The sequence below is a fragment of the Eschrichtius robustus genome, chromosome 13 (genome assembly GCF_028021215.1).
Source record: "Eschrichtius robustus isolate mEscRob2 chromosome 13, mEscRob2.pri, whole genome shotgun sequence".
Lineage (NCBI taxonomy): Eukaryota > Metazoa > Chordata > Mammalia > Artiodactyla > Eschrichtiidae > Eschrichtius > Eschrichtius robustus.
Genome location: NC_090836.1, coordinates 8,944,023 through 9,016,111, shown reverse-complemented (window position 1 = coordinate 9,016,111; position 72,089 = coordinate 8,944,023). Strand labels below are relative to the sequence as shown.

The window sequence follows — 72,089 nt, the reverse complement described above, 5'->3', positions numbered from 1 at the left end:
GCAGCCTGATTTTATAATAAAAATCAGCATGAGGTAGCTTCCTAAATGCTAATTTAAACTTATTTGTAAGTAATGAAAGAATTTTTTAAAAAATCGAACAAACACTGCAAAAAAGATGTACCATGCTAATTAAAGACATTCCTTCTTAATAAATTACTTTACAGGGTCTAACCGATACGAATTAGAAATAGTAACATAGAAATTGTGACTAAAATAATAAAACTGATACTTATTGAGAACTTATGAGTGTCAGGTTGAGTGCTCAGTGTTACATGCATTGTATATTACATATTCTTATTTCCATTTTAGATTGGTAAAATAGGTAACTAGATACTAAATAATTTTTTAAAGGTCACACTCTTGTAAGTTTCAAAGCCGTAATTAATTTCCAGGTCTTTCTGACTACTGCGTCCATTGACTGAATTATTAAGTTATGTTATCTGGATATTTTTATAAGTAATTTTTATAAGTAATTACCGTCACTTATACAACTAAAATGACCTTTACTAACTTTGACACCTATAGGATCTTTCTGGAAGTTTGAACTAACAGTGTTCTTCCATAAATTACTTATATTTGTTTATTATTTTGTGGATTCACATCTTAGCCATTAAGTCACTTATCAATTACTTTTGCAAAATAAATATTTTTTAGTCTTTTTCTGTTGTTTTATTTTTAATATTGTCTAGGTTATGTATAAGTTTAGTGTATCATGTAACATTTTCCAATACATGAAGTATTTCCTCAATTTTTAATGTTTTCTCAGAACTCCTCAACCATTCAAAATAACGACCATTTGGTAACACTTTTAATAAATAAATGTAAGTCACCAAATAATGTAATTTAGTGTAGGAAATTGTTGTACATGCCAACATTACTCTTTCCCCATCTTTAAAATACTCTATCTTTAACCATTACTGGATTTCAAAATTATCATAAATATAGATGAATCTCTCTTTTCTAATAAAACATTTTAATTTTAATACAAGCATTATAATGGCGTTAAAATATTTCTGTGGAATCTGACTAGGATATTATTAGTCATGAACTTCTTTATTCCTCCCTAATTTATTGCTTTTCATTGTTTCAACCAAAAATATGTTGTCAAATGTAGAATACCTTAAAAAAAAAAAAGTATTCTACCATGAGACACTTGTTTAAAGCTCTAAGGAATTTCGAACCAGGCCTTAAGATTGTTCTACTGCGAAGTGAGCACTAAACTCTACCCCGCCCATTTTACTGTACTAGGGATCTCATCTTACATATACCATTCATTCCTAAGTACACTTAGAGCACTGTTTGACATAATTCAGCTGCAGAGATGAATAACCAAGGAGTAACCTATGCAGAACTGAAGGTAGCGAAGAACTCAAAGAGGCAGCAAATAAAACCTAAGGGCACTAAAAGTTCCATTTCAATAACTGAGCAGGAAATAACCTATGCAGAATTAAATCTTCAAAATGCTTCTCAGAATCTTCGAGGGAATGACAAGAACTACCACTGCAAAGGTAAAACATTTAATAGTCACATGATGGAACTGTTCTAGGATATGCAGTTGGGGTACAGAGGTTGGAGAAAGAGTAGTAGATAAGCTCACATATTTTTCATTTTGAGGAACAGAACTTAAAGTTGGATATGGTATTCTACTGTGAAATTGGAGGACTACTTTTATTCTGGCATTGCTGTAATTTGTAGTCTTTGATCAACAACTCATGAAGCGTTATATATGCTGAAAATGCAATGGTATATTCTGAAAGAAAGATTGTAGTGGTAGAAATGGGCTTGGGGTCCAAGTTTATATATATAACTCCCTGTTTATGTGGGTTCCTTTGTTTGTAAACTTTCTAAACAACTGTCACCATCACTCTTTTCTCAGTGTTTCCTTTTCTTTCCCTGCAGATATACCATCACCTCCAGAGAAGCTCATTGCTGGGGTTCTGGGAATCATCTGCCTTGTTTTGATGTCCAGTGTGGTAACAATGATAGTTTTTACTCCCTGTAAGTAAATTTTTGAAAAATTGTAAGGGAACTTTACACTTTAATGATGGTCAGTGCCTCTAAACACTTCATAATATTATGGAATGGGCCTCTCATTAAAATGTATGCATTTAGACTAAATATGGAATGGTTATTCTGAATTTGTCAAAAGTATACAACACAATAGTTACAGAGAGTATGTATATGTATATTCTGATTTCATAACTCAAAAGCATGCTTTAGGAGATTGAAAGATCTTATTGAGAAATACAAATTAATTCTTGAGATTGGTTAAAACAAATACTATAACAGGTGGTGATCTGTTCCTTTAGGCTTTTGAAATATTTTTTCAACCAAATCTTCATTACTTAATTTTTCTTGGTAAAATCAATTTTATTCCATTATTCTAATCCTAAGCAATAAACCAAATTTCAACTCAGAAACTACAATCATTATGATTTATTTAGATCAATATTAACTTTTATAATGATTAATTTTGTAGCTACTGTAATACGGGAGCAGAATAACTCCTCTCCGATAAAAAGGCTCCAGAAAGGTACATAATGATTTTCAAAGTTCTGATATAAATACAGTTTGTATTTTGTCTCTATCTTAGGCTAGTGAAAATAAGAATAGATTTTGGGGTAGAACATAAATTACAAAATCGGGCAACAAATATTCATAAATAATGATTATAGGAGAGGGTTTCTCCCTATGCAACAATACGATCACCATACCCACTGTTGACACTTGGCTCAAATTTCCTCCCTCTGTAATAAGATAAGAGACAAATAATTTTGCTATTCTAAAGCAGAGGTTTAATTTCTTGATTTTCAGGCCATGTAAAGAGTGGCTATTTCTGTGTGTTTGCTTTATATGGAGACATAAACTGGGGGGTGAGAGATTGACTCTGCTCTGTGAATGTATGAGTGTGGTTTGTTTTATATGCACCAGCCTTGAGGGTGCATAGATGTGTTTTATATATATATACACACATATATATTTATACCCATGCATATATGGAACTTAATTTTCATTTTTTTCAATTCAAATTGTTTTTGGATAATAATTCACAATCTTTCTTCAGAATGTCATTCTGGTCAATGTCCAAAAGAGTGGTTTACATATTCCAACAATTGCTATTATATTCATTTTGGAAAAAAAACATGGAATGAGAGTGTGATGGCCTGTGCTACTGAGAACTCTACTCTGCTTTATATAGATAATGAAGAAGAAATGGTAAGATATTAAATGTTGCAAACACTTTGTTAAAGGCTTGATTCAGTCAATATTATATTTGTTAGGATTCACTTGTGTTTTTGTACATATTTGTAGTTTGTTTAAGGCCTGTTAATGTCCCATTAAAAAACAGAATACAACTTTATGATATTCTATTTATATTTTTATACCATTAATACACGTTTGATAATTTCCAGTTCTTGCTTTTCATAAAAAAAATGTTTCTGCAAATGCTATTATTTTCTAAAATAAACTGTGCTATTGAATTTTACAATATATAAAGGAAAATAAACACACCATGATTTTGCATATTGATCACAAAATGTATAGAACCATGTCATTGCATATCAGATCATGGAACAGAAGTTTCCACTTCACAGCAGCCCCATTCCTCTGTATTCTCTCATCACTTCTCCACCCTCCTTGTATACCCACTGTCCTGACTTTTGATATTATAGAATCTCTTTGCTTGTTTTTGAACTTCATATACATGGAATCATAGAGTACGCATTTTTCTTCCTGTCTCCTCTCACCCCCATATGCTATTTTTGCAGTTCATTCATATTATTGCATTTATGTGTAGTTTGTAAATTTCCACCGCTCATTATGTAAATATAACATTTAAAATCCAATCTATCCAATGTCTCTGGGTAGAGATGGAGTCTTATGCCCTCAGGGATAAAGAGGCTTCCTGGGTTCAGTACTTTTAGTCATGGGATCCCCTTTGTTAGTCCCACCTCCACCGCTACTCCCCAACTCTGGTATCTCTCGGTGGGGGGGAGGAGAAGCACTTCCTCTGGCTGCTTCTTGTTAGCAGGTGTCCTGCTGGATCACCTTGTAAGGCTCACCTGGTGTTGCCCACAGGATTCCCCTCAACACCGAGGAGGAATGGCTAGGCTGGGTGTTGGGAAGCAGCAGGCCTAGGTCACTTTCTTCGGTTGGGTGGCAGATATAAGATGCCCCTAATAGTTGTTCCTTAACCCCAGGGTCGCAAACCATTTCACCTTTCTCTTTTCACCTTTCAGAGTTCTCCTTGACTTGTGTCTTTCATTAGTTCCCGTGTTTACAGTTGTACTTAGCAGGGCGCAGCTGAGAGAAATGAGTCTCTGACTCCTTGTCTGGTCCATTTGATTCCAGCAACACAGAAACAGAGTGATTGGGGGTTGATCTAGTCAAAGAATGGTGTGAGGCCCAGGAAACCAAATCTTTGGCTTTCATGTCACTTATTTTCTCAATTTCATTCCCTTAATTTCCTTCTAAAACCGAAACTCTGAGAAACATAGTAGAGAAATCCATTGATATAGTCACAGTATCCTGAGAAATGGATGTCACAGAATCTAAAAACTCATTTAAAGCCTTGCTATATTAGTTTTGACAACATGGGTAACAATTGATTTACATGAATCAGAATTTTCCTTATTAACCTAAGAAAAACAGTGAAACTGCTAAGCATAACTGTTTGAGTTAATTTTACATCAAAAGTACAGACCTTGGTTAATGTTTTTGGCAATATTAAAACTTTCAACTTTAGTATATTTTTAGTGTTAGATGAGACTCTAACACTCTCATTTCGTTCAGAAAACTAAGGATCCTATGAAAGAACACACTACTTGCCTTTGAAAAATTAATAAAAAGCTTTCATAATGACTATTTAAGTGAAAATTCTTTATTTTTGGCTAGAAATTCCTGAGGTCCCTATCAATTATATCATGGATTTCAGTCTTTCGTAAAGGCCGTGGTCATGAATGGATGTGGCTAAATGGTTCAACTTCCAAACTACGGTAAGTTTTTAAAAGTAATACTGTATAGAGGAGGAAAAGATTAAAAATAAAAATTTTAAGAATAATATTAAAACATTTGTTTTAGTTGAATTATAGAAAGATGAAGGAAGATGTTGAAAGTTAATAAAATGTTGATATAATTATTAAAGAATGGGCTACTCAGTAGCCCATTTCCCTAATAACAAGCTCTTACTAAAATTATAAGGGGATTCCCTGGTGGCGCAGTGGTTGAGAGTCTGCCTGCCAATGCAGGCGATATGGGTTTGAACCCTGGTCCGGGAAGATCCCACATGCCGTGGAGCAACTAGGCCCGTGAGCCACAACTACTGACCCTGTGCGTCTGGAGCCTGTGCTCCGCAACAAGAGAGGCCGCGATAGTGAGAGGCCTGCGCACCGCGATGAAGAGTGGCCCCCACTTGCCACAACTAGAGAAAGCCCTCGCACAGAAACGAAGACCCAACACAGCCAAAAATAAAATAAATAAATAAATTTTAAAAACACACACACAAAAAAAACTCAGGGCGCTTTGTCGGTCGTTCACAGACCTGTGCAGAGTGGTGAAAAATTTGAAAAAAGAAAAATTATATTAAAAAATCATTACCCATTTTCAAAATATCTTTTATGACAGTGACATGGAAAATGCTATTGTTTCATGAGTTGTCCTCATATAACAGGCCTGTGCCTTGTTTTCCATTACAGTATAACAGACTCATCACCTGATAAACGTAACTGTGCTCTGCTGTATTCACATGGCATTAAATCCGACAGTTGTGAGCTCCCACATACATATAATTGCAAGCATCAGCGTGAGAAAACGTGAGTTTGGATGCTGCTGAGTAACTTTACCTTTTATGAAATGGAAATAATATTATGATTGTATAAATTTTAAAATGAATTATATTGAAATATAATATGCACACCAAAAAGTATAGATATCATTACTTTTGTGTCTGGCTTTTTTTACTCTACGTTATTTTTATGGCCTTCAACCTTTGTAAAAGATCGCATGTTGTATGAGTCCATTTATATGAAATATCCAGAAGAGGGAAACCTATTCTAGAGGCAGAGGGTGGATTGATGGTTACCAAGGGCTGAGCAGAGGTAGGATTGGAAAATGACTGCTAATGGTTACTATGTTTCTTCTGGGGGTGATGAAAGCGTTTGTCTAGAGTTTGTTAGTGTTGATGGTTGTAAACTCTGTGAATATACTAAAGAAAAAAAATCACTGATTTATACACTTTAAGTGGATAAATTTTATGCCATGTAAATTACACCTCAATAAAGCTGTTTTTAAAAAAAATCCTGGAATTATGTTTGGGATTGCATTTAATCTTCAAAGTAATTTGTAAAGATAGTCATCTTTACAATATTGGCTCTTCCGGTCAATATCATGCTTTATCTCTCTATGAATTAGGTTTTCTTTAAATTCTCCCTATTATATTTTGTATTTTTCTATATTGAGTTCTTAAAGATACATGGGTATTTCACTCTCATGCTTTAGTAAATGACATCCTTATTCGAAAATTTTTAGTAAGTTTTGCTGCTGTAAACAGTAATACAATGAGGTTTACATGTTGGTCTTACAGCCAATGATTTCTCTGACTTTATGTATTAATTCTGTCATTTCAAATATATAGTCTTCTGGATTTTTATATAACAGCTATTGCATTTGTAAATAATCACACTTTATTTCTTCTTTCCAGATGCAATTTTTTTCTTGACTTATTTTTATAGGCTAGGATTTTATTTTCAATGTTGAATAGAAGGTACAGTAAAGGTTCTATATGTATCCTTTTCTATTTTTGAGGAAAAGGTTTCAATATTTCATCAATATGAGGTTTGTCTTAAGGTTTCTTTCATCATAAGTTTCTCATATGAAAACAATTCCATAATATTCTCATTTTTCAAACAAATTTTATAATCAATTGATGTTACATTTGTATTATTTTTCCATCAGTTGGAATGATAAATGTTTTCTCTGTATAATGATTATGAAGTAAATTACCTTTATTTCTTTCATATGTTAAACAAATCTTGCATTTTGAAGTAAAATCACAATGATCATGTGTTGTTCTTTTTAAAAAAATCAATGCATATATTATATCTAGGTCAAGCTAGATAAAGTTTTTCTTTATCTGTGTTCCCAAAGAGATTTGACTAAGTTTTCATTTACGTTATGTACTTGACAAGTTGTTACCAAGGCTATTATTAGGAAGTATTTCCTTTTCTTTTACGTGGACCTTTGTGAAAGAGTACTGCTACGTTTTCAAGTGTTATTATTCACTACCAATGCCATCTGAGCTTCTAGAACTTTTTTGTGGGATGGTTTATATAACTAACTCAATTTCTTTACAATATGTGTTAGGTTTACTATTTGTCAGGTTTCTGTTTGCTGTGCTGCATTTTGATAATTTGCATTTTAGGATTTTTCTATTTTATATAGATACTAAAATGTTTTCATAATATTGCTTTTTTATCTGTTTGATATCTGTAAAAACCACATGGTATCCCCATATTTATTATAGGCATAAAAGACATGTTTCTTCTCAAATTTTTTTTTTTTTTTGGCCACACCGCATGGCTTGTGGGATCTTAGTTCCCTGACCAGGGAATGAACCCGGGGCCTCGGCAGTGAGAGTGCGGTGTCCTAACCACTGAACTGTCAGGGATTCCCTCTCCTCACCTTTTTTTCAGCAGTCTTTTATCAATTTTATTAAATGTTTTCAATGAGAATACATTTGGCCTTGTTGTTCCTCTCTATTGTAATTCTGTTCTTTGTCTTGATTTTGTACTATTTATTGTTTTCTTCCTTCTACTTCATTTGGTTTTAATTTCACCTAAATTTAGCTTTTCCATTTTTAGTTTCTTGTGATGCATGCTTGGATTTCTGCTTTGTTTGTTTTATTTAGTTTGTAAGGTAAGCATTTAAGGCAATCAGTACTTCACAAGACAGACATTTGGTTTTATATTTTCCTTGTAATTCTTATAAAAATTTTGAATGTTCATTGTGGTCATTTCTATGGTCCATCTGTTACTTAGACATTTATTACTGAATTTAACACCGTATAAGGATTTTCAAATTTTTGGTAATTCTGCATATAGTAAAGAGCATTCTATTTGGTTAGAGAATAGAGAATTTTCTGTGAAGCTAGAAATATTCTACATCTTTGTTAAAAGTGGCTGGTGTGAATGAGAAAACAATATTAAAATATTATTTTTTTAGCTAATTAAAATTAAATTTGAATACCCACATTTCAAGTGCCCACTTGCCAAACTTGGCTAGCAGCTACTGCAGTGACACCACTTATATATTTTTATATGAATATGCTTGGAAATATGATTTATAGTGTATTTTTTGAAAATTTCTATGTAAAAAAAATATGAATAGTCCATACTAGTATATAGTATGTGTTCTACATATATGTATTGATTAGTTGTCTAGTTTAAATCTTTCTTTAGCCTTACTGATATCTGCTTGTTTGTAAGCAGTGAGAGAGAATTGTTTAAATCTCTATTTGTAATAGTTCACTTTTTTCAAACTTATGTTGAACTTGTATTATTAAGTACATAAAGATTTTTTTAAAAACATTGCTAATAGTTTAGATACTCTATCTATCATTATGAAACATTCTTCATCATTTCCAACACAGTTCTTGCCTTCTATTATAACAGTATACTAACTATAGCAATTTGCTACTGGCTTATGTTGCATGGTATATTTTTCATCTTTTTACTTTCCTCTTTCTTTAGGCTTTTGTTAAAGGAGTTTCTCATTAAGATGGTGAACAGTTATTTTAAATATAAATATTCTTAGAATTTAATTTGGAAGTTACTCTATTTATATTTAACATAATTTTTAAATTATTATAAGATATATTTACATACATTATTTATATGTAAGTATGTATAGTATGTATATATAATTAATTAAGTATAATATAGTTATCCTTAATCAGAGATGAATGCTACCATTTCTTTGAACTCCACTTTTTTTGTTTTATTCTTTTTATCTTTCACAATAACTATTTTAACTGTCCTCTGTAAGAGGTTGTCAGTTTAATATGTTTTAAATATTATGTTATTAGTGCCCCACATTTTACAGCATAAATTCTTAACTCATTAAAGTGTAACAAATTAGTACCTTTACCCTCTCTCGAAAAGTGAAAAGACATAACTACCTTCTACCTTTATTTACTGCTTATGCCGTATTTGCTCCCTTGAATTCAAATACAAATATATATTTTAAAATTTGAAACTTTATTGTTAACACTTTGTCGACTCAATATCCATTTAAATATATCCACATAATTTTTTCAACTCTTCTTTCCCTTCTGCATATCCAGGTTTTCACCTAGAATAAGGGTTTCATTTTTTTTTATACATTTTTATTGGAGTATAATTGCTTCACAATGCTGTGTTAGTTTTGTTGTACAACAAAGCAAATCAGCCATATGCATACATATATCCCCATATCCCCGCCCTTTAGAGCCTCCCTCCCACACTCCCTATCCCACCCCTCTAGGTCGTCGCAAAACACGGAGCTGATCTTCCTGTGTTACACAGCTATTTCCCACTAGCTATTTTACATTTGGTAGTGTATATATGTCAATATTTCTCTCACTTCGCCCCAGCTTCCCCTCCCAGCCCTGTGTCCTCAAGTCCATTCTCTATGTCTGTGTCTTTATTCCTGGCCCACCACTAGGTTCATCATTACCATTTTTTAAAAAATTCCATATATATGTGTTAGCATACAGTATTTGTTTTTCTCTTTCTGACTTAGTTCATTCTGTATGAAAGACTCTAGGTCCATCCACCTCCTACAAATAACTCAATTTCGTTTCTTTTTATGGCTGAGTAATATTCCATTGTATATGTATGCAACATATTCTTTATTCATTCATCTGTCAATGGACACATAGGTTGCTTCCATGCCCTGGCTATTGTAAATAGTGCTTCAATGAACATTGTGGTACATGTGTCTTTTTTTTTTTTTTTTTTTTTTTAAGAATTTCACTTTTATTTATTTATTTATGGCTGTGTTGGGTCTTTGTTTCTGTGCGAGGGCTTTCTCTAGTTGCAGCAAGCGGGGGCCACTCTTCATTGTGGTGCGTGGGCCTCTCACTATCGCGGCCTCTCTTGTGGTGGAGCACAGGCTCCAGACGCGCAGGCTCAGCAGTTGTGGCACACAGGCTTAGTTGCTCTGCGACATGTGAGATCTTCCCAGACCAGGGCTCGAACCCATGTCCCCTGCATTGGCAGGCAGATTCTCAACCACTGTGCCACCAGGGAAGCCCCCATGTGTCTTTCTGAATTATGGTTTTCTCAGGGTATATGCCCAGTATTGGGATTGCTGGGTCATATGGTAGTTCTATTTTTAGTATTTTTTAAAAATAAATTTATTTATTTATTTATTTTTGGCTGCTTTGGGCCTTTGTTGCTGCACGCGGGCTTTCTCTAGTTGCAGCGAGTGGGGGCTATTCTTTGTTGCAGTGTTTGGGCTTCTCACTGCAGTGGCTTCTCTTATTGTGGAGCATGGGCTCTAGGCATGCAAGCTTCAGTTGTTGTGGCATGCGGGCTCAGTAGTTGTGGTTCACGGGCTCTAGAGCACAGGCTCAATAGTTGTGGTGCATGGGCTTAGTTGCTCCACGCCATGTGGGATCTTCCCGGACCAGGGCTTGAACCTGTGTCCCCTACATTGGCAGGTGGATTCTTAACCACTGTGCCACCAGGGAAGTCCTTATTTTTAGTTTTTTAAGGAACCTCCATACCATTCTCCATAGTGATTTTATCAATTTACATTCTCACTAACAGTGCAAGAGGGTTCCCTTTTCACCACACCCTCTCCAAAATTTATTGTTTCTAGGTTTTTTGATAATGGCCATTCTGACTGGTGTGAGGTGATATCTCATTGTAGTTTTGATTTACATTTCTCTAATAATTAGTGATGTTGAGCATGTTTTCATTTGCCTCTGGGCCATCTGTATGTCTTCTTTGGTGAAATGTCTATTTAGGTCTTCCACCCATTTTTAAATTGGGTTGTTATTTTCTCCCATTCTGTGGGTTGTCTTTTTGTCTTGTTTATGGTTTCCTTTGCTGTGCAAAAGCTCTTAAGTTTAGTTAGGTCCCATTTGTTTATTTTTGTTTTTATTTCCATTACTCTAGGAGGTAGGTCAAAAAAGATCTTGCTGTGGTTTATGTCAAAGAGTGTTTTTCCTATGTTTTCCTCTAAGAGTTTTGTAGTGTCCGGTCTTACATTTATGTCTTTAATCCATTTAGTGTTTATTTTTATGTATGGTGTTAGGTAGTGTTCTAATTTCATTCTTTTACATGTAGCTGTCCAGTTTTCCCAGCATCACTTATTGAAGAGGCTGTCTTTTCTCCATTGTATGTTCTTGCCTCCTTTGTCATAAATTAGGTGAGCATATGTGCGTGGGTTTATCTCTGGGCTTTCTATCCTGTACCATTGATCTTTATTTCTGTTTTTGTGCCAGTACCATACTATCTTGATTACTGTAGCTTTGTAGTATAGTTTGAAGTCAGGGAGCCTGATTCCTCCAGCTCCGTTTTTCTTTCTCAAGATTGTTTTGGCTATTTGGGGTCTTTTGTGTTTCCATACAAGTTGTAAAAATATTTGTTCTAATTCTATGAAGAATGCCATTGGTAGTTTCAAAGGGATTGCATTGAATCTGTAGATTGCTTTGGGTAGTATAGTAATTTTCACAATATTGATTCTTCCAATCCAAAACATGGTCTATTTCTTCATCTGTTTATGTCATCTTTGATTTCTTTCATCAGTGTTTTATAGTTTTCTGAGTACAAGTCTTTCACCTCCTTAGGTAGGTTTATTCCGAGGTATTTTATTCTTTTTGTTACGATGGTAAATGGGATTGTTTCCTTAATTTCTCTTTCTGATTTTTCTTTGTTACTGTATAGGAATGCCAGAGATTTCTGTGCATTAATTTTGTGTCTTGAAACCTTACCAAATTCATTGATTAGCTCTAGTAGTTTTCTGGTGGCATCTTTAGGATTTTCTATGTATAGTATCATGTCATCTGCAAAGAGTGACAGTTTTACTTCTTCTTTTCCAAGTTGTATTCCTTTTATTTCTTTTTCTTCTCTGATTGCCATGGCTAGGACTTCCAAAACTATGTTGAATAATAGTGGCGAGAGTGGACATCCTTTTCTTGTTCCTGATCTTAGAGGAAATGCTTTCAGCTTTTCACCATTGAGAATGATGTTTGCTGTGGGTTTGTCGTATATGGCCTTTATTATGTTGAGGTAGCTTCCTTCTATGCCCACTTTCTGGAAAGTTTTTATCATATATGGGTGTTGAATGTCGTCAAAAGCTTTTTCTGCACCTATTGAGATGATCATTTGGTTTTTTGTCTTCAATTTGTTAATATGGTATATCACGTTGATTGATTTGCATATATTGAAGAATCCTTGCATCCCTGGGATAAGTCTCACTTGATCATGGTATATGATCCTTTTAATATGTTGTTGGATTCTGTTTGCTAGTATCTTGTTCAGGATTTTTCCATCTATGTTCATCAGTGATATTGGTCTATAATTTTCTTTTTTTGTGATATCTTTTTCTGGTTTTGGTATCAGGGTGATGGTGGCTTCATAGAACGAATTTGGAAGTGTTCCTCCCTCTGCAATTTTCTGCAAGAGTTTGAGAAGGATCGGTGTTAGCTCTTCTTTAAATGTTTGATAGAATTCGCCTGTGAAGCCATCTGGTCCTGGACTTTTGTTTGTTGGAAGATTTTTAATTACAGTTTCAATTTCATTGCTTGTGATAGGTCTGTTCATATTTTCTAATTCTTCCTGGTTCCATCTTGGAAAATTGTACCTTTCCAAGAATTTGTCCATTTCTTCGCGGTTGTCCATTTTATTGGCATATAGTCTCTTATAATCCTTTGTATTTCTGCGGTGTCATTTGTGATTTCTCCTTTTTCTTCTAGGTTTTCCCAATTTAATGTTGTATAATTGTTCACTGAGCCTCCTATGATCCTTTGCATCCTTTGTGTGATAACCGTTGAATGTCACCTCTTTCATTTATAATTATATTTACTTGAGTCCTCTTTCTTTTTTCGTGTTTAGTCTTACAAATACACTGTCTGTTTTGTTTATGTTTTTTAAAAAAACAGCTCTTAGTTTTATTAATTTTTTTATTGTTTTTTTATCTCTAGTTTATTTATCTCCCCTCTGATCTTGTTATTTCCTTCCTTCTATTAACTTTGGCCTTAGTTTGTTCTTCTCTTTGAGGTTCTGTGAAGCAGAAGTTCAGGTTGTTCATTTGATCTCTTTCTTCTTAACGTTGGTATTTCTGTCTATAAATTTCCCTCTTAAAACTGCTTTTGCTGCATCCCACAAATTCTGATATGTTCTGTTCCATTTTCTTTTGTCTCAAGATATTTTTAAATTTCTCTTTTGATTTCATCTTTTACCCATGGATTGTTCAGGGGCTTGTTGTTTAATCTCCACATAATTGTAAACTTTCCTGTTTTTTTTCTTGTAATTGATTTCTAGTCATACCATTGTGGTCAGAAAAGATGCTTGGTAAGATTCAATCTTCTTAAATTTACTATGACATTTTTGGGATCAGTATATGACCTATCCTGGAGAATGGTCTATATATATTTGATAAGAATGTGTATTTTGCTTCTTTTGGCTGGGATGTTCTATATATGTCTGTTATGTCCACTTGGGCTAGAATATATTTCAAGTTTAACATTTCCTTTGTTGATTTTCTGTCTAGATAATCTCTCATTTGATGAGAGTGGGTATTATAGTTCCATATTATTATTGTGTTGTTGCCTATTTCTTCCATCACATTTGTTAGTATTTGTTGAAGTTGAATATATATTTGCATTGTTATGTCTTTTTGATGAATAACTCTTTTATCATTATATGCAATGACTTTCTTTAGCTCTTGTTACCATTTTTGTTTAAATTCTATTTTGTTTGTTATAAGTATCACTACCCCTTCTTTATTTTGGTTTCTAATTCTGTGGAATATCGTTTTTTATCCCTTCACTTTTAGCCTAAGTGGATCCTCAAAGCTGAAGTGAGTCCTTATACGTATATATGTAGTTGGGTCTCAGTTTTCTTATCCGTCCAGTCACTCTATGCCTTTTGGTTGGAGAATTCAATCCATTTACATTTAAAGTAATTATTAACAGGTAAGCACTTACTTAAGCCATTTTATCGTTTTCTGGATGTTTTGTAGTTTCCTTGTTCTTTTCTCTTTCTCTTGCTGCATTTGTTTGTGAATTGATAATTTCCCATAGTGGTATGTTTTGATTCTCTTCTCTTTATTTTTTGTGAATCTATCATAGGTTTTCACTTTGTGGTTACCATCAGGCTTAAATAATACATGCTATAGATATAACAATCTATTTTATGCTGATAACAACTTCAGTTGCAAACCAAACCTTACCTTTTTACTCACTCTTTTTATGTTTTTCATATCACAATTTACCTCTTTTTATATTGTGTATTTAAAAACAGATTATTTTTGCTATAGTTATTTCTAATATTTTTTTCCTTTAACATTTATACTATGTCAGTATTAGAGTAGTCTGGATTTGACCTTGACCAATGTCCTGTATATTTTCTATGTTCTCATGTTACTAATTAGCATCCTTTCATTTCAGGTTAAAGAACCCCTTTCAGCATTTCTCATAAGACAGATCTAGTGATGATGAATTCCCTCAGCTTTTGTTTGCTTTTTTGAGAAGATCTTTATCTTTCAATTCTGAAGGACAACTTTGCCAGGTTGAATATTCTTGCTTGGCAGTTTTTTTCCCCAGCACTATCCCTCTCTCTCCTGGTTTGTAAGGTTTTGCTTGGAAATCTCCTCATAGCCCTCTAGGAGTTCCCCTGTAAGTTACTAGCTTCTTTTTCTCCCACTGGTTTTAAGACTATATCTTTGTCCTTGAGTTTTTTTTTACAGTTTTATTATAATGTGTCTTGGAGAGAATCTCTTTAAGCTGATTTTGATTGGTGACTTATGAGTTTCATAAATGTGGATATCGAAATCTCTCAGCAGATTTGGGAAGTTCTCAACCATTGTTTTTTCAAAATAACTTTCCACTCCCCTTGTCCCTCTCTTCTCCTGAAACTCAAATAGTCTGCAAGTTGGTTCTTTTGATGATATGCTATATATCACATAGGCTTTATTCACCTTTTTTAGTTGGTCTTTGTTCTCCTCTGACTGGATAATTTCAAAGGTCTTGTCTTCTAGTTTACAGATTCTTTCTTCTGCTTGTTCCATTTGGTGTTGATGCTGCCATTATATTTTCATTTCATTTATTATATTCTTCAATTCTGTTTAGTTCTTTTTACAATTTGTATCACTTTGCTAACCTTATCATTTTTCATATATTGTTTTCCTTACAGTGTTGAATTATTTTTCTTTTTTTCTTGTAGCTCGTTGAGCTTCCCTAAAACAGCTATTTTGAGTTCTTTATTCGTTAATTCATAGATTTCCATGTCTTTGGGGTTGGTTGCTGGAAAATTACTGTGATCCTTCGGTGGTGACATTTTTCATGCTTCTTGAAGTTTTGTATTGCTGTCTTTGCATTTGAAGTAGTAGCCACCTTCTCCCACTTACTCACTGACATCAGGAGAGAATTACCTTCCATCAAAACTGCTAGTGATTCTGACACTTTCTAGGACCTTTTATGGATGCACCTGCTCCACACTTTGTGCTCCCTCTTGTGGCAAAAGTTTTAAGTTTGTATACCTTATCTTAATCTTGCAGTGAACCAGGCTGGGTGCTGAAAGCCTTTCTTTTGTTTTCACAAACATGATGTTAAAGTTCATGTTTGTGGTCTCTTGTTGGCCTTCAGATTCAAACTAGGTTTCTGCATATGCTCACTAGCCATCTGCCAAAGCTCACTCTCTGTGCTACAGTTGGGAGTGCCCACAGAGAGGCAACTACAGGGTGTGGGTGTTTTGAGGTGAGGTGAGCTTATTACTGAGGGTGCCTGTGGGCCAGTTGGGTGGATCCAAGTGGCTCATAGGCAGGTTTCCTGATGGAGTCAATGACACAGTTAGTAGGATCTGCATCCTTTTAATGCCCCTTTAGAGTCCTATTTGCTGCTATCTTAGACTCTTCTCAGCCCCCCAGTTATGCATATCATGATTCAGTACCCTGGACGAGGCATGAGAGAAATCAGCCTCTTTGGCAGCATCCCATATAGCTGAGAAAGCTGGGTGCTCACTCACACTCTCTTACTTTTCCTAGTGGAAAAAATCATGGGCCAAGAAGGTCTCTCTTGGCCCTAAACTCTGTTTCCATGGAGGAAGGGTAATGTAGGTAAAGTCAGGTTGCTCCTCTTATCTTCTCTAATGCATCCAATCTCATATTCTTTGCTCCAGTGGTGTGGTGGAACTTCTTCTCTGGAAGCCTGGACCTCCACTAGCGTTCTTTTGTCTGTGAGTGATTGTCTAAGACATTGTTTTCCAGGGGTTCCCTGAAAGAGGGAGGAACTGGAGCTGGTTCACAGGCAACTGCAGGGTCCACAGATGGGACTGAGTTCTGTATCACTTAATTTCAAATCATATAAGGTGGAAAACACCAAGAATAGTCAAGACAATGTGGGTGAAGAGCATGAAGAATATATTTTGGCATTAGTCCAAGGAACCGAACCAAATTCTGGAAAAAAAAATGTCTACGAATATATTGAACAATAAATATGTGGTTGCAGGGGTAGTATTACAGATCCTAAGAAAAGAATAGATTATTCCATAAAGGTGATGGAAAAAATCATTTCCCTGTGGAAAAGTATTGAATATCAGAGATCTAATTATGAAAGAAGTCCTCACAAGTTTAACAGAAAATATAGTTGAAAACTTCAAAACCTTTGGTGAAGGATACACTTCTCAATCAAATTTCCAAAAAGCCAAATCATAAATGCAAACGATTCTATAAAGTAATAATTAAATAAGTATATTTATTATCTGGACAGTAAAATATATTATTAAGATTGGAAAGATACACCCAGACTAGCGCAAATTATACAATCAGTGAGTGGTTTGCTGGATCGGGCTCATAGCTAATCAAAAGAGATTATTGTTAAAATTTCAGGAATTTTGAAAGCAAGCTGTTAAACACAATCATTACTAAAATTCAATTACATAAATATAAAATATTGTAAATCATATTAACAATAAAAGTAATAAATACTCAAAACTCATTTTTAGTTATTTTGCTAAATTTACTATACTTATGAAGTTATTTGCATCTATCATATCTGGTTGTGGAAATACTGTACAATGTTGTACTACTATAAATCTCTTCCCTTGTCAATTCTGCATTCAGTGGTATCAGGTTAGTAGCTTTAAATTTGATTATGGTCAGAGTACTTACACAAATAAAATTGGCAAACACTACCAATGAGATCTTCCCCACCACCATAGAGTGGGTTATTAAACATTTACTAACTTACACTGGGTGCACTTAACCATAGATTTCTATCTAGAATATATGAAGAACTTATGTAAGTCCATACAAAGGCAACCAATTCAACATAAAATAGGAAAATATGTGAAAAGACAATTCACAGAGAACTAGACCTGAATATTCCTTAAAGATACTATTATAAAAGTTAAATATAAGTAATTATCATGGAAAGGCATACCAAAACATCCTAACAAAATTTTGTATTCACGATATTAGAAATATTAAAAGATTGTAGATTCCAAATCATGGATATGGTGTAGAAAAATGGAAGCGCTCATGTGCTTCTGCTTGGGGTGAAAGTAATAACAAGTTTTGAAAAGCAATTTGACAATATTTGTGAAGTTTTGAATATACTTATACCAGTACCACAAAACTGATAAGTACATAGTCTAGAAGAAACACTCCTGTAAATATGGTTACAGAAAGATATTGAAGAACATTCAAGACAGAATTTTGAGTGATAATAAAAAGGAAAAAAAGGAAGAATCTGAATATCCTTAGAAAAGAAAATAGGTGAAAATATTGTACTCTATTCATAGAATAGACTATATTTTATGAAGAAAGTAAATAAAATAGCATGATATTGAGTATATCAATATTAAGGGATGTCAAAAATATAAATTTGAGCCAATATAAATAATTCTAAAAATGCACATTACACATTGTTTATGTCCATTTTTAAAATATATGCAAGACATAGCCGTATGTATTAGATATAAATAAATAGGTAATAGGGATCCTATATAGGGAAAAGAGGGAATTAAATTATGAATGAGCAGATAAAAACTTTACATCTATTCATAATATATTTCCTAAGCTTGATGGTGGGTACATTAGTGTTTGTCATATTATTCTTTAAGCAAAAATTACTATCAATAAGGCAATTTAGAAGTGTTTCAGAATATTTGTATAAACTTAGAGCAACAGAAGACTTTGTAGGCAACCCAGTACACCCCCTAATCAATAAATAAAAGACTAGAAATATTTATCTACATAACATAACAATTATGTCAAATAAAGAATGGAAAATATATAAAACTCATAACTAATGATCGATGAGCACTTACTATGTACCATACATTATTTTATGTGCTAAAGATACATCAGTGAAGAAGACAAACTTCCTGTCCTTTCATAGTTTATATTCTGGTGCGGAAGAAATATAAAAAGCAAAATAAACAGGTTAGAATAAATGATACAAGTAAAAATAAACTACATTAAGAAATAGAACATATTAATAGTGTGTTCAGGAAACGAAACTCTAGAAGATAACATTTGACAGAATTTAAAGGAAATAATGAACTTATCTGGGCAAATAAAATTCATATCTGTCAGAGCAGAAAGGCCAAAGAAATAAAATGGTGTTGGTGAGGAACAATAAAAAGAGCAATGAGTCTAAAGAGAGAGAAAGGAGATGAGGAATAGGTCAAGAGAGAAGAAAAGTTGATATGGACTAATGCTTGACCACTTCTGAGTATTAAAAAAACAGAAATGAGGTACACATTTTTGAAACTACTTTTTAGATGGTTTTCATTCTTTTGACTGCATCACTCCACTGAGACAATATGTGAGTCATTGCTCTTAAAGATACAAGCATATATGTCTTTAATAATCTAAAACAACATCTAATTACAGAGAAATATTTGGCTTTCTGGTTTTTAATCACATTCGGGAACCACCACTCGAACCCTATTTTAGTGTAATAATGATTATTCATGTTAACCTTGAGAACACATCACTTTTTAAAATTTCTTTTTTAACTTGTCTTCTTGACATTTCTTATTAAGAGAAAATTCTGTAAACCACAGAGTATTTTTTAAACAATCTGTCTAACATTAAAGATATTTAGAAAGTAAAATTTCGTGTTTTGAATCATAAAACTGAGGCCCATGAGGTCCATTTGTATTTTAAAATAGAAATGGGTTAAAAATACCAACTGGCTTTACACCTTATAATGTCTGTATATTAGGTCATCATCCCCTTCCCTAAACTGCTTACTCTAGCATCCTCTATATTAATGGTACCATCATTATTTCATTCAGTAAAAACTAAAAACATATGCATCTTTCTTATCCTTTCCCTCTCCCCACTCTTGTCTTCACCTACTGTCAGATTTAATATCATCAACCATGTCAGTAACCTCCCAATTGTTGTCATCTTCACAATTCCTAACATCACAGTGTTGGATAAAAACACTATTTACTTCTACTGTCCCTAACTATTTTTCTTATTTGTTCTTTATCCCCATCTGTATCAAATCTATTGTCCTCTGAACAGGTCAAATTGTCTACCCACAGTATGGAAATCTGACCTTGTCAATCCTTTCTTAAAACTCCTCAAAGGGCTTTTTCCGACTATATGGTACTATTCAAGCTTAGATTATGAATCTTTCTTCTTCTCACTCACACACACCCACTTCTTGTGCTTCCAGACTGTTCCAGATTCCATCCATCTCCAGATATTCATAACCCCACCTAAAAAACCAACAATACTGGAGCATGTATAGCTCTCTTTATTCATTTTACTGTCTCTTTCTTCTAAGTCTTTGTCATTTCCATCTTCAATTCTTGGTATGTATTAACCCCGTTCAACTTGATATCTAACATATTTTTTTAAAAAACACTCCCTCCAAATCACCTAATCCAGGACATCTTCCCTAACACCATTTCCTCATAGTTGATACTGGTAATCCATTCCAAAATTGTTATGTATAATCCTATCTTCTCTCATACCCAGTAATTGTGTCTACCATTGCAAATTACGTATTAATTTAAAACCATATGCTATGTCTATGCCTTAAATAGATTGTGGACAATCGATGATAGGGATTGTGCTTTATACTTTATGAAACTATGTATATCCATTGCCAAACAATATGCTTGACACACAGAAATCCTTAACAGATACTAGCTCAAACAATAAAAAGGAAAACACCCTTCATGAAAATACAGCAGTGTCCTATTTGTACGTTTATTTATATATTCTGTTGTGCTTTGATGTTGTTAATTCTGTGTAAAATAATGGAGAAAAAAATTCATGCAGTAAAAAAAGGCCCCAGGAGATGGGCTAACACCACAGAAGGAACATTGTGAGCTTTTAGTAGTAATTTTCAAACTGTCCAAGAGGATAATGTGAGAACTGTAGAACTTAAACTGAATGCATTTTTATTCTTGTGTACACAAATGAATCTACTGGGAACAAATGAAGAAGCAATAAATAAATTAGAATTTGACCAACTGTTATTAGGTGCATTAAAAAAAAAGGTTGTGACTTGGGAGACCTGGGTTCTACCTAGATCTTCAACTAATGACCCTTTTTCCTTGGGAAAAATGCTGTCTTATTCCTAAATCTATTTCCTTGGGCACTTGGGATAAGTACTGTCCAAATTTCATGATATTTACAAAATTCTACTGTTCTTTGATGTTTAAAGTACTGAAGTAAACACAAAATCCACTTGGATGCAAGATGCAGAAGTTGTAAATAGCATCTTTCTTTTTTTCCATGAATGTGGAGATTATCACTCTGGCAGGAACTGTAAGGTTAAATGGCAAATAAACAAACAATCAAACAAAGAAAAATAACTAGGATGCTAATAGAAATTTGAAGTCATCTAATTTGTAAGTCATGCATGTGATTTACTTGAGAGCAATTTTGAAAAGAGTTACTATTTACATGGCTGTTTATTCTCAAATTCTAAGTTAATACCACAGGAGGAGAAAAATTTTCTGTTTCATTATATCATATAGATGGATATTAAACAAAAAATGAAGTTTTCTAGCATGGACTAAGTTAATATAATGAAAATATTTCTTTGTGAAAGAAATGACATCTCAGTAGAATGGCTTATTTTTAGAATTACAGAAGGTTTCAACCGAGATGTGGCCAAGAAATTATTTATCCATTACAAGCTCAGGAAACTGTGTCAAGCAATATCAGTTAGTTGCCAAGATGGTGATCTATTCTCTTTCCCTCCCTGCTGAAGTTCAAGATTTATGAATTATCTGCCTTGTGTTCATTCTACTACAATGTACTAGTTGGCATTATATGTTCCTTGCACAGTACGTAATACCCACTAAGTGTTCTGAATAAATATTTAGGTTCTGAATAAATATTTTTTCAGGTGTGTTTGCAGATTTTCACTTTTTTGTCACTCAGCATTTCAATTCTGCTTCAATATGCCCATGCATATCCAGACTCAGCTCTGTTTCTCCCTGTCCCATTTATTTACTTCATCGCTCATGTGAATTTTAGAATCTTTTTGTCATGTCTCTTATCAATCCAAACACATTTACAGAAAAGTCAAGACTACAAAAGTTTCCCCTGGTCATGGCCATACATCATATGCTTGCGTTTCTAGGCAACTGTCCAGTAAACACCCCTGACCACATCTACTTTTAGAGTCGCAGCTTGAAGTGAGTATCCTGCCCAGAGGACTGTTTCTCACCACAAAATTGCATTGTGCCTCACTACCTTCTCCCCTTATGGTACACAGGAAGAGCTTAATACAGGCTCAGTCATGTTAACCAGACTGTTACTTAGTGGCCAAGAAGGCCTGTGGATTAGGCTGTGGTGGTTTTACTCACTTAACAAATTTAGTTTCTGCATAGTTTGTTGAAGTGGTGGCAGTTATTCTCAGATGACTTGAACCCAGGCTGTTTGCAAAGCCTTGTAAATTTCTATATCCAGTAGTTTTAAAAGGTCAGATAAATATGTCCCTATGCAATCTATACATGTACTTTGGTACTCAAATTACGCTTTCTGCATAAATTCATTTTGTTGGTTTTATTCCATTTATTAGAAGGTATGTTTTCTGAAAGCAATGTCATGTCCTTCTGCAATTTCCCACGTCACTGAAACATCACTACTATTCAGCACGTCCTCAATAAATGTTCCATGATGACAGATGCAAGGTGAATATATGCTTAGCATTGAGAAAGATTTTGGAATTTCTTTGTACATATTGTCTCTTTATACAGGTAAGTCTTTTAACTTCTCCCCTGCCTTTTAAGTTTTTTAACTCACCATCCTAATGCAGAATACATCTCTTTAGGAATCCTTAAAGACGGATGTTAACTAGATGCTTGTGGTGATCATTTTTCTATATATACAAATATCGAATCATTATGTCATATATTTAAAACTAATATAATGTTATATGCCAATCACACCTCAATTAATTAATTAAAACACTTTGCCCCCCCCCCCCACTTCAAAGAATAAGAATCCTTTCCTCACTCCATCAATTTATGTAGCGAGGCTTTACATATGACACCATAGCTCCCCGTGTTCAGCTTTATCTATTTCCAGAAACTGTACTTGTAGGTATGTTTTGTGACTTTCCCACAGGACTCAAGTTCTTATTTGAACTAAATGAAATAGAATACTCAGATGTTCTGTTATCTCTTTTTCTTGGTCTTTTATTTAAGAGACACATAATATCAGTTAAATATAAAGCCACTAACATAAAAAATAGCTCTTCAAGTAAGTGTGATTTAGATTTCCCCATAAAAAGCCCACATTCATTTCCTTTTATAAACCAAATATTTTTTTTAAATGTGGTTGTAAATGTCAGCCTGCATTTCATATATAGAGATCTAATTTTACTTTGTAAAATAGTCAATGGAAAATGTGGATTAGCTGAAAAGAATATTGGTCTAAGACTGTCAGAAGATAACATTAGTCTTTTTCCTTCAACTTGTTTCATATTCACTTATCTTGTTTATTCTTGAACTTGTTTCACACTTTCTTGTCCATTTTTCTATCACTTACACTAAAATGTAAACTCCATGATGGCAAGAAATTTTGCCTAGATTGTTTAACATTTTCAAGGCTTAGAAAAGCACCTAGCTAATAGTTGTCCTAAAAAAACTATGTTGAATAAAACTGTTTATTGTCCAAGTTGAAACATATCACCAAATTTGCTTTCCTTATTTCCTTAGCATATTTTTAAGAATTTTGACTTTGATACCTTACTTTTCCTTAAAATTTTATGATGTTTTGTTATCTTACTTTATATTGTATCTCAATGTTTTGAATAAATGAAAATAAATAAAATATATACTGAATTAATCTTATAAATTGATATCAACTCTCATATATTTACTTATTTTTTTAATGCACACCAGGGTTGTGATTTAAGTTCCTAATTCTTCTGCATATGATGTATATACAGTAGAGATTCAAGTGTGTGTTTTTATATTGGCATAAAAAATTTCACAGCAGTAATTATTTAATAGTATCTCATTTCCTACTTTATCTGCAATGCTACCTCATCTGTTTTTTCATCTATTCACATGGCTTTTCATTGTCTGTATCTTTTCTCTTTCAGTTTATCGGATTTGTCTACGTTCTCATGTCACTTTGTTGTAATGAACATAGCTTTAGCAAAGGTCTTAAATATTAGCAGGACAAGTCCCTCACCACTTTTTCTTCTTCAATAGTGATAGGTCTACTCTTGGATTTTGCATTAATGAACATAGGATAACCTGGGATATTAATTGGAATTGAATTGAATCTCTAAAATATTTTAGGATTAATTGACATCTTTATTAGATCCAGTGGTCCTATCAAAATTTAGTTGTTTTTGAAAATATTTCTATAAAATTGTACAATAAGTTCCATATAGATCCTGTCTATTCCTGTTAGATTTACTCATAAGTACCTTACAGTGTTTCTGTTGTGGTTGTTAGGTTAATTAATTATTTCTGTTTATTATTGAACTTTAATAGTATTTGCAAATTAATGTTACATTCAGTTATGCTAATATTATTTCTATTAACTGGCCATTAAATTATTTTTTATGTTCTATGTGGATAAATATATCATCAGCAAAAAATTTTTTTTAAGTCCTTTTCTTTTTAATTTTCTATGGTGTTCTTAAATGTGCTGGAGAATCTCCTCAACGATATTGAAAAGAAGTGGTATTATTATCACTTTGTCTTAATGATTTTCTAAAAAGCTACTAATACCTCAAGGTTAAGAATGATGTTTATACAGATTCTGATATATATGCTAAAGATTGTTTTCATCATGAAAAGCTGTTGAATTATAATAAATATGCATTCCATTTGGATATATTCATCTTCTATTTCTTTAATCTACTGTTTGGAGCAAATTTCATTTAACAATTTTTCTTCCAAAAGAAATTATTATTACAACCCTGAAATAAACTCAATTTGGTCATCTATAGACTAGACAGTTTTATACACTGTTTGATTTGGTTTGGTACTGTTTTAGGATTTTGCAACAACTTTCACAGTAAGATTGACTTTTCCTTTTCCTGTTAACACATTCTCATCTAATTTGGACATCAACAAAACTCTAGTTGTAGTGAAAAAAAATAACAACAATTCCTTTCTCCCCTATAGTTTAGGAAAGTTTATATGTTTTAATTATTTCTTCCTTGAAAGTTTAGTATTTCTCTCCTTTAAAAAACTTTGGCTTTTGTGTTATCCCTATGGGAAGATTTTAAATAATGTATTGATTTCATAAAAATTATTATAGCTTTATCAAACTTTGAAGAATTGATTTTTACCTATGTTAAATTATCTCACACATACTGTACACAGTAAATAGTTACAGTGTCTATGTAACTGTTCTATTAACTAAAATTTATTGCTTGATAATTCTCTTATTGACTGAATAGGTTGTGGATTTACTGGTTGAAGTTCTGTTTTCAGAAGCGCATGTTCAGTGAAAGTTCATATGAATGACTCCTTTTTAAGCTGTTTCCCTTTAGAGTGGTTTTCTGGTTTTCTTTTTCAAATTGCCCCATCTAATTTATAATAATAATAAAGATAATGATTATTACTATTCTGTAGAATATAACATTATAAAGAAGTACCAATACTTATTTTTAAATAAACGTTTTATCTTAGAATAGTCTTAAATTTACAGAAAAATTGCAAAAATAGTACAGAGTGTTCCCATACACCCAGTGTCCAGTTTCTCTTATTATTAACAGCTTACATTAGCATGGTGCATTTTTCACAATGAATGAACTGATATTGATATATTATTATTAACGAACATACTTTACTCGTATTTCTTTAGTTTTTACCTAGTATCCATTTTCTGTTCCATTATCCCATCCAGGATACCATGCTACTTTTAGTCATTCAGTCTCTTTAAACTCCTTCTGGCTGTCATCATTTCTTAATATAACAGAAATTATAAATAGCTAAAAATGAGAGCATTAAGACATTAGTTGATTATGTTACTATTCTGGTAGGAGATTTGGTGCTATTGTTCTGAGCAATAAAGAGAGAGTAATATAATGAGTGGCGTACACAGGAAGAAGGAGAAAAGAGCCCTATTTAGGAGCAGAGATAGATCTGAGACAGTCACATACATCAGAAATGAAATAATATTGGCCATAAGTTGATAATTATTTAAATTAGGCATATGATGATTCATCACGGAATTTTTATTTTGTATACACTTATATTTTCATTATTAAAAAGTCATATAAATACACACATATGCATATATACATATGTATGCATATACATGTAGGTATGTATGCATATACATGTACCTATGTAGTATATATATGAAAGCCATCTCTCTGTTGTTTCAACTTATATGATACAGCATACTTAATTCCACTCAAACTTATAAAAGCCTATGCACAAAATGATTAAGAAGTTTAATTTTTTCTCTATTTTTTCCACACAGTACTTATAACCATATTTCATTACAAATTTTTCACTTTTGAAAAAAATTCAGAAAGAGATTATGTGATCCCACCATTTGTTTCTTAAAACTCTGGTGACTTCTTATCACTGAATTCACCATTTTTAAGTCATAAAGTGATGTTAGGACCTAACATTTATTCCACCAAAAAGGGAAATTTTCTGTGTAGTGAGAGGCGGAAGTACTGTGGTTTGTGCTATGCTTTTTCAACAGAAAGATGAGATTAGAATAACACTTGTCATATCCTTTTCAGGGATCAGAATTGACTGGATATTGCTAGTATCAAATCTAAATCAGGAATTCAGGACGTGTCTGATTTTTTCAGGAGGCTCTTATCCACAAGAATCAGGACCTTCCTTCTCTAATCAGGTGTGTGTCTGTGTGTGTTTGTGTGTGTGTTTCTAACAACTATTGTTCAAGAAATAAGAAACTCTTGAGGTTTTAACCTCAAGAAAATTTCTAAAAATATTTGCGCCATAAGGTAATTCTAATTGTTTCTTAAGTGTTTGAATTGACTTACTGAAGGCAATGAATACTTGTTACTTCTGAGATATATTCTTCTCCACTTTATTTAATGATAGGTAAGTAGGATATACTTATTGAAGAATCAGAAGTTATGATATTACTATAAGATGTGACACACAACCTTACTTGCAAAATGAAACAATTTATTTTCATTGTTTCCAACTATCATGATCAAATGTAAAACAGTTTATATTTTTTAAAATCTAAGCACTATGCACATTTATTAAACACCTTTTATTTTTTCCTGAGAGCTCTGCTAGGCAATGTTAAGATGTTACTATATATACAAATGTGAGATTAGTTTTGTTAATGATGACAACGATATGGACAGAACTTTAATTAAAGTATACTAGGAAAAACCATTCAACAAAAATTCATATATCCTACCCAGACTTACCTTGCAAAGAAAGCAATTACCACCAATAAAGTTACCACCAAATAAAATAATACGACTATAAATAAAAAACTGTGTGTGTTATCATTCACTATCAGTGATGAAAAACATCTTTAAGTATCTTAGTGTAGGTGAACTAAAAACAGCTATTACATTTTTTAACATTTTGGTTTTTTATTTTGTAGCAAGAGAAAATTTAAAAGTTAATTTTACCTGGCTCTATATGAATTCTCATTTCCATTCTTTCCTTTTTCATGTCTGCATGGGTGAAATTTTTCTGTATTCTCACTTTTCTAATCTAAATATATCAACTCACCCCAAGGAGAGGAAACAGGAAAAAAATTCCCATTTTTATTTTATTCAGTAATCCTTTGTAAAAAATGAAGAATTTGGATTCATCTGTGGGATAGATGGGCAGTCATAATTCTATGATGGGGTTGGTCCGACATCAGTGGGCCCATCACGGCGCAGGTACGTACTTTCCACGTAAATGTAGTTTGGTCTTTCTGTACAATTTTAAGATACCCAGAATTTGATACAAGCATATAAGACATAGAAAAGTAATTTACTATGATTCACTTACGTTCATTTTATATTATGGTCATGTTATATTTTAAATCCTGGCTTCAGAAACTTGAAAGGTTTTTTCCCCCTTCATTTCATTAACTACCTAAAGGAATGTATCTCACAATTTGAGATAACAGCCTTAGTATTTGGAGTTAGAACTGAGTTTTAATCAAAATTTTACCAGTCTCTAGCTTTGAGATCTGGGACAGTAACAGCCTCTATGGACTTACGTTTCCTTTTCTATTAAATAGAGATATAAAACATGCCATATTTACCTTAGTGGATTTCTATGATATTCAACTCAAGTGACATAAATTTGAAAGTGCTTTTTAAACTAAAAGTATTATAAATTACTCATAGGTGATAGGTTTATGCTGAATAAGCAGTATGATTTTGGCCACCTCTAAGATTTAATTTCTTCACCCATAAAATAATAATAAATACTTACCTAAATAATAAATAAATAATAAATAAAATAATACCTACCTTTTTCACATACTTAATAATGAAGTTTAAATTAAATTACATATTGTATGTATAAACTAAAAAAATGTTTTAGTTTAATTTTAGGTGTAAAAGGTAATTCGTATTCACATTTCATTTATAAAAGGCTTTTACATATTCAGTAGTGATTATTTCAATAAGTAAAAGAAATTATTTTTCACTCGTGTTGTTCAGAGGTGAGATTCTTTACTTGTCGTTTTCCTAAAATTTTAGAACCTACTATTTTACTCTTTGTAAGTCCTTCACTATAAAGAACTTTACTACATGATTTACATTATTGATACTAGATGCATTTCATTTTCTTTTACTTTTTAAAATACCCACACCAGGTTTTGTTAATATTCTTTGTCTTCCTCCCTCCCTCCCCTCCCTCCCTCCCTCTCCCCCTTTCTTTCTGTCTCTCTTTCTCCATTTCTTTCTTTCTTTCTTTTTTTCTTCTTGCAATTTGTGAAATTATTAACCTAGTAAACGTGGCTCTGTGAATTAAACACATGTTTAATGCCCTAGATCCCTGTCTTTTTCATGATACAGTGTCTTTATTTTAATGTTATATTTCATTACACATTAAGAATTAACTTATTTTAATAGTACATAGGATCTTGCTAAAGATATCTTGCCATAGAATAAATATAACTTTACTTATATTACAAAGTATAAAAATCATAACAAAGTAATACGAAACAAAAGTAACTTGATGTTGTACTTTAAAAAGGATATGAATGGAAATGGCAACTTAAATTTTAAACAATTATGATTCAAGTGGCAGAAAGGCCATGATACAGTGGCCTGAATTGTTTTTTCCCAGAGATGAGTGAATCTCATGATCATGCCAGTGAACTGGTAAAGCATGGTGCTTCTACACGACAGCAAAAGAGAACATGTACCTCAGTCACAAGCAAATGTGGAGAACACTGTAAGTTCTATATTCCATTTGTCTTCTCTCAGTGTGCTGAAGTGAATCTTAGAAACTGTGATTAAACTGGTGATAAATGTTCAGTTTATTTTACCTTCATGAGGAAAGCAGAATGAGGTTAACTCTCATATACTATTCAAATATATAATAAAGTTTATCATGTTTAGGATCTTTTCATGCCCTAAAAATGATGAAATTATCATAATAACGAAGACAGTAGTTTCTAAGGTATTGTTGAACAACTAGCTTTAAGGAGGAGTAAAGAGAAATGGAAAACAGAAGAGAAAACAAATACCAAATTTCCTTCAGTTATGTTCTTAAACAGTATGGAGGAGATGACTTGATTGCTATTCACAGAAATGTTTCTGGGTGGTGAAGAAGATGTGTTCTCTGTCCTTTACCAAACCAGAATATCATGAAAAATAAAGCCTGAAATAGCTTATACAAAAGGAAAAACAACAGACTACTCTCACCTATAAATTTTGATTAAATGTTAAAAAATAAATTATCAAATAGCATCATTTCACAATGATTAATAACAGGAATGAAACTGTGCTGTATGTAATAATCAAAGGGGAAAGATTGTATGATCGTATGCGTAATGTTGAAAAGTTTTCAGATAAAAATCAATATGAATTCTTAATTAAAAATAATTTTTAAAACCTCTAAAATATAAGTACTTGCCTTTGATATATTTTTTTCAAAAGGTATCATTATGCTTATTGATAAATGGTAGCAGCATTTTCATTGTAGTTAGAAAAAGAAGAATTTTTATTATCATTACTGTTGAGTAATATTGATTGTTTTGCTGGTATTAGCCAACATGAATAAACCAGAAAAGGAAAAAAAGTAAATGATATAAAATTAGAATTAAAAGACAAAATTAATATTATTTGAAGAAATATGTGATTTAAAATATCTTTTAAAACTTTACTCAAAATATTACAAACAATAAGGATATCTAATATGTGGACTTGATTGAAAATAAGATATAAAAATCAATTGCCTTACTAACTACAAAAACAAGGAAAATGTGATGAAAGAAAAGTGTCATATTTATAAAACAAAATATCAGAAAAAAACAGAAGTAAACTTTTAAATTGAAAACCCTAGAAATAAATTTAATAATTTAAAGTTGTACTGATGAAAGTAAAATAAAACATGCATAATAGAAATAGAAACTATTCAAGGATAAAAGCCAACATTTTAAAGATGTCAATTATCTCTCTATATACATTTAATGTGATTCTATCGAAAGACCATTATATCATATTTTTAAAGTGATGAAATGGGAGATTGGGATTGACATATATACACTATTGATGCTATGTATAAAATACATAACTAATGAAAACCTACTGTTTAGCACAGGGAACTCTACTCAATGTCCTGTGGTGACCTAAATGGGAAGGAAATCCAAAAAAGAGGGGTTTTATGTATACGTATAGCTGATTCACTTTGCCGTACAGTGTAAACTAACACAATATGGTAAAGCAACTATACTCCTATTCAAAAAATAAATAAATAAAGTGGCAGGTTCTTGAAAAGCTGATTTGAAATTTCTTAAGGCACATATGAAGTGTAATGATAGGGAAAATCATCTGAAAAAGAAATGTAATATTATACTGTGGGCACTAACAAATACTCAAGCATATTAGAAAATTTTACATATGGTTTAAGTGGAAAGACAGACTAAAAAATATAGGAATAAATGCAAGTACAAATTTGGAATGTACTGTATGCTAAAGGTAGTATTTCATATCAATGAGAACACATAGATTTATTGAGCAAATATGTTAGAAAAATTCAATGCCCACTTGGAAAATAATTTTTTTTATAAATTTGAGCTCCTACATCATTTATTACACACACACACTACCAAATAAACTAAGTACAAAAGGAAACCATATAATATTATGGAGGAACATGGGCATAACTTATTTTATAAACTCAGAATAATGAAGACATTTTTATTCATATCAGGAAAAGCATAAGCCATAAAGGAAAGTTTGATCAAGTCAACCGTTACCCATTTTGGCACCCCAAAAGTACCATATGTAAAGTTAAAACAGAAATGGAATCTGAGATGTGTATTTGAAAAACATATGGTATGAAGTGAACTAATATTTTTAACCTGAAAAGTAAGAAACAAACAAGCTATTTAATACAAACAAGAGCAGTCTCAGGGAAATAAAATAAAAACATTATTTTTCCACAGAAAAAAGATGTTTAATCTTATTCATAACAGGAAAAACAAAGTTAAAATTTTGAAAATAATACTGCTTATCTTATTTATACATTTTAAAAATGTGAGTAATATTTAGCATGGAAGAAAGTGTGAGGAAACAGGCTTTTAAATTTATTTTTGGTGCTACATAAATTGGTATACCTTCTTTGGACTAAAACTTTCAATCATTACAAAAATTAAAATGCATATGTCCTTTGATTTAGCAACTACCCTTTTGGGAATTTCTCCTAGGGAGCTACTCAAAAATATGCACAGATAAGTATGAAATGTTACTCATATTATTATATCTAATAGCAAAAACTAAGAAAATTTAAATATGCATTGGAAAAAAATAAAAATCTGCCAATAATTAGATTTTGTCCATATACTAATGAAACACAATGCAAGCAGCTATTTATAAAAATTTGACCACTTTATAAGACATGATATGGAATAATCACCAGGATATTTTCTTAATGTTTCCAGAATATTTTGTGTAGTTTCTTAAATATGTGTTTTTAAAAGAGAGTTGAAGGGAATTGTCCGTATTTCTTATTGTATCTGCATGGAAAATTGGAAATGTTTGTTTCTTCTTTTATTTTTTTTTTGAATTTTATTTTTTTTATACAGCAGGTTCTCATTAGTTATCTATTTTATACATATTAGTGTATGTATGTCAATCCCAATATTGCATTTCATCACACCACCACCACCACCACCCCTGCTTTCCCCCCTTGGTGTCTATACGTTTGTTCTCTGCATTTGTGTCTCTATTTCTGTCTTGCAAACTGGTTCATCTGTACCATTTTTCTAGATTCCACATATATGCGTTAATATACAATGTTTGTTTTTCTCTTTCTGATTTACTTCACTCTGTATGACAGTCTCTAGGTCCATCCACGTCTCTACAAATGACCCAATTTCGTTCCTTTTTATGGCTGAGTAATATTCCATTGTATATATATATATACCACTTCTTCTTTATCCATTCGTCTGCTGATGGGAATTTAGGTTGCTTCCATGTCCTGGCTACTGTAAATAGTGCTGCAGTGAACATTGGGGTGCATGTGTCTTTTTGAATTATGGTTTTCTCTGGGTATATGCCCAGTAGTGGGATTGCTGGGTCATATGGTAATTCTATTTTTAGTGTTTTAAGGAACCTCCATACTGTTCTCCATAGTGGCTGTATCAATTTACATTCCCACCAACAGTGCAAGAAGGTTCCCTTTTCTCCACACCCTCTCCAGCATTTATTGTTTGTAGATTTTTTGATGATGGCCTTTCTAACCGGTGTGAGGTGATACCTCATTGTCGTTTTGATCTGCAGGAAAATTGTAAATTTTTAAAATGGTAACTGTGATTTATTCTAAAGGAAGACTAGGGAACTTGAAGAAAGGAATAGGAGGGGATAATACATTTTTATACCTTATTTTTTAATAATTTACAAAATATATGTTTTACCTTTTCTGAGAAAAATAATTATGGAAAAGCACTGATATCATGCCTCCCCCATTAAAAAAAAAAAAAAGCCTCTAACATTTATATTAAACAGAAAGATACCAGAACCATTTATCCTTTTTCTCATTTTTCTCACTCTTTTTTTTCTTTGAAAGCATCTCCATTTTTTCTTGCCCAATCCATTGCTGTAGCTATGGGGATTCGTTTCATTGTAATGGTAGTGATATGCAGTGCCATGATCATAAATTGTAAGTGATAACAGAGAAGTGAGTAACAGCATTATTGATCTAATGATTGTAATGCGTTACTTTGATTAGTATTCAGAAGCACAGAAATATAAACTAGCAATATTGAGTGTATTTTCTTTATTGAGCTTATACTTTTGCTTAGGCTATCAGTTACTAACAATACAAACCCTTTCAATAGCTGTGATTGTTTTAATAACATTATTCAACCAAGAAACTCCAATTTCTTTGAAAGGTAAGTGAAAATTTTCTAATATTTTGAAGCACAAACTGCATGCATCTGGGTATAGGCATGTATCCAATGACATGAACAAGAAAGTGAATAAGAAAATGATTAATCCTTGTCCACAATTCACTGTAAATTTATCTATTTATTTATAATGAAGAAGTACTTGTAAAAAGTAGAGGACATAGTTTTGGCATCTCTCTTTATATAAATGTGTAGAGATATGTCATTGGGCAATATCATAATGAGTTAATTATCTGGAATTTTAGAGTCAGAATAAAAAAGGCATTTAACCTGTCTAGATAAAATCTGCTATAATGTTCAGACATTCAGAATTAATAACGTATTCTACCTTTCTAGCAAACTACTGTGGTCCATGTCCTAAAAACTGGATATATTATAGAAATAACTGCTACCAATTTTTTAATGAGAGCAAAAGCTCGTACCAGAGCCAAGCTTCTTGTATGTCTCAAAATTCCAGTCTCCTGAAGATATACAGCAGAGAGGAACAGGTTGAGTATTTGTTTTAATTCCCCTTTCTATGTTTAGTCCTAACATAAGAAACAACTCACTGGAATATGAACCTAAAACACGAGAGGCACGAAGACTCAGATACACCAACCAAAAATCTTTCTGCATTAGAAATAAGAAAGCACAGAAATTGCAGGTATTTTGTATGTGGTGTTTAAGTTGGAATTATGCTAGCGTACAGAATGCAGCTTCCCCAAATGTGGGAAAAAATGACTAAATGATTATAGCCTGTACTTACGAAATTCTAAGGACTGATTTTATTTGTGGTTTCAAACAGGATTTCTTTAAATTGGTGAAGTTGTATCATTGGATGGGACTAGTACAAATTTCCACAAATGTTTCCTGGCAGTGGGAAGATGGTTCCATTCTCTCACCCAACCAGTAAGTTTCTGTACCAATTGGTCTCTATTTGTGGATTTGTCCCTAAACTATCTCTATGATCACTCCACTATCACATTTTCCTTCACACAATGCCAGGACATCCCCATATTCTGATCAGTTCTACAAAAAACTCTTAGAGACTAAATTTAGGAGATTGTGGAGCAGAGCATCCAATACAAATAATAATGAGTAACATTATGTTGATGGATATTTGGGTAGTTCCCAGTTGTTGACTATTACAAATAAAGCTACTTGCAATGAACATTTGTGTAGAAGTCTTCGTATGAACATAGACATTCCTTTCCCTTATATAAATATCTAGGAGTAGAATGGTTGTATCTTATGATAGGTACATGTATAACTTTTTGAGAGAGTCTTGAGCTGTTATCCAAAGAGGTTGTGCAATTTTACATTCCCATTACAACGTGTGAGAGTTCTAGGTACTCTACATCCTGGTCAATACTTATTAAAGTCAGTCTCTTAAATTTTAGTCTTTATAATAGATATGTAGTGGTATCTCATTGTGGTTTTAACTTGTGTTTTTCTAATAACTAATGATGTTGAGCATCTTTTTGTGCTTATTTACCATTTATTTTTTGATTTTCTATTTAGTTATTTCTACTATGATTTTTATTTACTATCTTCTTATTCAGGATGGACTTTTCTTTTTCTAATCTCTTATGGTAAAAGCTGATATATTGATTTGAAACCTTTCTTTTTTTCTAATAGAAGCATTCATGCTATTAATATTTGAGGTGATTTGGCAATATCCCCACATATTTTGAAATATTGTGTTTTCATTTTCATTCAGTTAAAAATAGTTTTTAAATTCCCTTTTGCATTAGTTTGATCTATTGATTATTCAGAAGTGTGTTATTTAGTTTCTAATATTTGGGAATTTTCCTGACGTCTTTCTAGTATTGTTTTCTAATTTAGTTCCATTCTGATCACAGAACATACTTAGTATGACCTAAATCCTTTAAAATTTATTGAGATTAGTTTTATGGACAGACAATTGTCTCTCTTTGGAAATGTTCTGTATGCACTTTAACAGAATGTGTATTACATCGTTCTTGGGTAGAGTGTTCTATAATTTCAGTTAAGTCAAGTTGGTTGAGAGTGTTGCTCAAGTTCTCTGTATCCTTTCTGATTTTCTGTCTATTTGTTCTATCTATCATCGAGAGAGAGGTATTGAAATCTTAGACTTATAATTATGGATTAATGTATTCTGCTTCCAGTTCAAACAGTTTTTACCTAATGGATTTTGAAGTTCTGTTATTAGGTGCATAAATGTTTAGGATTGTTGCATACTTTCTATAAATTTATGACTCTATCATTATGCAACAAGTCCTGTCTCCTTAATGATATTTTGTGCTATGAAATTCTACTTTGTCTAGTATAAATATTTCCACTCCAATTGATTAGTGTTAGTATAGCATGTATTTTTGCATTCTTTTATTTTTAACCTATATGTATCTTTATATTAAAAGTGACTCTCTTGTAGACAGAGTGCAATTGGATTAACTTTTTTATCCAGTCTGACAATCTCTGCCTTTTTAAATGGGAAGTTTAAAACATTTACATTCAATGTGATTATTTAAATGTTTACATTTAAGCCTATTATCTTGCTATTTGTTTATTTGTTCAATTTACTATTAATTCCTGTTTTCCTCCTTTTCAGTCTTTTAAGAATATTCTAATTTATTATAAAATGTTATCTACTTATCTATTTTCTTTCTTACTAGGTATCGCTATTTGTTTTATTTTAAAGTTTTCTCTGAAGTTTATTACATTTATCTTTAGCTGATCAATTGCTATTATATCACTCATGTATAGTATAGGATTCTTGTAAAAGTATCTTTTCATTTCTCCCTTCCCAAACTTTGTACTATTTTTCTATCTTTATCAAGATATGGCTGACATATAATATTGTGTAAGTTTAAGGTATACAATGTGATGATTTGATACACATATATACCATGCAATGATTATCACAAAAAGGTTATTTAACACATCTATCACCAGCTGTGACCGTGGTGCAGGTCTCCACTGTCGGTTCACTGATCCACCCATGGCTTCTATATACTGTTTTCTGTTTGTCTGTTTATAACCCCTTCTTCTGGTTAGTCTTTGCTCCCTAAACACCACAACTCTTTGGGAGGTTTCTACTTTTTTTTTCCTCGGAATCTTTTGACTTCACTTCCTCTCTCTGTCTTATCTCAGAATTTAGCAAATGGCTTCTGGGAAAAGTGACAATTTGAGGACTTTTAAATCTCCAATATTGTCACTCTAGTCCATGTAACCAGTAACAGAAATCCATGACCCCCAGAACCTCAAAGTGTGACCTTATTTGGAAATAGGTTCTTTGTAGATGTAACTACGTTTAGGATGACAATGAAAGCATATTGGATTGTGCCCTAAATCCATGAGAATATCCTCATAAGAGAGCAATAGACACACAGAGATGCAGAGAAGGAGCAATGGAAGTTGGAGGTATAGACAATCATCCCGTTGTCTCCAGGGTGTGTGGGGGGGAGTGGGATTGGTTCCAGGACCCCTGAGGATATCAAAACCCACAGATCCTCAAATCCCTCGTATAAAATGGAGTAGTACAGTCAGCCCTCTGTATCTGCATGGTTGGTTGGACCTGAGGATTCGGAAGGTGCAGACACTCAGGGCTGACTGTCTGAATGATGCCAAGGATTGCCAGAATATCTTGTATTTTCACAGAGGTTTACTAGATTTCCTTTATACATTAGCATTTTGATACACAAGTTCTACAGTATATACAGTACAAAAAATTGTTTTTAATAATCAGTAACAGTTTTCTCCCTGGAAAAGTTCAGCTAGCTCCTTCAAGGCAAAGGATCTTCCAGAGGAACCAACTCTACCAAGATCCTGATTTCAAACTTCTGCTCTCCTGAACGATGAGAGAATTAATTTCTGTTGTTTTAAGCCACCCAGTTTGTGGTGATTTGTTATGACAGCAAACTAATACAAAGTACACTGGGAGAGTCCTAGAGAAGCAGAGAGCACACTTTCAGAAAATTTCATTATGTGCACATGTCTTGGAGTCAAACTATATTGAAGTTAAAATGACAAATCTGATACGTACTCACTTTGTAATCTCATGCAAGTTTACTTATTCAATTACCTTTTAATAAAATGCAGAATGGTAATAACTCAATCAGCAACCTAAATGAGTTTTGAAAGTAAAATATTTAGCTTAGTATAAAATTTAGTATTTACTTAGTATTTTATTCCCTTCTTTCCATCTTTCCTGTCATTTCCTTGTTGATTTATTATGGCTATACCTGTTATGAAATCTAATATCTGTCCATATCTACACTAACTATTTAGATTTAGAAGAAAATAATATTATTCTTTACTGAAATTTTAAAACAGCAAGAGACTTTCTTGTTCAGGGTAAGTTGTGTGCCATCTAGCCAAACCCATTTCAGTTGTTGGTAGTTGTAGTATAAACTGATTGAAAACTTTTCTTTTTGCATACCACATTGCATTTTTGACAATTTTATTATAAAATTCTGCAGAGAGGAAGAGGAAAATAAATCAGAAAGTAGAGCTTTCCTTGAAAAGGAGGAATATAATAGTTTAAATGCTCATATTTCATGTAAACTTCCTTTTGGATTCTCTGTTCTTTATATCAAGAGAATCTGGAAGGATTAACCATAAATTCTTCAGCCATAGGCTGCATGTCCAGAGCTAATGACTCATTTATTCACTGAGCAATTTTTTTTAGTACACATTATATTCTAGGCATTTTCTTAAGTTTGGGGTTGTAAAAGTGAGCAAGAAGTCTTAAAACTGTAATTGCTTAAATTAGGCACTGAAAAATTGAACAATATTCAATGCGCTTATGTAATGAGAAGTGACATATGCTACAAGAACAGAAATACAAGATCAAAGGAGAAGAATTCGCAGGGGATTTTAACAGGTTTTAGTGAACCAAGAATATTTTCCAAGGGGATCGTCTAATAAGCTAAAATCTTAAAAATGAGGATGTATTAACCGAGAGACAACAGTTTGGGATGGGAGGTGAAGGAGATAAAATTTGTCACAGGTAAATGGAAAAAGGGCATAAAAGAGCATAGGGGGACCATGATGAATTTAAATAACTTTAAAACAGCTGGAGACCATGGCACACTTCCCTTAGAGCTGTGTTATGGAGAGTCCTTAACAGCAGAGGAAGCCAGAGAAATAGGTAGAAATCAGATCACAAGTGACCTTATCTACATGTTATTTGTACTTTACCCCAAGTGCTGGGGAAAACCACTCAGGTGTTATTGAAGTACACATTCAAAATTACAAATTGCAAAGATTTCTGTGACTATGATACGGAAGGTAGTTCAGAAGAATATAAAACTCGAGTGACTGCTGTCATTCTAGAATTTTCTGATACTGAAATTTATGAAACAAAAATCTTGTCTTTGCCATCTCTTCTTCAATATTCAGTTTAAGAAATCTTGAATTTAAATCAGTGCAATAATGGTGACATTCTTTCCAAGGAAGTGTGTTTCTTTAAAAACAGTAGCAGTTTCCTCCATACTGATGCCAGTTGTTTGAACAAGCAGGATATTTCCAAACTATTAAAAAATTAGAATATAACTGAGTGACTTCCATCGTGCAAATCACATCCAGTAAATTGACACAGCAAATCTACTGTCTACAAATAAAAAGTCTTCTGATTTTTACATTATAGACTGTGTGCACTTAAATTTAGTAGTAAATTTATCTTAAATTAATAACTCACTTCTTTGAAAACATTTTGGTCTTCAAGACTCATAAGATGCATATTGGGAAACAATTTTTTAATGACAAAATTAGAAATGTATCAGGAAATATATCCAATATATATAACTGTTAAAATTGTCAACATAATGTTCTTTGTCTTCACAATGAAAATAAAACATGTATATATTTATTTTTAAAAAGCTGTAAGTTTCAAAAATTAGAAAATAAGAGACACATAAATGAAATTATATATAGATATCCCAAAACAGATACCTTGTCAAAGTATTTTATTTAACTTTAGGTCATCATTTGATAGTGTCATCATTTTGAGTGTATACATAATATACACAGGACTACAAGGGAAATACTTTTTGACATACAAGTAGATTTGACTCATATACATTTACATGTATCAAGCAAAATAGTTAATTATCACTTCTCTCCTGAAATAAAATTATGACTCAGGGACTCTTCCAAAATTACCTGTTTTATTTACTTCCTTGTTAGAGGAGATATTTCCTGGACATCCTTCTGATTGAAATGACTTCTTATTTATTGAAGAGAATTCAGAAAGGTCAGTTTTAAACTCGAAAAGAAAAATAACTGGACACATTCTTATGTGTAAGACATTGTACTGAATTTGGAAATACAAAAATGATTAATGAAACATCACTTGCTTCAAATAACTCAAATTTGCAGAGTTGGATTAGCAGAGTCAAAATTATAAAAATCAAATTACAATATATGTACAGCAACTTCACACAGCAATCGATCACAGAAGAAAGAAAAATTGGTCTGATAACAGTGTAAGCAAGTTTTTCATAGAGTAAAAAAATTGTTAAAGGCATTTCTGGTAAAGGAAACATGAGAACAAATAGTAAGGCATTAAGTAATGTTCATGATATGCTTAAAAATGGACAATATTTTGATGTGTCTCTAAGAAATTATCTTAAGTTCTGTGCAGACAATATTATACTTTGTAAAGGAATAGAAATGATCAAAACACTGTACTATCTTCAACAGATTTCACTACGTGAGTAATGGAAAAGCAAACTTCTATTTCACGTTGTGACTTACACTCAATGGCTAAGTATCCAACAGACGAAAGAAGTCCCAGGCAAATGATCCACAGAATCACTGCAACGAAGTTCCATGAAGAAGATGGATTAGGATGATCTATAGAAAGATTTGAATAAAACTTGTGACATCAGCTTCTAAATGTTTATTTAGAGGTCTTCTGTTTTAGGTGTGGTAAACTATACAACAATATAGCTCGCATCCTAAAAATAGAGAAAAGGAAGGTAATCTACAAAATCATAACTCATTTTGAGGGAATGAAGCAGCTGAATTTAAAAAGTGATCAGGTGATCTGAATTCTAAAGAGGTGAAGCCCCGCTTCCTTGGAAGGACAGGACACAAACTCTATTTCACCTTTGGCAAAGCATAGGAGGAATAGTGGCAGTCATAAAACAGTGAAGAATTTCAACAAATCTTCAAGGGTAAGAGCAGGCTATCATGAGACTTTAGAATCTCTTGTACCCATAGACTAATGCGAGTTCACACCCAACTGCCAATTATTCTCTGCTGGCTTCCACTGGGAAGCTTGAGAGAACCCCTCTCTCTGATGCGGGTCTACAGGATCTGCCAAAGTTTGTGGGTGTAGTGGGTAAATCTGGAGAGGACCATCTCTGCTCTGAGCCCTGCCTAAGTACAAGGTGGTTAATGTCTGTCCTTGAGGGACAAACATAAAACCCACCTGGTGCCGTGGGTGTCCAGACTCCAGGACCCCCCAAAAAACAAGCTGCCCCTGGGGAAGGATTAATAAATGTTCCACCACCTGCCACCTCACTCATTCTAGGAAGAGTTCACCTGCTACTGGAGGAAAAGGTAGAAATCTAACCCACCCTGTACCCTGCACTGACAATAGGCAAAAGCCACCTGCTTCTAGAGAAGGGACAGAAAACCATCTTCTGCCCGGGATCCTGAAATTGTACAGAGCAGAGGACCTCCGCTGGGGGAGAGAGAGGTAATTGCCTCACACACAAAATCTACCAATACAGGACAGATGCCACAACGAAAGGGACAGAAAATCCACCTGTCTGAGCAATAAATTCTGCACTGAGTAGAATATTTTTTAAAAATTAAAACATTAAAAACCAGATCTGGAGATGGATCAGCTGTAACTTCCAGGCAGGGAATTTGAAATAACAATGATTGATAGGTTAAAGCATCTAGTGGGAAAGACAGAAACTGGCATAAACATATGGGACATTTCAGTAGAGATTTGAAACTTCGAAGTACATAATGAAAATAAGAATATAATCTGAATAGAAAACATGGAATCTGAGATGAATAACTTGCTCCATGGACTTCTCAGTAGAGGTGACACAGCAGATTTTACCTTTCAGATCCTCTAGGCCTTTGCTCCAAACTTTGATAATACATATATATCTTCTTAAACTTCTTAAACTTGAATTTCTTGACTTTGCATTCTTCCAAGTCTTTAATATTATCTAAACCTACTTGTCAAGGCGGAATCAGTGAAAAACAGTGGACCTGTGGCCAACCTGTATTCATCTGGCTGAATTCCATGTCTTTCACTTCAAATGTCAAATTTGTGCAAAACATTATGTAATCGTGACAGCGAGCATATAAGTGAGAAAAAGTGTACGAGAGCATTTGGGTGGATAATATCAGGAGTACAATTTGGAGTACATGTTTGAGATTTCTACTAGCATTCAAGAGATGATTTGGATTACAATACTGTGTAGTTAGTCTGGAATGCAGGAGAGAAATCCAAGTTTGACATAAATTTTGAGTCATTAGCAGTTAGATGATATTCACAGCCAAAAAACTAGGTGAATCACTAGGGAGTATATGTAAAAATGAAAGACAAGAGGGTAAGCTGAAACTACAGACAGTTCAATATTTAATGAATAGTGAAAGTAAGCATTTTATATCATGTGAAAACAAAAGCTATAGAGTAAACTTGCATTTTGTTAAAAGAAAAAATAAGTTTATTTAAGTAATATATGGTATTCTTTTAATGTTTTTATGTATGCACTCATATAATTATATATATGTAAAAATGATTTAAAAGGCCTATGTCCAAATTTTACTTATGTTATTTTTGGTGATATAATTAATGTCCCATGTTACCTCCTTTTTCCTTCTTTTTGGTAAATTATAATTTTGCGTATTAATTATGTAGCACTTTGAGAATAATAATACCTGTAAGAAACTACTCTACTCTTCCCTCATATTTTTTCTTTATGGCCATGAATACATCACCAATATCTGGAAAAAATTTTGACCTTTGCTTTATAAACAGTGAAACCTGAGGGCCAAAATTATCTTCAACTAACATTTCAAGAAATACTGATAGATTCTTGTTTTCACAATGTGAAGTGAAGCATTTACCATCACATACATCCATCCTTTGCTGTAGTTGCCTGAGTGAGGTATATAGCAAAGGTTGTATTTTAAGAAATTTAGCTAAAACTAGAAAAAGAAAAACATCCAGCTCCTTGTTGAAGAGTTAGTTGAGAGTCATCAGAGGAAGAAAAGGCCTTGAACTTCCCAGGTAAAGACTGACTTCCAACAATTACAGACTCCAGTGTCTGTAACATGCCATTTAACCACCATGTCTCTGCTTATGTTTGTATATTGGGTATAAAAAAGAAACTTACCTTGTGGAGTTCATTTGCAATTGATTTCCATATGTGAAAGCACTTTATAAACAGTGAAAAACTAAGAAATATTGTTAGGTAAAGGTAAATTTAAAAGACAGGATAATGACTCTAAATCATTCTGTTTTGACATATGGAAAAACAAGAACAATGGTGAAGTATGTCATTTTACACGTACTTATGCATATACACACAATTAATAATATCATCAATAAAGTGTTCCCAGACCATTTGATTTCCCATACAAATCTAATGGTAACTACATTGGTAAGAAGTACATACACTAGTAAGATGAATAGTTCATGAGAAATAAAAAAAAGAACACAATTTCTGAATCCATAACAGGCAGAGTGTATAAGGCGTAAAAGGGCTTTTAAAAAATTATTAACAATATATTAAGCAAAATTGAATTAATGAATTCGTCATTAGCCACATGGTAAATGTGTATATCATAAATAATATTGTAATAATTAACAATCTAAAAAATTGGAAAGTAACCAATTGAGGCCCTAGTTAAAAATAATACATCTTAGCCAAAGTCATGAATATCCATTTCATGTAAGACAAAATAGAACTAGCGCATTAATACACAGCACACTTCTAATCATTCCACTTATTAATTTAAAACATCCAAGGAATGCAAATTAGCAACAGGGAAAATACAAATTAAAGCAAATTTCAAATGATAGGAAGATAGTCAAACTCCGTATAGTCATACATACCAGTAAAGTAATAGCACTGCAGTGTGTGTGTGAGAAGCATGACACTTGAAAAAGATACACTTTGATCACACTAAGTTAGCAAATATATAAATCAGGAAAACAAGAAAAATAATCCAAGTCACAGCAACTGTGTTAGAATAGTGAAATTACCTCTACATTTTATCACTTCTCTATTTCACAAATATCCTATTATATAGTATTGATATCTTAAATGACAGAAAATGATAAATAACATATTTCAATCCCCAAATATTTTACTCATTCTAAAAATATTGATGTAATGTTTACAACATAGTTAAAATTATGGACTCTCATAGGGAAAAAGTCAATCTTCCCTCAAAAGTGCTTATTTTCCTTGTTTAGTAAAAGAAAAACATTTAGGGACTTCCCTGCCGGTACAGTGGTTAAGACTTCGCTTTCCAATGCAGGGGGTGTGGGTTCGATCCCTGGTCGGGGAACTAAGATCCCACATGCCTTGTGGCCAAAAAACAAAAACATAAAACAGAAGCAGTATTGTAACAAATTCAATAAAGACTTTTAAAAAATGGTCTACATCAAAAAGAATCTTTTAAAACAAAAGAAAAACATTTAAATTATGTGTGTGTGCATATGAGCATGATAATGCATAATTTTATATATTTTTAAGTGCAATTTAAGATAAAGTGTAGAAAACACAAAATGCATTGATGTCTAAAACACAAAAGACCTCTTCTCTTAGGAGTTTCAAGTCTTTGCCTTCTCTGTGGCTAAGATGATGGCTGAAGTTGCAAATCGGAGTAAGTTACACCATCATCACTCATTACTGTAGGGCAGAGATACATGAAAATAAACAGAAAAATACATTTTAAATTCATGTAAATTATGAAATCCATAAGTAAAATTGGTATTGAATAAAATAGTGTTGGGAATGAAACTGAATAACTAGTGATTAGAATATAATTACAAATATGAAAATATTTTAAGATTGAAAAAATATTATTTTCTAAGTGTTACTTAATGAGTTGGTATGTTATATCACTTTTGGTCTTCTTAATATTGTCTATTCACAATGGCAAATCTATAAATGTCATTTACTGATAAGTAAAAATGCAAAAGATGATCTGATGGCTTTACTGAACTCTGTCAACTGAAACTTATCTTTACAGCCCGGCATTCACATTCTTCCACAATTTCACTTGTTCCAGCTTTCTTTTCAGTCTCATCTTTCACGTCGACCTATTTCCATTTTCCCCACAATTCCACTGACACTCTTGTTCTTTTTCAACATACCATAAGCACTTCTCCAATCTCAATGTTTTGCTCAAATTCTTCCTTCTCTAGTACATTTTCCTCCTGTATTTGCTGATTATAATTTTAGTTTGTTCAATCTGTAAATCAAATTCCACCACCTTTAATAAAACTTCCAGATCCTTCAATAACAATTCACCTCTTCTTCCAATTATTCTCATTATTCTTCATTTGTCACCATTCCATTAGTTATCTCCTCCTATCTTTCTTTCATTAAGGTCTCCCCACTGTATTATGAATTTCTTGATACATCTTATGATTCTTTGTTACTGCTGCAATTGTTTATTAGATTTCTATACAAAGTATAAAAAAGTTAAATTTATCTTCAAAACTAACGTTTTGTGTACTAAATAAACTCTAATTCGAGAAAAATTTGAAAAATATTTTTCCTGATTAAAACATTTTAGAAAATTTGATAGGAATCTATGTGAAATGTTTTTACTCTCATACTAAAGGATAATATACCCAAGTTATTCATAGTCACAAGACACATCTATGAAAAGGTTGATTATGCTGTACCCTGGTGAAATTTTGTATTTCATTTATTTTCTTTAAACCTCTATTTTATACCACTTAACAATGTTATCATAAAATGTCATATCTAATAATAACAGTGATAATAATAATGAAATTACTAAAAATAAATAATAATTAGAATAGTTTCTTTAAGACTACTCGAGCTCATTTGATTTCCCTCCTAGCAGCTTTTTTTTCTTCAACTCTTTCTCCCTTCCTTTCCTCTCTGTCCCCTTTCCCCACTCTGTCACTCATACTTTTATTCCCTTTTCTCTCAAATGATATATATAGAGAGAGACATATAAATATATAGATATACATATTAATCATACAATTAATCAAAGATTAATCATAAACTCATTAAGGGAACTCGGTTTTAGGGAGACTTGATTTCACTCACTAACAGCCAAATGGAAGAAATGCATAGGACAAAGTATGTGTAAAGGCCAGGGAGCTTCCACACCCTCTCTGGACAGGTGCACCACCCTGCCAGCATATGGATGTGTTTACCAACCCAGAACCTCTGTGAATCTCTTTGCTGAGGGTTTTTGTGGAGGCTTCGTCATGTAGGCATGGATGATTAAATCACTGGTTATTGGTGATTGAATTCATGTCCAGCCCTTCTTCCCCTTCCTGTAGGTCTGAGGGTGGGGCTGAAAGTTCCAACTTTCTAATCCATATGGTTGGTTCCTCAAACAACCAGCCCTAGTTATCCAAGAGTCACCTCATTAGCATAAATTTAGAAATGGTTGAAAGGGGCTTATTATGAACCACAAAAGATGCTCCTTTCACATTTCACTCAGGAAATTATGAGGGTTTTAGAAACTCTGAATCAGGTACCAGGGAGGGAGACCAAACATACATTTCTTATAATATCACAGTATCACAGATAATATATATTAGCAAACTGTTGTATACATTTTCAGCTCTGAATTTTTTTAAAAAATCCACATTTTCATTCAGAAGGAGTGAGACGAATAAATCATTGACATCACTTTTCTTTTCAGGAAAGTGAGGATAGAACTTCCCAAGTTAGTAGATCACATGAAGCACTGAAATAAAGTTGTTGTGTATTATTTGGTGTCAATCTTCATTTAAATCTGTGTTGAGATAATTGCTAAGAAAAGAGGTATGGTGAAAAAAATACCATGTATTTAACATATAAAATTAAGATCAGAATATTCATAAAATAATTTACTTTATAATTTCAAGTGGCACAGAAATCTCCTTAATATTAAAAGGAGGGCTTCCCTGGTGGCGCAATGGTTAAGAATCTGCCTGCCAATGCAGGGACACAGGTTCGAGCCCTGGTTCGGGAAGATCCCACATGCTGCGGAGCAACTAAGCCCGTGCGCCACAACAAGAGAAGCCACGGCAATGAGAAGCCTGCTCACACACGAAGAGTAGCCCCCACTCGCCGCAACTAGAGGAAGCCTGCGAGCAGCAACGAAAACCCAACACAGCCAAAACTAAATAAATTAAATTAATTAATTAAAAATAAAATAAAATGAATTCCTTCAAAGATATTCAAATTGTAATACATCTTAGTCTAAGATACAAATTGATCCATTTTACCTACTCCAGAAATAGATAATTGATTGAAAAAAAGCAATTATTATTCTTCCTGCACTTACTGGACTATTTAAAAAATTAAATTATTATACATGATTATTTACATATATAACAATATTTGCTTTGACATTTTTATTTTGAAACAATAGTGCTTGGTATGTACATTATGAAGTCCCTTAGACATAAAATACATACGTTTTAATGATACTGAGATTATTTTACTTTCATGGCATCACAGCATTCTATTTCTATATTTTTAGATGTATATAAGTGTTGACTTATCATTGTTTCTTGGATTCTCCCTAAAATGCTATATACACTCTATATGATATCTTTAATTTTATCCCTATTTTATAAATCTTTGAGGTGTTTTATGCCAGTTTTGTAATGAGTATTTCAAGGTACAGGGACTCAAGAGACAAATTTTTTTCTAAGATAGCTATTCATTTAGTATCTGAATTAGAAACCAGGTCAAAGTATTCAACTTACTTGACTAGTTTGTTTTCCTAGATAAGCTGCCTACCAAAGGAAAATGTGTAAAATCAGGATTAAGTACATACTTGTCATCCTTGCCTTCTGGTTGAAGTATAATGAAATTCTAAGTAGCACAGAGAACCCAGCTCTCTGTTAAACTTTTTTCTTCATTAGCAAAATACTGTACTAACGGTTGCATCTGTACTCAATCCACTTTCTGGACAAGCACAGAAGCCAGAGTCTAAGAGTGGAAAATAAAACATAATTAATAATATTGTTATTTTCAACATTTTTCACTGGTATTTACTCAATCAAAAACCACTTGTTATTTGTTCATTTCTATCAACAAACATTAATTGAGAAACTACTATATGCACTGCAGTGTGAAGTGCTAAGGGGATATGACTAAATAAGTCAGATACGATCTTTTACACCATAATATAAAGGATAAGGTAAAGGGTAAGATAATAAAATTACCAATAATTTATTAATTACAATAAGTTATTCTTATTAATTACAATAAGTTACTATAATTAATAACTTATCAATTATAATAAGTTATAATCGATAACTTATAATTAATAAGTTATTCTTGTGGAAAACATTACAAGAATCATTGTTTGCTAAAAAAACAAAAACATGTAGCAGAGAATGAGATGGGAGTGCTTAGGAGAACGCCTTTTAGGAAGTGACCTACAAGCTGAGCTCTTAAGGGTGAATAGGAGTTAAACAGAAGGGGAAGTAAATGAGAAAATCTTAACAGGCAAAGGAAACAGCATTTTCACATTTCCTGAGCTGGAAAAGAACCTTGTGTATTGATGAATTTTTTTTATTGGTAAATAAACTAAGAAAAGAAATATATTTGTGCACCCTTAATTAGGTAGTTTAGTGGTGGAATTTTGATGGATGTTCAGAAAGTGTTTTTATTTTCCTCCAAAGTTTGATAGATTAAAAAAAAATTAGCTGAAAATCTGGTAACATGATATGCTAGTGATGGTGTCTTATTTACTTTTCTCTCCTTAGTACCCACAAGTCACAGTATATGGTAAGAACTCAAGTGTTGCCATATGAAATTTGCTGAATTTGCTGAAGCGAGTCATGAAAGAAGTGTTACACGATCACAAAAGAGTGAGGAACAATTGCAGGAAGCATTCAGGGAAAGAAAGAATTCACGTAGCAATTGGATTTTGAGCTGGATAAGAAGGACTTGGAAATGCCCAAATATTTGTACTTTTTCCTGAGTCATGTAGTTAATAGCAGGAGCAAAGGAAAAGAGTTAGGAAAGCCTCAAAAGCTATGAGCAATCACAGGCTGGTAATCAGAATTCGCTGTAACATTTGTGGTATTTTGTTTGTAATCTGTTACATAATCATACGCAGGCAGAAAGGAAACAAGCTTGCATATCAAGCTCATATTTCCATTATTCATTAACATACAGATGTTAAACATTTACTACCATCCTTACATTAGAGAACGTTAAAATTGGACCCTCCTACAATGAAGAAAGAGAAGGTTTATTACTGTTATATTCCCTCATGCTCCTGAGTGGTGGAGTAGAGGAAAACCTCTATTTTCAGATTTAAACCAACCACTGGGGTTGCTTTACAAATATTTACAAATATTGAAACCTACATGGTGATGGTGGTTCCTGGAGAGGATATTGCCTGGAAAATGTGTTTAGAAAATGCTGTAAGAAAGCATTAGATATTTACGTGATTAGGTTCAAGTTTCAAGAAATACATGAAATTTTAAGAATGTTATATATTGGTGAAATAAAACCTTTATGGTAAAAATGCTTCTGAAAAGGTTTGAGTCTCAAAAAGCTTCTCTAGAAGAAAATTAACCACTTTTAAATGAGTCATGCCATAATTCAACACAAGGTGCAGCACTCCTAGAGTCTCAGGAATAAACCTTAATGGAACAGTCTGAGAAGATGCAGAGGAAGAAAGAGAAGAAAGAATCAGTTAAGGGATGGAGGTCTTAAAAATGGAAACCACTGGGGGAGAATTCAAAAGGCTCCTGGATCTGCATAATAAATATATGGATGTGTCTTTTAGTCTTTAAGTCGTTTATTTGATACATAGCCATTTGAGCAATGAAACACTGGAAAAGGAAGATGTTCTGTTCAGACCCCTAACTCCATAATTTTTAAGTGGAGTACTTTATTCTTCAGTGAGATTATTTTTACATTTTCTTATCTACCTCCATCAGAGGAGTGTGAAGTGCTCAGGGGATATGACTAAATAAGTTGGACATGATCCTTTACACCACATTATAAAGGATAAGGTAAAGGGTAAGATAATAAAATTACCAATAATTTAGAAATCTGGAGTAAGAAAGCAGCAAGCTACCTCAGTTATTAACTGAGCATCTGCTATGTTCTCATTTCTGTTTTATATGCTTGCTTTTCAAGTACATTTTTTACTTCTCAGAAAATTCACAAGGTAGATATTCCCAATGTGTAGATGAAAAATTGAGGCTCTGATAATAAAATTATTTGCTCAAAGCTTCAAAAATAGTCAAAATTGAACTAAGAATTCAAATTCAGCTTTGTCTAAACCTCTAGCACTTTTAGTGACTGCTTATGGGGAGGAAAGGGGAGCTGTGGGTCTCAGTCCTACAACCACAAGGAACGAAATTCTGGCCAAAGGGTGAATGAGCTTGGAAGAGGACTCTGTTTCAGATGAGAACACTGCCTGGCCAAGACCTCGGTTCCAGCCTTGTGAGGCCCTGAACAAAGAACACAATTAAGCCGTGCCTAGTTCCTGATCCATAGATAGTGTGAGATAATAAACGTGTTGTTTTAAGTTTCTAAATTTAGTGTAATTTGTTATGCACCGATACATAACCCATATTACATACATTCAGGGCAATGGATAACACATTCAAAGCAACAGGATGAAATTAAGAGAGAATAAACTGACTTTTGGCAATATTATTTTGTTATATTGTGTGTTTTTTACAAATTTCCTTACCCTCTTCCTTTTCTTCTATATCCAACATTGAGATAGTCATTCAACAAGATCCTTTCATGTACATTAGCCCATTTCATAGCAAAAAACAGAGAGCAAAAGAAAAATAAGTGTCTATATTCCAGAGAATATATCAGAAATGTCATATCAGAGGGAAAAAATATTTTGTGCAAAACCTTTCTATAAAAAAAGTTGTTCCCATCCCAAGGACTACAAAGATATTTTCAGGATGAAGGAAAGCAGAATGCAGGTAAGAGTGGGAGAAAAAATAATAAAAATGAAATGGGTCAGATGGTCCTGGATTGAGTGTGATTAATATGATGGGGCCAGAAGTGAGAAGGACACTGCCATGGGTGACCAGTACTCTTCATTCAAATCAGCACTTTCCATCATAAAGCCCTGAAATGATATGGGAGCTTAAAAAAACATCTGAGCTATAATTGGGTGGCAACAGGAAGTTTCTTCCCTCAGTGGAGACAATTTTGACATAGATTACTCTCTGAAATTAGACATCATCCGTCATATTTAACACCTTCCGTTCCCTCATTGTTCTTGCAACATTGTAATAAATGTTCATGAGTTCTCAGAAAAAAAAAAAAAGGCTGATTGAACTCTGGACACTTCATAGTGTGATGATATGAAAGTAACAATGTGAACCTATACTTTAATGCAGCTAAATAAACACAGTTGAGATTCATCCTGGACAAAAATTATGAAAATAGACTATCCTTGGTTCATTACAGAGAAAACCACTCTAGGTAGGAAAAAACAAAGAAACACACAAAAAACTCAGAGGAAATTTTTTGTGGGAAGAGGACAGATTGATGGGACAGTTGGAACAGAAAACTATTTATTTTCATTATAAGCTTGCCTATAATGTTCTTTTCAAATTCAATTAAACTATATTATTATGAAAATCACATGGACAACAAAGGCAAAACATTTCAAATATCTAGAAAGTGCAATGCATGTTCGCTTAGTCCAAGTTAAACATTTGAAAGATGTTATAGTCTATCCTGAATTTTGCATAGTACAACTTAAGTGCATTTTTCCTAAGTCAACCTGCATACAAGAATGTGAAGAGTTCAAGTTGTAGTACTATTATATTTATATTTTGAGAAATAAAACATAAGAGGTTCTTTCCTCTTCCTGACTCTTTGTATTTTAAAAATCAACTTTGGGTTCCTAATTATTATTATTTAATTAAAATATAAAACTAGAGAGCAAATATAGATGTCAATACACAAATTTTTAAGATGTAGATGCAACAATTAAAAAAAGGGAATTGGCTTTTGATATCTGTGAGGTTGGGAAAATCTCTTCCAGGTCAGATGGGCATCAGAACTCATTGTGTTCCCACCCCTTTTTTACCTATTTAGAAATCCTTCAATAAAATGAGCTAGCCCCTCCTCCACCCAAAAAAAAAATGGTAATTATTGGGTTGGCCCAAAAGTTCGTTCGGGTTTTTCCGTAACATCTTACAGTATTTAGTTTTTGGTACATAATTTTAGGAAAAGGCTTTGGGGACTGGCTAGAGATTAAAATCTTCAATGTACATGTAAGAATGGCTTTTTTACTGATGGATAAGCATAAGGCAAGAAAGATATGTGGAGTAAAGAAATAAGTATTATAAATTTATGCGATCAGGGCTTAGATGCCCTTTCCTCTTGCAAAATATGAAAGCAATCACGTGAGACCATATATTTGGCCAAAGACTTCCAACTGTTCTGCAGAACTCTGTAGCATCAAGAGAAGACACACAAATGTGTTCCCCTCTGAGGCCGGGTGATACATATGAAGAAGCTATTATATGGCACTTTCAGCTCTAAATTAGAACATGTAGATGTATAGATATCCAGAAAGAATTAAAAAAGAACACAAATTATTTTTACTTCCAGAAAAAGAGAGATGAGGATGGGACTTCTCAATTTAGTACACCATACAAAGGACTGATATGATGTGATATATATTATTTGGCATGAATTAAGTTTTATTTAAATTTCTGCAGAGAGAATTTCCAAGAATATATGCATAAACTATTAAATTCACCATTTACCATATACATTAATATTCATGAAATTATTTGTCTTGACTATAATTTTAGGTGTAGGCACACATTTCATCAATTTTAAGACACATGACAAAATTTAAAAATTATAACTATATATGATGATGGAAGTTAATTAGACTTAGTGTCTAGTTATTGTTATGTTGTATACTTGAAGCTAACATAATGTTATATGTCAATTATATCTTGATAAAAAATTTAAACACGTTTTCAAATATATGAAAATTATATGATTGATAAGACAATTTGAAACATTTTACAGATCCCAGAAGTAGGTAGTTAGTAATATATGTTACCATTCTAAGTATACTGAATCTTCATTGCACACCCCTTCTGCCCCAAGAAACATCTAAATAAGCCGTTGCTTACAGATATAACGATATTTACTTCCACAGTCCACATCCAAAACACTTCCGCTTGGGCCATATATTATGCAGTTCTTTAGATTTAGATGGTGAAGGGATAGAAATCTGTAATGAAGAAGAATTTTTTAATATATTGGGAAAAGGAAATGAGAATGTTCAAGGATGATGCTTTTGTTAAATGATAGAACTATAGAAATTTTAAAAGCATTTTAATGAGATATTACCACATTGAGTCATTATCTTTTTTTCATTCAAGTCAGTTTTCACAATTTCGGAGTACAGTGTTACAAAAACTCAGCTATTGCATCAGTAATCAATAGCAATGAAGTTGGGGATTTTTTTGTTTTTGCTGTTGTTTTTAATGGTTTTGATATGTTATATACTTTACTTCTAAGATGCATCTGCTAATCTAGTCTAGGGAAAAAATCAGAGCATAAAACCTGTCATTGTATGATACTGTAAATCCCACGTTTATGAATGAAAATGAGATTTGAAGATTACAAATACACAGAAAATAAGCCCAGAATGTTTGAAATATGGGATGATGCGGTGAATATTGGGCTCCACCAGAATAAGGAAAATAGTGGATATACTCTTTTCTCTGGACGGCTTTTGTGTATGTGAGAATCTGTACATGTACATACATATCCAAGTGCTTGTACCAAGGCAGGAAATAAAAGCATACATCAAAAGCTCTTTTAGAGTCACAAGTACACTAACTTCATGTCACTTGAGCATACACTTGGGTGTTGTGGTTGGGACTAAAGTTGTTATTCTGTTGTATCGATTCTCTTTTCTGTATTCTCATGTCCTAAACAGGATATCTTACCTACAGTGTTCCTGGATGTTACGTTCTCTGATCAGATCTAAGGATAAACTCAAAAAGAACAGAAAAAGGTTTTGAGTGCCAGAAACTTACAGATCTTGGGAGAGAGTAGAATTATCCTCCCACAACCAGGCATGATGTTCTTCACTGTAAGAGAGTCCAATCCAGTAATAATAGGAACTGGAGTTCATAAAATGCTGTTTGGAAACAAAGACCAACATATTAACCTATTTTGAATCTATTCTAGGGATCATGTACTTTTAAGAAAGTCAGTGTCCAGTATTCAGATTCAGTTTTTCAGTTATACAAACTAAAATCAGGTTTAACTTTTAATTTAGGAGGTATAGTCAAGTCACATGCCTCATATTTCTCATTCCTCAAGCCCGTTCATTTATGGAGGAAAACATACCACAAAATCTCACTTCTTGAAAGAATGAAAAACGTCACAAAGGGAATTAGAGCTTTCATGAAACACTTCCTTCACTGGGGATCAGCAATCAAATTTGATCTCAAATCAACAGTATCTTGAGGGATAAATCTTAGCACAGGTTCTGCATGGAGCTAGAGAAAATTTTCACTTTTTCTTAAGAGTTGGGTAATTGTTTTATAATATTCTTCATATTCATTCCATGTTATATCCAAGAGTGATAACAAAAGCTATATAATTACAAAATAAATTATAAATTCAATTAATGCGCTAAAAATTCAAAGTTCTTTGAATAAAAATAATGATCTATTATTTATTCTTTGAATTCTCTCTAAAAAGTTTCTTGTACTTTATCTGTCACATTCCTATAATGTAAATCTTTGAGAAATTTTGTGTAGATTTTATGACTGTTTCAAAGTATAGGAAATTAGCTCAAATATAACTGCCTATTTACTATCTGATTAAAGACTTGAATCAAAGTATTCAGCTTACTTAGATAATATTTTCCTAGGTCAAAAAAAATGTAGAAAAATTGGAATTAAATACATGCCAGTTCATTTCTCTTTTGTATCTGAAGTAGACTGGAATTATGAGAAACACAAAAATTTCTACTGTCTTTCCATGTTTTTACTTCATTAGAAATGAGGTAGCAGTTGCATTGGTAGCCAAGCCACTTTTCTTGGCAAGAACAGCAGCCAGATCCTAAGAGAAAAAACAAAACATGACTTGATGACATTGGAGATTCAGTTTTTTTCAGTGCTATTTACTCACTTGTTATTTAATTTTTTCTACAACTATTCTTTGAGAATTTACTGCATACACCACAGTTCAGGGGATATTAATCTGAATGACTCAGACATGACCCTTCTTCCTCATGAAGATTATATTCTAGAGATAGAGACAGAATTATACAAATTTCAGTCATTTATGAATTATATTTAATGATAATTTGTGTAAGTATACACAAGAAATTCAGTATGTTAAAATATTGTGTAGCAGAGTATAGGATGGGGGGCGGTTAGAAGAACCTTTTTTGAGGAAGTGACCCAAAATTGATCTCTGCTGTGTAATTAAAAGTGAACTAGATAAAAGAGATATGTAAAGGAGGAAAGCATTTTAGCATATTTCCTGAGTCAGAAAATAATTCTGGATATTTTATTTCAAAATGAAGTTAATAAAGCACTTAGCTTGAAGTCTGACCATCCAGTTTACTAGTGATAGTGTCTTCAACATTTACCATCCTCAGTGATAAAAGTCATATTATGTGGTAAGCACTCAAATCTTTGTCAAATGAATGGTGCTGAGATTGTAGAGTTGAATGGTGGCTACCAGGGGCTGGGATGTGGGGGAAATGGGGAGCTGTTGGTCAAAAGGTACGAGCTTCCATTTAGAAGATGATTAAGTTTTGGGGATCTACTGTGCATCATTGTAACTAGAGTTAACAGCACTGTATTATATACTTGGGAGTTGCTACAAGAGAGCTTCTTAAACATTCTCACCACAAAAAGACATGATAGTTGTGTGACATGATGGAGGTGTTAGTTAATGCTATGGTGGTAATAATATTGTAATAAGTGAATCATTGTACACTTTAAACTTATACGATGTCATATGTCAATTATATCTCAATAAAGTTGGAAAAACGCTGAGGGAAAAAAGATATGAAGGAAGTGCTATATGAACACAGAAGATGGTGAGACATGATTTAGGAAAAGATACATTTAAAAACTTGGACTTTGAGCTGACATTCACTGGTTAAGTAGAGGTTAGAATTGCAGAAATCTCTGTGCTTCTTTCTGAGTTATGGAAGAAGCGGAGGTAAAGGTAAAGAGGTATCAAAGTATGGGTTATGAAACACAAGCCGGCACTTAGGATCAGCTACAATATTTACTGTAATTTGCTTTTGTTACTTAAACATGAGCAGTCACATAGGAAAAATAGGTCACTTCAGGCTAATATTTTCCTTATTACTTCATATATAAATGACACACATTCAATGTAATTTAATAAATTCTTAAGTTAGCAATAAAATGAGACTATCCTATAATTTCTATTACTAAGCATAATATCCCTTCATGCTTCTGTGTAAGAAAAACAAGAATATTTCATTCTCTACCAGCACTAAAGTTTTCCAAAGTATGGAACCCACCTTCCCGGAGATCTGTGGAGGGTCCTGGAGAGAATGTTGGCTGAACACTTTGTTTAGTAAATGCTGTAAGAAGTGATTAGAAATTTACTTCATCAGACACAGGTTTATGAAATAACAAAATATTATGCATTAGCAAAATGAAACCTTTACTGTAAGACAGTTTCATCACAATTTTGATCTTTTTATATAGTCTTGACTAGAAAAACTTACAATTTTTCAACAAAACTCCCAAAGCAGCCACCAACAAAAGGCACATTACTCCTAAGACCCCAGAAATCAGCCTCCATGGAGTGGTCTGAAAAGCTATAAAGAAAGAGAGATAGGATAAAGATTTTAAGAACAAACACAGGAGCTGAAGTTCTTAAAAGCATAAACCAGTGAGAGAACCCAAAAAGTTCCTTGGTTTAATAACCCAATCATTTTGCCAATGAAATGTTGGAAAATGAAGACATTCCATTCAGAACTCCACCCAATACCAAAAATTTTATATGATGAACTTTATTCTTCAGTGAGATTATCCATACCTTTTCCTCTTTATCAGCTCTATCTTATCAAACTGTACTTACCATTTATTTTTTAATTTGACAAAGAAGCTTAGAGATCTGTAGTAAAAAGAGATCAATAGGCACCAAGTTCGGTCTTGTGGGCTGATATAACAAACTCTTATTTTTGTAACAGCAACAAAAAAATCACAAGATAGAGAATCTGATTGCCATTAGGTAGCTGAGAAAATGTAGGATCCATTAATAATGTTATTTTCTCAAGGAATCAGAGCTATTAAGTACCCAAGTCAGAAATCAAATGAAAGTTTGCCTAGACCCAGAGTCTTTCATTTAACATATTCCATCATTGTTACAATAATATCAATACTACTTGCGAGTGTGTCCTTCTGCTAATCTCAGTGTATTCACTACTCTGAGAAATGTCAGGCTGCTCATAGCTTTGTAGAGGCTGTACCGTGAAGAGAAGACACGGTGTGATGAGAGGTTCCTCAACCGATGTAGCGGTAATAACTTGGGAACCTGAGTTCATTTCACAGTACATTGAATTATGATACGTAAAAAACCACTTTTTTACAGGAATCATTTTTTACATGTATTACATCTTCTCATACCAAAAATTACTTGCTCACAGGCTTTTCCCCTAAAATAATTTAGCATCAGGAGATTCTGCATTAATATTAGTGCACCAAAGGGTGTTGTCATTCACAACAGTCCAATGTGTCAAACTGTTAATCTGGGTGGTTTTGGGGATGTCACAACACAAATGGTAAATTAAAAAAAAAAAACACTTTTAAACATTTTGTTGATAATATTTAACATTCTCTATTTATTTGCATGCTAGAATTATGTTGTTTATATTTTTCCTGGTAAATTCAGATTCCAATCAGAATTTAGAGCTATCCCTGTCAGAATCCACTCTTTAAACCTGTTGGAAAAATCTTTACAAAAGCATTTCTAAGTAACAGAATGAAGAATCAGAAAAATGTAATTAAACTAGAAAGTGCAGATACACGGGAAGGCTAAAAATATATACTTTTTTCTTAAAGCGTTGCCTCAAATTAGCCATACCCACAAGATATTTTTCCTGGTTATTTTTATTTTTTCATTTTATGACTTGGGCTGCACATACCTGCCATGTGAAATGCTGTTCCAGTGTCGATGCAGGAAAGGCACGATGGCTGCTTGTTCAAGAAGAACTGGGTTAGATCACGGAGCTGAGCTGGAGGCTAAGGAACCTGAAAGTTGTGTATGAAGAAATTTTTAAAAAAAGAAAAATTGTGTATTCAAGTGTGCTTGCATCGTCTGCTGATGAGACATGGATGTGTAGTATGAACAAGAAGCAGTAAAATCACTATCTTCTAAAATGTTTCTGGAACCACAATACAGGAAATTCTCACTGAATTTGTGCAATGCACACCCTTTGACTATCACAAAAGAAGGTGAGAGGAAGTTTTTTTAATGTTTGAACATCAAAGTCATCTTAAAAAAAATTACTTGGAAAATGGAAAATATAAGCAAACCCAAGGTAAATTTACTTGGTATAATAAAATTCCACACATAATTTTCCTCTTTTAATAATGAGAAATGTCTATTATTTACCGTATGCCAAACATAGTTTAAAGCACTCGGCGTATATTAGCTTATTTATCCCTGAAAATGACTTAATAATAAAGATATATAAATATACATGTTTTACCAATGAGAAAAGTAAGGTATAGTAAAGCTAAGTACTAGAAAAAGGTCACTTATGTTTGAAACCCTCGTAGTCTTTCTCTAGAGCACCTATGTGATATATTTCAAATTAAGCCTACCTATCTCTCTGTGTCTATGTTTTGTTGATTTTCATTTATTTTCTTTAGTACAGAGTGGTTGGAGTTTTCCAACTCTCATTCTGTGCTTCTGATTCCTGCCTCATTAACTCAAGTATGGAAGGCAAAGATAAAAAAGGTAGAATCAGACGGACTTCCCATGACCATCCCATACACACACACACACACACACACACGCGCGCGCGCGCGCACACTATGACTGCCTCAGCTGCCCTAAGCCCACACGTAGTGCCTCATTCACAACAGCCTTAAGAAGTTTCATTTAATCTTGACTGTCCTTATTTTTACTAATATGTTAATTATTATAATCATTTACAGTGTTATTCAGATAATATAGAGATAATTCAAGTTATACATTTTTGTCCTCAGAAGCGTAACCTTAACAGTGGGAATTTAAAAAGAGGGGCAGATAGGCAGATTAAGAGTCGAGAACAGAGACCTTGATCTACGATTAAGAGTCAGGAAATACAACCTACCATTCATCCCCACACAAAAAATAACTCCCAAGTTTTTTTGTTATTTATATTGTTTATTTTTAAGCATTATGATATTACCATAGATGAGCCCTTTTGTAAAAGACAGGCTTTTCAACCAAAAAGAAGAAGAGAAACAAAAAACCAGAACTGTGATTTGATTTCTTGGTTTCCATGAAGCTAAAAGTTTTCCATCTTTTTAACTTGCACTGTGTGCATGGGGCTGCTTTCACTGAATCACCAAAATAGCTAAAACATAGATCCTTCCTCGAAAATGTGAACATGAAAATTCTTCATCCAGATTTTACACAAATCCAAGTTGAAAGAGGTGATATAAATGAAACTGTGCCTTCTTAAAGTCTATTTTTTCTGTTTTAATGTTGTACAAAGCTGAACTAGCAAAAACTCCCTAATTTTGTTCATTTTTTGCTCTCTGTCTCTATCTTAGTTCACTAACTCAGAAGTCAAAATCCATCAAAGATGTGTTCAGTCCAACGACTCTAAGCTCAAGTCACAAATAAGATAACTGAATACACACATGCACACACACACAAGATATAGATAGATAGGTAGAGATACATGATATGTACGTGTGTGTGTGTGTGTGTATATATATATATATATATATATATATATATATATATATATAACTCCCTTTAATTCTTTCTGAACTGTCGACCCTGGTTGATTGGTCCATTTTTGCACATAGGCAGTTGAATTGTTTTTGTGTCAGTTTCTCTACTATTTATCTCCACTTGGAGCAGAAGTTTTCATTTCCCCACCCATATCCCTCGGAATATTTGTAAACTATGGCCAAGCAGTATCTGCAACTCTGTGTCTGCAGACTTTTTCCTCCTGGAACTGCTGAAAGCTTTGCTGCTCTCACACATGACAGTCCAGAAGTACTAAGGAATTCTCACCTAGATGGCCCTCAGGCAACGAATCTCAGGATTTGGTGTAGTTCAGCAACTTTGACCTGAATGTGAAGCAATTTAGAAGATTGTGTTTTTTCCTATTTCCCAGAATCTTTCAACAGTGTTGGGTTCCAGTCTCCTCCTCTAGTATCTAGATTAAGAGAATGACCTATAGTGTGTTCTGCCTTCCCTTTCCTGTATCAACACTCCCTACCTTTATCCACCACAAATCCCAAATAAACTTTTCACTCAAACCTTTATAGGGGTCTGTTGCAGAGAGAACTCAGATGGAAATTCCACTGAAATGTTCAGCTTCACTTACATGTTTGTTTGTTAAATGTTAGGTGTCCTTCCAGAAAATGCATGTCTCTCTGCAGGATCTCCTCTGCCCTAGTGTCCATTGCAGGCAAATACAATTTTTCTTCCCTGTAATTTACTACTGCCCTTGCTCAAAGCAAGTAATGACTCCAATAACTAAAAGATCATTCAAACCTGAACAAAGAGCTGGGGAAAATAAATGAATGTCAGTTTAATTATAAACAGTGAGGTCTTTTCCCTGCCTAACAATGTATAACTAAAATGTTCCAGAACACAGTAATAATATACATTCCAATGGTCCCAAATGAGAAATTTACTTTGATCTCACGACTTGGAAAATGTGTGCATTCTCTGAGTGGAAAGAAAATTGCTAGCATCAAGTTGCAAATTATTCTCCTTTGAAGGGAGGGGAGGGACTCCCTGGGAAAAGAAAAAAAAGGATTCTGATCTGATAAAATCTCCTTGGAAACACGTGTTAATGACAAACCTACTAGCCAACACTAGTGGGTTTTGCTTGCCAAAATCCTTATCATGGACTGTTTTTAGGAGGATGTATTAGATTGCTTAAAATGGTTTATGGTCAAAACAAAATAAAATAAGAGATGGAATTGGGATCTATTGGTTTATGGAGCATGGCTTCCTAGAAAAATGTGTCATAAACTATATAACCATCTGAGTATGAAATGGAGATGTATAATGACCATAGCATCTCCTTTTGTGTTTGTGGTGCAGCCACAAGCATCATTTGGACCCTCATATGTTAATCTGTTAGTCTGGACCACCGTACATCCTAAGGTGGAAAGGAAGGACCTGGCAGGCTGCACTGGCAAGCTTGTACTTCTCACCACTTGGTCTGTACTTCACAGTGATTGTATCATAGAAATTACTAGTAAAGCTTCTTGCTACTAGGTAAAATCTCTGATGATGCTGTGAGTCTGATTTAACTATCCAATTCTTTGTGTCATCTTCTTGACAAATTGATACATTTTGTCCACATAGATAAGGAGAAATATGCATCTTAATATATGTGTATAATCAAACATCCCCTGCCACTCACCTTAACTTGTAGCAGAAGTTATCATTGCTCCTCTCATATCCCTGGGAACCCTCATTTTACGTAGACAGATTTCTGCATCTCTGTTCTTAGAGTCTTCTTTCCCCCCAAAATCTGCTGAAAGCTTTGCTGCCCTCACACCAGTAAATCTCAGGATTCAATATATAAATATTCCAGCTCCTTTTGCTTCTCTAATACGCAGGGACTATTTGAGGATGCATGCTTGAAAAAAGAAGTGTGTGAAAAAAAAGTGTTCCCCATCCCTAAGACTAAGAAAAACTCTCCTGACCTGAGGGAAAGGAGAAGCTAATGGTGTAATGGTTGCGGGGGGAGGCAGGAAGACAAAAAAGAGGTCAGGGGCAAGACTGAGGGCTACTGATAGGAAAGAGTGTGCTGTGAGTAGAGAGGCTGCATTGGGTGACACTCACCTGCCACTCAAGTCAGTACTTCTCTTCATCAATGTCTTGAATCATTATAGGAAATGAGTAAATATATAAAGATGATTCACACTCTATGTGGGAGGGTATCGTGCATTTCCTGCTTTTAAGTGGTATTCTAGCTGTTCATCTTACTATTATCTGGAGATGATTTCCCTTTGAAAGAGATAGCATCCATCCTATTTAACACCCCTGTTTCTTGCAACATTCAATAAGCCTCATAAGCTCTCAACAACAACAACAATGATCATAATCTAACAGAATGGAACCCTAATGGTCAATTAGAAAATAGTATTTCTGAACCTTGATTTGGTTAGACAAAAGAAGTCCAAGATTCATTCTTGGCTGGAAATGTATAAAACACCTCTCTATACTTTCACAGGGAAAGCTAATAAAAGTAGAAAAACCAGGATAAGAATCAGTTTGCCCCTGGGGGCAGGACCAGAGTGAGGAAAAATAGAAAAAAAAGAATTGTTGATTTTCATAATAAGCTCTTCTGTACTATGGAATTTGAAAGCATATGCATGTTTTGCTTATGCAGAAAAATACACAATTAAGCAAAAAAATTTACATCTCCAAGAAACAATTCATAACTTTAGACTTCAAATGTATTGAAAGATGGCATTTTCTAATCTGCATCTATCATTGTATAACTTAAGTTTATTTCTCCTAATTCTTACTTTATTCAAGACTAAAAAAAGACTTCGGTGTGATAGTCACATCATCTATCATAAGAGATAAATGAAGGGATTTCCTTACATTGACACACTGTATGGTGAAATGATGAAATAAAATCATATACCCCTCAGTTGTGTTATTAGTGCTTGAAATAATACAATGAATATGCACAAAAAATACAATAAAATTAGGAAATTAAAAGAATAATTTTTCTTAATCTTTATATTTCAAGTAGAGACACAAATTTTATCAACAACAATATAAGTGGTTTCAAATGTATTTATATAATATTTATTACGAGATAAAATATACATGGATACATTTCACTCTCTTCTAGAGGTAGAGAAATGAGCATGATTTATTATAAGAGCTTCCATTTTTAGTCAGATGAGATTTGAATTTTTTTCTAGGAAAACAGTTAAATAAGGTGTTTCTTACAAATACAATAGTTTTGAATTTTTTTAAATTTCCCTTTCCTTACACTCTAGAGGGTGACAAAAAAGAGAAGGGGTGTGTGTGTGTGTGTTTATGTGTATGTGTGTATGCACACTCCAGTATACAAAGGAGCATAAGTCTAAAATAGGTATGGACACAGCAACATCCTTTGAGCCTACTAAGGTAATCTAGGTAGATATGAATTATTATCCTGTTTCTCTTCTTTTCTAGTCTCAAATTTCACACCCTGAGACTTTACCTTTAGTGCAATTCTATGAAATGTGAATTACCTTGGTCAAATCTTAAGGTAAACCAAAAAAAAAAGCAGCACAGCACCAGAACTACCAGACACTTAACAAATTGTAGGCAAAAGCATTGTCCCACAAGCAGGTGCTAGTTGAGGGTCTGGGGCAGGAAAAAGATGGTAGGGAGTTCAGAAAGCCCTGGCTGGAAACAATCAAACACATAAAATGAATCCCAACCCCTGCAGCCCCATGACACAAAAATTCATAAATTTACTTTTGCTTATGCAACTCTGGGCACCTTGCGTTTTGAATAAAGTAAATGCATGACGTCACACTCAGCCATTCAATCTCATGCTCCAAAATTATTTCCTCTTATAATAAGGGAATAATCACATGACTCCTCGTTCTTTTTTTTTTTTTTTTTTTTTTTGCCCATTCCATTATGGAGTATAAATCACCATGAAAGTGCACTCATCATAGGAAAGGTCAGAACATAAATGTTTAAAGCAACACTTCCTTCCTAAATTACTAGCCATTCCATCTCAAGATATCTGAATTCAATGAAACTTTGTGGATAAGGCAACTGCGCAGGTCCTACTGTTTGTGTAGTCGGTCAGCACAGGTTTTGAATGTACTCAGAGAAAGAGCTTTCTTCTTAAAAGTATGGACTAATTTTTATTTTCATACTCCTAAGGTGGTTGTACATGTTATTTCAGAGATGCAAAAAAAGCTACATCATTTTAAAACAAACAATAGAAATGAGTTAAAATTATGATTCAAAGACGTTTAAGTGGTTGTTGAATAAACAGTGTATGAGACTGAAATTTTACTCTCTATTGAAGATAAGTATTAGAATTATGGTTGCCTATTTTATCTCTAATCTCCTAAAGTGCAAAACATGAACATAATAAGCCTATTTAAATGTCACATCACCAGGTAAGAACGTTGAATACATATATTTTAGTCATGATTATGACCATTTCATTTTCACAAAAATACAGGGGTCTATATTTTAATGTTTAATAATGATCTATTTTTATTCATTGTAAAATTTCCTAAGAGTTTTATACACTTTTTTCTGAAAACCTAAATTTTATGTTGTGTAATTAGCTAAAGCACCTATTTCAGTTTTATAATGAGTATTTTAGAGTACAAGTAGTAACCGAATAATTTGTTCTGATTCCATTCAATGTCTACCAATCAAATTAAGTGTTCAGCTTAATTGTGAAGTACTTCTCACTGTCTTCCAAAGAAAACAGTGTGATACCTGGCTTGAGAAAATATTGATTCATCTCTACCCTTTAACTGAAATACACGGGAATTCTGACAATCTGGGGATAGAGACCCCAGCTCTCTATCAAAAATTTCGCTTCATTAGAAAGGAGACAACATCTGAATCTGTTCCCAGCAACTCTGGACCAGAACTGTGTCCCAGAGAAGGGAGAGACAACGTCAGAACGAAATGAAGAAAGAACTCATAATAAGATAAAAATTTGAGCATGGTCGAGTACGATAAATAGACTTGGAAATATGGAAGTGTGGTTACTATAAAGTAAGAAAAAGTAACAGAACTACCTCATATCAAAACCTAAATAAGACAGGAAAGAATTCAACAAGCGTATTTTCTCTTCTTACCCTTTTCTAAATAAAATATAACATTCATACTGAAAAGTAATAAAATCATAAAGTTTAATACTTATCAGAGGCAACCCCCATGTGACTACCACCCCAGTCAAGAAATAGAACATTTCCAGGATGCTCAAGATTTTTCCTCATTTAACCTCGCAGTTCCTACCCTCTTTCTCCTTCCATATATGACCACCATCTTGACCTCTAACACTGTAGGTTAGTTTTGCCTGTTTTTGAAATGTGTACTAGAATAATATAATATAAACTCTTTTGTGTCTAGTTTATTTTGCTCAAGTCCTTGTGAGAGTTATCCAAGGATTCCTCTCCATCTTATTGACAGTAACTAAGCTAGATGCAAATTACTACTGTGACCCATGGATGACACATTGGTTGACTTAAATCCGTGGGGACCCTACTTGGATTCTGAGGTGGGGTCAACTTTACTCAAAACAAAATGGCAAGCAATGATTATCTAATGGAAATTTTGAGACGCTGAACTTCTAGGATGAACTTTGGAAAGTAGTGACCCCTATCAATAATGTTTCATGTTTGTTTTTGGTTTTGTTTTGCTATTTTCTCAAGATCGGTCTTTCTGAATGAGTCTCCCACTGATCTGCGTGTACAAGTTCACTTGGAAGCACAGTGAAAAGATGAGAATGATCTTCTTGTGTACCTATTGTCATCAATTAGAGTACATATTTAGGGGTGTTGTGTTCAGAAATCTTCAAGTCCAAATTCAGCAAGAAAGAATGTTATAATAGAGGCACAATGGGTTCTGTGAGCTTTGATTTGAAAACATTTAGCACATCCACCATCTCTGAATTTACTGTTTCTGATGTGGAAAGAACCTCTTGTTAAAGAATATAACAGAATTTGCTTTAGTGAAAGAACTAGCAGTGTAGCTGAGACATAAGAAGGACAGGAAAACGAGGATAGTTAGTGCTAATACCAAGGGAATAAATATACTGTCTCCTGTTAACCTCTCTTTTTTTCACTTTTTATTTTGAAATGAATATAGATTGATAGAAAGTTGTAAAAATACACAGTACAGGGAGATCCCTTGTAACATCTTACATAACTAGAGCACAACATCAAATCCAAGATATCAACATTAGTACAATCTATAGTCCTTATTCAGATTTCACATGCATTTATTCACTTATGTGTGTATATATATATGTATATATATATGTATATAGTTTTATGTAATTTTATCACATGTGTAAATTCATGTAAACACCATCACATCTGTTTTTGTAGTCTAGAAAATAATTACCACCAATTATTTTGTTACTCTGAAGTAAGGTTGTTAAAGGCAAGATAAATAACGGAAACTTTACTTTTGTTTACTAATTTTCATTTTAATGAACTGGTTCAGTAGGGGAGAATTTTAACATTTATTGAGCACAAATAACATGCTTATTGTAGTGCTGAATGTGTATGTCTTTCCACCTTAGGATGACTATATATATATATACATATATATGTGTGTGTGTATATATATATATATATATATATATATATATATATATATATATATATATATATATATATTTAACGTCTTTATTGGAGTATAATTGCTTTACAATGGTGTGTTAGTTCTGTTTTATAACAAAGTGAATCAGTTATACATATACATATGTTCCCATATCTCTTCCCTCTTGCGTCTCCCTCCCTCCCACCCTCCCTATCCCACCCCTCTAGGTGGTCACAAAGCACCGAGCTGATCTCCCTGTGCTATGCGGCTGCTTCCTACTAGCTATCTATTTTACATTTGGTACTGTATATATGTCCGTGCCACCCTCTCACTTTGTCACAGCTTACCCTTCCCCCTCCCCATGTCCTCAAGTCCATTCTCTACTAGGTCTGTGTCTTTATTCCCGTCTTGCCCCTAGATTCTTCATGACCATTTATTTTTTTTTTTAGATTCCATATATATGTGTTAGCATATGGTATTTGTTTTTCTCTTTCTGACTTACTTCACTCTGTATGACAGACTCTAGGTCCATCCACCTCACTACAAATAACTCAATTTCGTTTCTTTTTTTTTTTTTTAAACATCTTTATTGAAGTATAAGTGCTTTACAATGGTGTGTTCGTTTCTGCTTCACAACAAAGTGAATCAGTTATACATATACATATGTTCCCATATCTCTTCCCTCTTGCATCTCCCTCCCTCCCACCCTCCCCATCCCACCCCTCTAGGTGGTCACAAAGCACCGAGCTGATCTCCCTGTGCTATGCGGCTGCTTCCCACTAGCTATCTATTTTACATTTGGTAGTGTATATATGTCCATGACACTCTCTCACCCTGTCACATCTCACCCTTCCCCCTCCACATATCCTCAAGTCCATTCTCTAGTAGGTCTGTGTCTTTATTCCTGTCTTGCCACTAGGTTCTTCATGGCCTTTTTTTTTTTTTTTCCCTTAGATTCCATATATATGTGTTAGCATACTGTATTTGTTTTTCTCTTTCTGACTTACTTCACTCTGTATGACAGACTCTAACTCCATCCACCTCATTACAAATACCTCCATTTCATTTCTTTTTATGGCTGAGTAATATTCTATTGTATATATGTGCCACACCTTCTTTATCCATTCATCCGATGATGGACACTTAGGTTGCTTCCATGTCCTGGCTATTGTAAATAGAGCTGCAATGAACATTTTGGTACATGACTCTTTTTGAACTATGGTTTTCTCAGGGTATATGCCCAGTAGTGGGATTGCTGGGTCATATGGTAGTTCTATTTTTAGTTTTTTAAGGAACCTCCATACTGTTCTCCATAGTGGCTGTATCAATTTACATTCCCACCAACAGTGCAAGAGGGTTCCCTTTCCTCCACACCCTCTCCAGCATTTATTGTTTCTAGATTTTTTGATGATGGCCATTCTGACTGGTGTGAGATGATATCTCATTGTAGTTTTGATTTGCATTTCTCTAATGATTAATGATGTTGAGCATTCTTTCATGTGTCTGTTGGCAATCTGTATATCTTCTTTGGAGAAATGTCTATTTAGGTCTTCTGCCCATTTTTGGATTGGGTTGTTCGTTTTTTTGTTATTGAGCTGCATGAGCTGCTTGTAAATCTTGGAGATTAATCCTTTGTCAGTTGCTTCATTTGCAAACATTTTCTCCCATTCTGATGGTTGTCTTTTGGTCTTGTTTATGGTTTCCTTTGCTGTGCAAAAGCTTTTAAGTTTCATTAGGTCCCATTTGTTTTTTTGTGTTTTTATTTCCATTTCTCTAGGAGCTGGGTCAAAAAGAATCTTGCTGTGATGTATGTCATAGAGTGTTCTGCCTATGTTTTCCTCTAGGAGTTTGATAGTGTCTGGCCTTACACTTAGGTCTTTAATCCATTTTGAGTTTATTTTTGTGCATGGTGTCAGGGAGTGTTCTAATTTCATACTTTTACATGTATCTGTGCAATTTTCCCAGCACCACTTATTGCAGAGGCTGTCTTTTCTCCACTGTATATGCTTGCCTCCTTTATCAAAGATAAGGTGACCATATGTGCGTAGGTTTATCTCTGGGCTTTCTATCCTGTTCCATTGATCTATATTTCTGTTTTTGTGCCAGTACCAAACTGTCTTGATTACTGTGGCTTTGTAATATAGTCAGAAGTCAGGGAGCCTGATTCCCCCAGCTCCATTTTTCGTTCTCAAGATTGCTTTGGCTATTTGGGGTCTTTCGTATTTCCATACAAATCGTGAAATTTTTTGTTCTAGTTCTGTGAAAAATGCCAGTGGTAGTTTCATAGGGATTGCATTGAATCTGTAGATTGCTTTGGGTAGTAGAGTCATTTTCACAATGTTGATTCTTCCAATCCAAGAACATGGTATATCTCTCCATCTATTTGTATCATCTTTAATTTCTTTCATCAGTGTCTTATAATTTTCTGCATACAGGTCTTTTGTCTCCTTAGGTAGGTTTATTCCTAGATATTTTATTCTTTTTGTTGCAGTGGTAAACGGGAGTGTTTTCTTAATTTCACTTTCAGATTTTTCATCATTAGTATATAGGAATGCAAGAGATTTCTGTGCATTAATTTTGTATCCTGCTACTTTACCAAATTCATTGATTAGCTCTAGTAGTTTTCTGGTAGCATCTTTAGGATTCTCTATGTATAGTATCATGTCATCTGCAAACAGTGACAGCTTTACTTCTTTTCCGATTTGGATTCCTTTTATTTCTTTTTCTTCTCTGATTTCTGTGGCTAACACTTCCAAAACTATGCTGAATAATAGTGGTGAGAGTGGGCAACCTTGTCTTCTTCCTGATCTTAGTGGAAATGGTTTCAGTTTTTCACCATTGAGGACAATGTTGGCTGTGGGTTTGTCATAGATGGCCTTTATTATGTTGAGGAAAGTTCCCTCTATGCCTACTTTCTGCAGGGCTTTTATCATAAATGGGTGTTGAATTTTGTCGAAAGCTTTCTCTGCATCTATTGAGATGATCATATGGTTTTTCTCCTTCAATTTGTTAATATGGTGTATCACGTTGATTGATTTGGGTATATTGAAGAATCCTTGCATTCCTGGGAAAAACCCCACTTGATCATGGTGTATGATCCTTTTAATGTGCTCTTGGATTCTGTTTGCTAGTATTTTGTTGAGGATTTTTGCATCTATGTTCATCAGTGATATTGGCCTGTAGTTTTCTTTCTTTGTGACATCTTTGTCTGGTTTTGGTATCAGGGTGATGGTGGCCTCGTAGAATGAGTTGGGGAGTGTTCCTCCCTCTGCAATATTTTGGAAGAGTTTGAGAAGGATAGGTGTTAGCTCTTCTCTAAATGTTTGATAGAATTCACCTGGGAAGCCATCTGGTCCTGGGCTTTTGTTTGTTGGAAGGTTTTTAATCACAGTTTCAATTTCAGTGCTTGTGATTGGTCTGTTCATATTTTCTATTTCTTCCTGGTTCAGTCTCGGCAGGTTGTGCATTTCTAAGAATCTGTCCATTTCTTCCAGGTTGTCCATTTTATTGGCATAGAGTTGCTTGTAGTAATCTCTCATGATCTTTTGTATTTCTGCAGTGTCAGTGGTTACTTCTCCTTTTTCATTTCTAATTCTATTGATTCGAGTCTTCTCCCTTTTTCTCTTGATGAGTCTGGCTAATGGTTTATCAATTTTGTTTATCTTCTCAAAGAACCAGCTTTTAGTTTCATTGATTTTTGCTATTGTTTCCTTCATTTCTTTTTCATTTATTTCTGATCTGATCTTTATGATTTCTTTCCTTCTGCTAGCTTTGGGGTTTTTTTGTTCTTCTTTCTCTAATTGCTTCAGGTGCAAGGTTAGGTTGTTTATTCGAGATGTTTCCTGTTTCTTGAGGTAGGCTTGTATTGCTATAAAATTCCCTCTTAGCACTGCTTTTGCTGCGTCCCATAGGTTTTGGGTCGTCGTGTCTCCATTGTCATTTGTTTCTAGGTATTTTCTGATTTCCCCTTTGATTTCTTCAGTGATCACTTCGTTATTAAGTAGTGTATTGTGTAGCCTCCATGTGTTTGTATTTTTTACAGATCTTTTCCTGTAATTGATATCTAGTCTCACAGCGTTGTGGTCGGAAAAGATACTTGATACGATTTCAATTTTCTTAAATTTACCAAGGCTTGATTTGTGACCCAAGATATGATCTATCCTGGAGAATGTTCCATGAGCACTTGAGAAAAATGTGTATTCTGTTGTTTTTGGATGGAATGTCCTACAAATATCAATTAAGTCCATCTTGTTTAATATATCATTTAAAGCTTGTGTTTCCTTATTTATTTTCATTTTGGATGATCTGTCCATTGGTGAAAGTGGGGTGTTAAAATCCCCTACTATGATTGTGTTGCTGTCGATTTCCCCTTTTGTGGCTGTTAGTATTTGCCTTATGTATTGAGGTGCTCCTATGTTGGGTGCATAAATATTTACAATTGTTATATCTTCTTCTTGGATTGATCTCTTGATCATTATGTAGTGTCCTTCTTTGTCTCTTGTAATAGTCTTTGTTTTAAAGTCTATTTTGTCTGATATGAGAATTGCTACTCCAGCTTTCTTTTGATTTCCATTTGCATGGAATATCTTTTTCCATCCCCTCACTTTCAGTCTGTAGACAGTCTTGTAGACAGCATATATATGGGTCTTGTTTTTGTATCCATTCAGCCAGTCTGTGTCTTTTGGTGGGAGCATTTAATCCATTTACATTTAAGGTAATTATCGATATGTATGTTCCTATTCCCATTTTCTTAAATGTTTTGGGTTTGTTATTGTAGGTGTTTTCCTTCTCTTGTGTTTCTTGCCTAGAGAAGTTCCTTTAGCATTTGTTGTAAAGCTGGTTTGGTGGTGCTGAACTCTCTCAGCTTTTGCTTGTCTGTAAAGGTTTTAATTTCTCCATCAAATCTGAATGAGATCCTTGCTGGGTAGATTAGTCTTGGTTGTAGGTTTTTCTCCTTCATCACTTTAAGTATATCCTGCCACTCCCTTCTGGCTTGCAGAGTTTCTGCTGAAAGATCAGCTGTTAACCTTATGGGGATTCCCTTATGTGTTATTTGTTGTTTTTCCCTTGCTGATTTTAATATGTTTTCTTTATATTTAATTTTTGACAGTTTGATTAATATGTGTCTTGGCGTGTTTCTCCTTGGATTTATCCTGTATGGGACTCTCTGTGCTTCCAGGACTTGATTAACTATTTCCTTTCCCATATTAGGGAAGTTTTCAACTATAATCTCTTCAAATATTTTCTCAGTCCCTTTCTTTTTCTCTTCTTCTTCTGGGACCCCTATAATTCGAATGTTGGTGCATTTAATGTTGTCCCAGAGGTCTCTGAGACTGTCCTCAGTTCTTTTCATTCTTTTTTCTTTATCCTGCTCTGCAGTAGTCATTTCCACCATTTTATCTTCCAGGTCACTTATCCTTTCTTCTGCCTCAGTTATTCTGCTATTGATCCCATCTAGAGTATTTTTAATTTCATTTATTGTGTTTTTCATCATTGCTTGGTTCCGCTTTAGTTCTTCTATGTCCTTGTTAAATGTTTCTTGCATTTTGTCTATTCTATTTCCAAGATTTTGGATCATCTTTACTATCATTATTCTGAATTCTTTTTCAGGTAGACTGCCTATTTCCTCTTCATTTGTTTGGTCTGGTGTGTTTTGACCCTGCTCCTTCATCTGCTGTATGTTTTTCTGTCGTCTCATTTTGCTTATTTCACTGTGTTTGGGGTCTCCTTTTCACAGGCTGCAGGTTCGTAGTTCCCGTTGTTTTTGGTATCTGTCCCCAGTGGCTAAGGTTCGTTCAGTGGGTTGTGTAGGCTTCCTGGTGGAGGGGACTAGTGCCTGTGTTCTGGTGGATGAGGCTGGATCTTATCTTTCTGGTGGGCACGTCCACGTCTGGTGGTGTATTTTGGGGTGTCTGTGGCCTTATTATGATTTTAGGCAGCCTCTCTGCTAATGGATGGGGCTGTGTTCCTGTCTTGCTAGTTGTTTGGCATAGGGTGTCCAGCACTGTAGCTTGCTGGTCATTGAGTGAAGCTGGGTCTTGGTGTTGAGATGGAGATCTCTGAGAGATTTTCGCCATTTGGTATTACGTGGAGCTGGGAGGTCTCTTGTGGACCAGTGTCCTGAAGTTGGCTCTCCCGCCTCAG

At 33.5% G+C, this 72,089-nt stretch overlaps 3 protein-coding genes across 3 annotated transcripts; 2 read left to right on the top strand and 1 right to left on the bottom strand.

The window, feature by feature from the left end:
- The first annotated feature begins 1,321 nt into the window (after positions 1 to 1,321).
- On the top strand, positions 1,322 to 5,817 carry LOC137775254 (NKG2-A/NKG2-B type II integral membrane protein-like). The gene is made up of 6 exons (XM_068560940.1): positions 1,322 to 1,508; positions 1,900 to 1,998; positions 2,480 to 2,533; positions 3,065 to 3,216; positions 4,897 to 4,997; positions 5,697 to 5,817. Exons 1-6 carry the CDS (start codon positions 1,322 to 1,324, stop codon positions 5,815 to 5,817), a joined length of 714 nt encoding a protein of 237 aa, XP_068417041.1.
- A 20,612-nt stretch (positions 5,818 to 26,429) lies between these two features.
- Positions 26,430 to 40,105, top strand: KLRK1 (killer cell lectin like receptor K1). The gene is made up of 7 exons (XM_068561495.1): positions 26,430 to 26,532; positions 28,959 to 29,066; positions 32,907 to 32,999; positions 33,178 to 33,231; positions 33,583 to 33,734; positions 34,031 to 34,134; positions 39,910 to 40,105. Exons 2-7 carry the CDS (start codon positions 28,961 to 28,963, stop codon positions 39,956 to 39,958), a joined length of 558 nt encoding a protein of 185 aa, XP_068417596.1. The 5' UTR covers positions 26,430 to 26,532; positions 28,959 to 28,960; the 3' UTR covers positions 39,959 to 40,105.
- Positions 40,106 to 52,507: 12,402 nt separating this feature from the next.
- KLRD1 (killer cell lectin like receptor D1) lies at positions 52,508 to 57,592 on the bottom strand. Its single transcript, XM_068560939.1, has 7 exons — positions 57,586 to 57,592; positions 56,164 to 56,256; positions 55,954 to 56,016; positions 54,656 to 54,692; positions 54,355 to 54,514; positions 53,471 to 53,574; positions 52,508 to 52,656 (listed from the first exon to the last, which is right to left on the bottom strand). Exons 1-7 carry the CDS (start codon positions 57,590 to 57,592, stop codon positions 52,536 to 52,538), a joined length of 585 nt encoding a protein of 194 aa, XP_068417040.1. The 3' UTR covers positions 52,508 to 52,535.
- Positions 57,593 to 72,089: the final 14,497 nt, after the last annotated feature.

What these genes read in the sequence shown, in the direction of transcription:
- KLRD1 (XM_068560939.1), bottom strand. An exon ending in GGGAGTTTTGTTGAAAAATT is followed by an intron (nt 56,017 to 56,163) that starts GTAAGTTTTTCT and finishes CACTTCTTACAG; the next exon opens with CATTTACTAAACAAAGTGTT. An exon ending in TACAAAAGAGAAATGAACTG is followed by an intron (nt 53,575 to 54,354) that starts GCATGTATTTAA and finishes GTTTCCAAACAG; the next exon opens with CATTTTATGAACTCCAGTTC.
- KLRK1 (XM_068561495.1), top strand. Translation starts at nt 28,961, where the DNA reads ATGAGTGAATCTCATGATCATGCCAGTGAACTGGTAAAGCATGGTGCT. An exon ending in TATACAGCAGAGAGGAACAG is followed by an intron (nt 33,735 to 34,030) that starts GTTGAGTATTTG and finishes GGTTTCAAACAG; the next exon opens with GATTTCTTTAAATTGGTGAA. An exon ending in TCCATTCTCTCACCCAACCA is followed by an intron (nt 34,135 to 39,909) that starts GTAAGTTTCTGT and finishes TATCTTCAACAG; the next exon opens with ATTTCACTACGTGAGTAATG.
- LOC137775254 (XM_068560940.1), top strand. Translation starts at nt 1,322, where the DNA reads ATGAATAACCAAGGAGTAACCTATGCAGAACTGAAGGTAGCGAAGAAC. An exon ending in TAGATAATGAAGAAGAAATG is followed by an intron (nt 3,217 to 4,896) that starts GTAAGATATTAA and finishes ATTTTTGGCTAG; the next exon opens with AAATTCCTGAGGTCCCTATC. An exon ending in GGTTCAACTTCCAAACTACG is followed by an intron (nt 4,998 to 5,696) that starts GTAAGTTTTTAA and finishes TTTCCATTACAG; the next exon opens with TATAACAGACTCATCACCTG.